Source organism: Mytilus edulis, chromosome 3 (genome assembly GCF_963676685.1).
Source record: "Mytilus edulis chromosome 3, xbMytEdul2.2, whole genome shotgun sequence".
NCBI classification, from domain to species: Eukaryota; Metazoa; Mollusca; class Bivalvia; order Mytilida; family Mytilidae; genus Mytilus; species Mytilus edulis.
In genome coordinates this window covers 1,701,898-1,767,898 of record NC_092346.1, presented here as the reverse complement: position 1 = coordinate 1,767,898, position 66,001 = coordinate 1,701,898, and the positions used below count along the sequence as shown (strand labels likewise).

The following is a 66,001-nucleotide window of genomic DNA, read 5'->3' as shown; positions in this document are numbered from 1 at the left end:
CCAATAAACATCATTTTAGTACTAGGCGGACAAGCCTTCTCAATTGATTCTTCAATGCCACAATTCTGTAAAATAAGACCCAATTTAGCATAAGCATCATCACTGCTGGAAGGAATATCACATCCAGCCAAATCATCTAAATAGTTCAAAATATCTATACCCATGTTTTGACATAAAAATGCAATAGCATTTGTTGTTCGCATACATATATATGCAGCAGATCTCAACCCCATTGTTAATACACGATCGTAATACAAGTGTCCTCTACATTTGTAACCTAAGAGATGGATGTCACCGGGGTCAACGACTAATTGTCTATAAGCCCGTTTCAGGTCCCTCTTAAACATTCTGCAACCTTGGCCTTTACTCTTAATTAACATAATAAAATCATCAACCGTGGGATACGAAACTGAAATTTCATCGCCTAAATAACGATCTTTGAAAATACCAGAATTAACCGCCTCGCCCTCTGGAAAGCTCAAATCAACAATAACTCTGCGTTCTGTTGAAACCTTTTTAGGAACGGAATTTAAAGGAGATAAAGCTGAAGGACAGCTGAACGGATTTGCCTTAAATGGTCCAACAATTGCTTTATAAAAACTTTCTTTTTTCAAATATTTGGCAATATCATCTGGAAAATCAGTAGCCCCCGAATGATTACGGGAAAAAGATGACCTGAACGGGCTCCCATCGTGACCCACCGGCCATCCATACTCTAAGAAGTCACAAACCTGAGCGTCACTGTAATTCTGTAACAAACTTCTTAAAAAAAGAATATTGATTTTAGAGTAAATTGGAATTCTACAACCCTGAAAATTGTACAATCCAGATTTTTTAACAATGTTATGAATAGATACAAAATTTTGCATATCATCTATACCCAAATAACTGTTACAACAAAGACTGCATTTAAGTGAATGTCTAGAACCCCATAATGTCTTTTGAAAATCAGGTAACTGAACATGTTGATTTAGTCATTCATTATGATGAGGACATGCAGACGAACATTCAGGATGATGACTTTTAAGTTTGTCTAATCTATAACAAGTAGCACAAAAATGATTGACCTCACGTTCAACACCTCTAATCAGAATTTTATGCGGTGATGTTTTTGAACATTTATTTTTCTGAAATAACGAACAATACCATAAAGTATGTGTCTTGGTCTCTTTTTTAGCCCCAAAAGAATGCTTCTTATCGAACTCTTGTTTGACATATTTAGACAAAAGAGGAACTTCCAAATTATCAGGAGTATCTTTCCAGGTTTTAGCACCCGTTTCAATTTGTCTCAAAAAGGCAGCATAGAAGTCGAGTAAAGATTTCCACTGATGAATGGAACTGTAATATACAATTTTCTTCAAAAGGGACAATCTAGTATTTCTCTAGATAGCTTTAATTTTACTTGATCCAATTATTTCTAATTCCCCTGCAACAAACAGCTTTAAATCTAAATCTTGAAATGAAACAGATTTATTTATATATTCGTACTGAAGTGTAGTATGGGGCCAAGTTTGTGGATTCTGCACGTCATCTCTTGCTTTAGCAACCATACCCGATTTAACCTTTCGCTTTTTAAGTGATTTCTTTTTACAGGACGAATCTGTACCTGATGTACTTGAAGTATCATCATCAGTACTAGACTCGAATGAATCATAGTCAGAACTATCAGATGACTCTGATATTACTCTTGACTTGTGTTTTGTCACCCTGGAGCTACCCGACTTTTAAAACTTTTTGGCCTTAGCCGATTTAACCTTCGGGACATGAATACTGTCGTCCGAATCGGAATCAGAATATTGTAAAGGAACTTTTGAACTCTTCTTTTTCAAAGATTTGTTTTTACGTTTGCGTAAATGCGAAGAAAAATCATGCTCACTAGTAGAACTACCATGAGGACTTTCACTAGAATCAACTAAATCTATTAAATTATTCTTTTTTAAAATATCTGATAATTGTTTCTCTACTAATTTAGTCAACACTTTCTTTTTTCTTAATTTGTCTAAATTGATCTCACCCTTCCTTTTAACACTTTTGGAGTCGCTGGTGTCTTTTCTTTTCGCTGATTTGGTCTTTTTACCGGCTATTTTAGTTTTCGGCTATCGACGGCAGAATGAAAAACTTTAAATTCTTTAAATCACAAGTATATAAAGGAACCAATCAGAATGCATTGTTATGTTATAAAATTCATAACAAGTTGTATCATTAGCTGTATGTTAAGAACCGAAATAATTCGAACAGTATAAAGTCTATTTCTTTTATCTCTAATCGCCAATTATATATTTTTAATTAATTAAAAATAGCACAATAAAAATCTTCTGTCCATGTTCATATAAGTCTAAAAAGTAATTATGTCCGAACAGAATTAGTACCGCAGAGTGATGGTAAATGTTGACGCTGTCGACGTCGACAGCAGAATTGAAGAAATATCTATAACTTGCTTCCGCGAGATAAATTACTGAAAAAGACGTTCTTAACCAAAGTATATTTCATAATTTAATTAAAGTATTTTTTTACATAAGAAAATGCCTGCGTGTACCAATTGCAAGTCAAGATGACAGTTGTTTACATTCGTTTGAGATTTTGATTTTGCCAATTCAATTGTGAAGGGACTATTCGTTTTGAATTTTCCTTGGAGTTCGTTATTTTTGTTGTTTTACTTTTTTTCATTTACAATTTAAATCGTTTTGATTATATATAATTTGAGAGTTACCTTCAAAAATAAATAGTACATAAACTTATAATTTTTTTTATAAAATTGGTCTTCAGTATCAATCAATTAACTAATTTATTCGGAATAACTGGGGTTTTTTTTTCTCTTTTGCCAGTCGATTTAATAATTCCCCCAAGAACTGAGAACCAGGATATACATTTGTATCCCCCTCCCTGGCTGTACACCAAAAGAAATTGTGAATTTATGGTTATTTGATAGTATCAAAGAAAAGGTACATGTATGTACAAATGTTTGAAATATCAAACTATAGCAAAGAGAACACAACATCGTTATGTACATGTAACAGGAAAAAACGGACATCCATAGGTCATAGTACGTGCATGAGAACTAACAAGATTGTATTTACTTTTTTTTTCAATATCCCTACATTCAATTCTTTATTACTTTAAGCATAAATCTTTAAGCACATTATGCTTATCAGTGCAATAAATACAAATACATTTTTATAACACAACATGACATAATACAGCAGCATACGTATAAATGTGAAAACATGTGTGTTGTATCAAAATTGCTATATAAACTTTTGCACGATAAATTTTATCTCCAATCGATAAACAAAAGCAAACTCCATATTATTTGTTTAAAAAGTCAGACTTTAACGTTGTGTTGTTTGGGGTTTTTTTTGTGGGGGAGGGAGGGGGAGGGGATTTCAATCTAATAAAAACAGAGAGGTATTCCTTCTGCTTAAAACCTTTAGGTGGAAAATAATACAGATGAAAAAAATAACTCCATATAGGTATATATATATATACATTTATAAGCTTTGTTAAAAGTTTGACCTTGACTTTTATGTGTCATAATTGAATTATCTTCTTAACATTTATTAGGAGATATACTTAACACACTTCCTGTTTTATGAGAATTAAACAATTGTTAACGTTTAAGTATTGCCTACAATTGCTATGAAATTGTGTAAGTAAATTGTATATAAAAATAAGAATGTAAATAACTATTTCCGCACCAGTTGAAATTTCCTTTTATTCATATTCCAATAGGTTTTGGAACATTGGAAATTTGTCATTCTTGTTCCGATTTTATTAGGATTGGCAATATCATACTGGTTCTCTGTAACTATTTGAACTCTTACATAGGGAGTGTGGCACGCATGGTCTTGGATTTTCTTCAAACTTCACACATTTACTAGTCTTGATGAAAAAAACAAAAAAATCGCAAAATTTTGGTTGCTTAGCACATTAATTTGGTTGCCATAGCAACCGATGACCGGTTTTACCTCTTCTGGATATCTATGAATTTAAGCGCAAAAAGGCTATTTTCAACATAATTTTTCATAATAAATTATTAAGAGAAAGAATGTATTTTTATGATTTTATTAAATATATGCATTTTATTAATGTAATTTAATAACTGATATTTTCATATTCATTTTCAAACATAATCACATACACCCCCCTTTTTATGTGGTTTGCATAAGGTAAAAAATACCCTTTTGAGTTCATTTTTTAATGCTCACAATTTTTTTGCGGACACCTGCGATAGAGTCAACCATGAATTCATGAAAACCATAGTTTCATCTTATAAATGATGTGAAATAGTGATGGGGAAGTATGTCTCATTTTTTGTAACCATGGATACAAAATGCCAAGTTTTCATTTTTTAAGAAAAAAACATTTTGAAATTTTTTGAAAAAAAATGTTTTAAAACCTATTTTTGCAAACCAAAATAAGTAAATATAAAACTTGTAAAAATTATTGTAATTATCAAAATTTTAAACAGATTCATGTATAGTGGTATTGTAGTTTTAACTGTGTTGCTATGGAAACAATTTTATGATGATACATAAGTTTAAAACAATTTTGAAAAAGTTTCAGTTTCTTAAATTTGCACAAAAGTAGGAAAACTAAAACGCTTATTAAGTTTCACTGTATACACACATATATTATATATAAATGATAATGCTAGTATAGTATATCCATAATGGTGTAACCACTGGGAGGAAATAAACACAATTTCTCTAATCTGGTTAAAAGTGCTGATTATGAACAAATTTCTGTCTGTTTTCATGATCATGAAAAATATACAAGAAAAAAAATGACTCATTCTAGAAAAAACAAATACAATCATTAAAAAAATTATATATATTCAATTGTGCAATATTTGCCATTGAATTCGTTGTCATGGAACATGCAGTCCATTTTCAAAATTATTGATGAGTGCTGATTTTTGCAAATTCGTTTCAATGAACCTCGATACATATACATGTATCAATAAATATATACTATTTTGTTTACATTATCCAGGTCTTCTTGTATTTGAGATTTATCAATAATACTAGAACACACCCGTGATATCGCGGGTTGTGACTGAATTAAAGCAGACACATATAATTGTATTATATGTCTCTGATTAAAGTATACAACTGTGCGTATTTTCTGATAAAGTCATGGCGATTTTAAGATGCACAGTTTTCTCTGCTTTAAAAAGCTTCACAATGCTTCAGTCTGTTTGAACTTGTTGACCTGGAACTTATCAATCATTTGTAATATTAATTATTTGGAAAACAAAAGTGCCTGGAATGGAGTATTTTTTAATCAACAGCATTGTCCTATATTAGTTATAAATAAAGTTGAATTATTTGATTCGCTGTTTTACGTCATGCCGGCTAACAAATTGAAAACTGTACCTATACGCCTTAATTTTTCTATGAGAAAACCATGCAGATGGTGCTCCATGCAAAGTTGTTTGATTTTGATGAAACTTTGCTGACATGTTCAGGTTGACCTCATATGAAAGTCATGCAAGTTTGAAGCCCTTACACTGCTGGTAACCATGGCAACGATAGGGATTTAGGGTATTTTCGAGTTTATTTATAAATGCATTTACTGAAATGCATAGATTTCATAAATTTCTCAAATAGAAATAAATACTATAATACTTCTGAGTGTTTTTAATACTTTAATAGCACAGATAGGATGTGTATGAAGTCTAAATCACATAATTTTATTAAACATAATGATATATATAGAAAATAAGGGTGTGGCAAAACAAATAAAATGATAAAAAATATGGCCTTTTCATCTAATCACACTAAAACAGACACTACAGCCCAAAAGTCGCTTTAATTTACCCTAAATTTCAGAAATGCTTTGCATTTTCTTTGGTTCAAAATATTTTGAAGGGATTTCGGTTGCAAATTAATTTTATAGATTTTATTGATCATTTAGATAGCCTCCCCCCCCTTTTTTTTTGTATTTTCGCAATAAATTGAGCAAAGTCATTCAAAAATAAATACTTGAATTATACAGATTGTAACATGCAATATAGGTAAATCAAATAGAAAATTCAAAGTGAAATGGATTTTTGTGTCACAAACAATAGTAAGCATAAGGCTTAAAAAAGGGGGGGGGAGCTGCCAAAGACAATTTTTTTTTGGTATTTTTTTTTATTCCAAATTCCTTTAGTACACTTGTCCCTATTACTTTAAAGAGTAAAATCCATTCATTTCTTTCTAGTAATCCCATTTTTGGTTATTGCAGCTTGCTAATTACTAAAGTTGTATTCTGGTTACTGAAAAATGATATGAAATTCAATTTTAAGTTCATCATATTGAAAAATCTTAAGTATTGACATTCAGAAGTTGTGTCTGACAGGTAGACAAAATTAAGACAGGTTGCAACCTTTTACTTGCATGCTGGTTACCATATAAGTCATTTTGATCATGAGTACCTGAGACAGTGTGGATAAAATCTGAATTTCTATTGTACAAAGGGAGATAATCCAATAAAAATGCTGATTTTTAAAACCTTAAAATTGCATGTACATATTAATTTAAACTAACATACACTTCATCAATTTAATAAAATATAAACATATCTCTATTTGGTTATCTGGAGAGAGAGTTAATAGTGCATTTGAACATATACTCTTGGTTTGCTTTTGTTGTAGTACTTTCTAAAATTCTCCTAAAAAAAGGTCTAAATTTATAAATTCTCTTTTAGCATTGAAACATTTTTAAATATCTCAATCTGTATAAATGATCATAAATGTTATTATTTTTTATAGCATTAGTATTATATTTAACAATCAATGAAGATGATACAATAACACTAAATGGTGCTTACATGCAAGAATAAGATTATTATAAACATACATAAAAGTTAATTCTAATTGACTTAGCAGCACAAGACAATTGTTGCATTAGGTATAGAATTTAGGGAAGTATTAAATTGTTTCCATACTATCTTATAAGAATTTACATACATGTAACTACATGAACTATGAAAGGTAATTTACTAATAATTCAATGAATAAAACTAGTTAGTCAATCTAAGAAACAATTTCTGACAAATGAAAATATTATTATGTTGATCAAATGGCCAAGTACATTTGTAATCTTCTTGATTGTCTTCAATACTGATGACCTTTTAATACAGAAGTAATTTTAGACTTCTTCTTCGCTGATGAGAAAGCCTTGCTGATGGTGAGACAGTGAGAACATTCTATTTCCTAGCAAATATCTCTCTCTTCTCATTTGTGTTGCAACTGTGTGTTGACTTGGTGGTTTTCAAGACTTCAGCGAGATTCACATTGCCGTTTTTTTTTCCTTTTTTTCAAAGCATATGAGTTCCATTTCAATTTATTTTTATTTGAGCTTGCAATTTTTAACATTAACAGGAAAAATCAAAGACAGATCAGAGCCTTATTCAAGTATCAGTAATATTATCTAAGTTTTTCTTCATCATAAACATGTTTATCAACAAAAATGTGTCTCAGCAATCAGTCTTCTTTCATGAACTCCAGTTATTTTTGGATCACCAAATGTCTGTAAAAAATAATAAGAAAACAATTGTTATACATTAAATGATTGAAATTTCCTAAAAAGAAATTACTTATTAACTTTGTCTTAGTGTAAAATGTGTTTCGATTATCACAACTCTGACATTCCAGTACATAGAATGAGAAATAAAGTTTACTAGCTAAAAATGGACCTAAATTTGATTTTTTTCTTATTCCAAGCTGCAGCAAACTTAATTTTAATGAAGTTAATTTTGCAGATTTCATCTTGTATTTATGACGTTATGACAATACAAAAATAAGGAGATGAGTATTGATTGCAAATGAGACAAATATCCACAAAAGTTCAAATGAAATGAATGTAATGCCTCTGTACAACCTTCAACAATGAGAATAAAACAGCTCAAGGGTACATTCTATTACAAATGCAGAAATTGCACCTTCATCAGGTTGGGAGGGCGGCACTATATAGACACTACATTCAAACTTGATTCACACGATACAGTTCAGAATTTGGATTGTGATGAATTTTTAGACACATCATACATGTAGGTTTCTGACACAGAATAAATGTGGTAAAAGAACTGATGATTTTGAAATTGGACTTGTGCCAATATCCAAAATCTAAAGTTTAAAAGACATGATTAGATTTATCATATCAAAGAACCCCATATATGCAATTTTTAATGAATTTAAACAAAGTTAAAGTTTGGACCCCAATTTGAAGCAACTTGAAAACTGAGCCCAAATCATAAATCTAAACATGCTAAATGCATGATAACATTTAGCATAGAAAAAAAAACTTCAATAATATTTTAATAAACTAACAAAGGTTTTTTTGCCCCCATGATCTTTTTTGCAATTTGAAAATGAATATTAAAAATCTAAACATATAAGAAGTATTTAACCCAAAAAAGTACAATACACCGTTTAATTTTGCATAATATCAAAGAACACCAATTATTCAATTGTTTTATGAAATCAACTTTAACTTTGGACCCTTTTGACCCTATAGCTGATATAGACCAATTTAAAAACAAGCCAAAACATTTGAAATTGGTAAAACAATAAGCATTGGAAACAAATATATAATTAATTTTACAGCTAATTTCCTAAGGCATGTAAATCTAAGACTTCGGTTAGCTTGCATGGTTTGTTTGTATATTGTACAACTGCAATTGACATAACATCTAATCAAATTTAAAAGTACTCCATAAAGGTTCAAATATGCCTATATTTATTGTTTGAAGATATCAACCTTAATTACAAAGCTTGAATCAATATTTATACAAACAGAGCAAGCGAACCTACCAAAGTTTTACTCTACACGCATTAGGAAAATAGCTGTAATAATGAAAAAGTTTTTTTTTTTAAATGAAAACTACAAATGTAGTCTTCAGGTTTACCGTTATAAATGCATGTATACTATATATATAAATGAGGATCTCAGTGTCAAGCTCACTCAGACAAGAAAACATATTTTTTTCTAGGTTTAATTCTTATAAAGAGAACAATTCCAACAATGAGTAATGAAAATTTTGTTGTGTAAACTGTACTGATATGGCCCTTAATTGATCATAAAAAAATTATTTGAGTGTTCTGTGTGTTATGTTTACTTTTTGTTCACCAGATTGTTAAAATTGAAGGGTTAATCTAATTTATTGATTATTTATCATGTTTTTACAATAATAAATGTAACTGGTGAATTTCCAATTTCTATATATGATTATATTTCACAAATAATGCCACAACACAGGTCTTATTTGCTGTCTTAGTTTAGTAGACATTTTTTTATCAATTATATCATATATTTACCTATGTGATCTCCTATCATATCTGCTTTCATTTTAACATTATTTTTGTGCTTTTCCATCTTCAACATTAACCTGTTGATAAGAAATAAAATATTGTATATTTGTACATTTGCATGATCAGTACAGTGAGTTACATCTACATGTACATTGTACATTAAGTTGGCTTAACATAATATGCATTGGTTCATTGAAAAAAAAAGTTTTGTAGATATGATAATTAATTTGTGTAAATGTCATAAATGCTATGATATCAATCACATCATCAAGTAATTCATTTCTTCCATATTGTTATTTTGAATTTGTTTTATCTGAGTAATCTGTAATGTTATAATTTCATGTTGCCCCTTCTGGGCCCTTTAATTTGGAATACATTTGTAAGCATATTCTATTCAGATTCTATTTTATTAACGATAGAAGTAAAGACATGTACAAGTTCTCTTTCCATGTTTATAACTGTGATACATGACCTGCACTAAGGAAATGTAAAGAAAAAGTCTCACAGTAACCAATTTTTAGAGAGAAAAAAAAACAGCTCATAATTGTAAAACATTTTTTTGAGATTGAGAACCATATATTGTATCAATCTAGCTGCATTGTACAATGTACATGTAGTACTGGTAAATAAATGAATAAAGACAGGAAATTCACAACTCTTTGGGAGCTATATTGTGACTTTAACAGTGCTTAATCAAAACCTGTCACAAAAATCTTTAGGGTAGGGATAAAAATAAAGGTAGGTAAGGGTAGTGCAGTTAACACACATACTTTTTAGTTGGCATAAATGTACAGTAGTTTTCATATGTTTATGTAATTTATACGTGTTTCTCATTTCTCCTTTTTTTATATATAAATTAGACCATTGATTTTCCTGTTCGCAGGTTTTAACACTAGTAATTTAGGGGTCCTTTATCATGTTTATAGCTTGTTGTTCCGTGTGAGCCAAGGCTCTGTGTTGAAGGCCGTACATTGACCTATAATGGTTTACTTTAATAAATTGCTATTTGGATGGATAGTTGTCTCATTCGCACTCATACCACATCTTCCTATATCTATCTACTGAATGTTTTCTATTTCAATGGGTTGCATTTAAAAAAAAAAGGGATATGAAGCAACCATTATTTTTAAATTAGGAGAAAAAAAAACAGAGTCAATGGACTCTACCCGTTATTGACAATTTGTCAAACAAACTCAGGGCGAACAGACCTGATACCGGAGGGCTTTGTAATACACCTTATCGCTATTTGTCCGCCATTGCTGGAAATCACACAGGTTCCCGTAAAATTTTGACGTCATAAAACAAAATGTCTGACGCCACAATGGAAAAGTGATTGTTGTTGACGTCAAAAGTTCAAGCGGACGGGTCAGCCGGGAATAGCGATAAGGTGTATAGAATATATATTTTATCATGATTCTTGAGAGACTGAGAGAGAAAAAAGTTTTTCTATTAAAATTTAGAAGGCAAACACATAAATCTTTTAGTTTTAGAAGAATTTTAAATCATTATAAATGTATGTCAATGAAAATTAAATCAGTGTTTGCTTCAAGAAAATTATGTAAATACCCCCCCCCCCCCCCCCCCCCCCCCCCTTTTTTTCCCCAAAGAGAAATGGTCTATGCTCTTTTTCCGATATTTATGTTTTGAATCAGATGTGATGTTTCTACAGTAGGTCTTTTTATGGTGTCAAATTGCTTTTTCTAACCACAAAAAAAAATAACAAACTTACCAGAACCAACTGAAACTGAAAGTTTTGCTTTTGAAATTTCCGTTGCTAGATTTGGAAGGGTCATGAAAGGATGGCAGCAACTCATTTTGTCTTCTTGTCTACTGCAATCCAACTCCTGTCCATGTTTGCAGCATATGCATTTTAAAATGTGAGTCTGAAACCTAGACTATCTGATCAGAATCAGACTTATCCCAGTGGAAGTGGGAATGTCTTTGCCACATGGTTTGCTATGTCTTTGTTACACTCTTTCAAAGTGTCATTTTTTAACCATAGAACTATTAGATGTACTTAATACTTTACTAGGAACCCAAAATCAGCTGAAAATTCCACAACCCCTTTCATATTTTTTTTTTGATTTTGCATGGTTTTCTCGTAGACATCCATTTTAAAAGTCCAGATTTTTAGTATTCGTATTGTCATCTTAAAAAGTCAGGCATACTGATTAAAATACTACAATAGGGAACAATGTGACAATGGTTGAATTTAGTAGTGTCAACCCTGTAGTTATGACCCGTGTATATAGCAAAATCCTAAATACACCGTATGGTGGTGCGCCTGTTAGATGCGGAACGTACAGATAAGGTAATAGGTAACAGGTGAACATACTGATTAAAATACTACAATAGGGAACAATGTGACAATGGTTGAATGTAGTAGTGTTACCCTGTGGTTTTAACCCGTTTATATATCAAAATCCTAAATACACCGTATGATGGTGCGCCTGTTAGGTGCGGAACGTACAGATAAGGTAATAGGTAACAGGTGAATATACTATTGGTATCGGTATCGGATTCGACCCGGAACTTGTTAATTATTGGCAATATTAATTATGTGGACAACAAAGGGGTCTGGAGTGGTGTAATTTTTAATCAACACCAATGTCCTATATTAGCTATATATAAAGTTGAATTCCTTGATTTGCCGTTTTTACCTGATGAAAGCTGACAAATTGGACCTCGTTATTTTAGTATTATAGAAGATACCAGGCATTATTAGTGATAGTGTTGCAATAAAAACAACAAATTATATGCATAAACTTGGAAAACACTTTAAAATAGACTAAATCTCTCATACAAATACTCTCTTCTGTAAGTTTTTAATTTAATGCAGTGTCAAAGAACCATGTTTTTTTACAAGTTAGTTCCTTAAACTATAATTATTCAAATGCTGTAATGAAGTTGAAAAGAAAACAGTTTCAGAAAGGTCCTGTAATCACGGGTGTCATTCGGTTTATCGAGAGAAATGATCGCGAAAGAATATCTAACGGCGGTCAAGTATTGACAGACGATCGTGAAAGTTCTGGTAACGGATCGTGAAAGACATTTAATGTACATTCTAGTTCAGAATCTTTGAAAAAATCGCTTAATTTTCAAAACGCGGAAAAAATCCGAACAAAAAAATATGTCTGTCAAAATGGTTTAACTTCCTCAACATAACTGTGAAAGAAGATAAAGAAAATATGAAGTATTTTTTGAAAAAACACAAAAGGCGCAATGCGTGTCTATGAAATTAATTACAAATAACACGCTTTTTGTACCTATAATGGTCATATTTCAGAATATCATGATATATTTGAAATTTGTTCCTTGGTGTATCTGATAGTACAGTAAAATTAAAGTATGTTCTTTCCTTAAAAGCGTTAATTTGTTTATGAAAATCTTGCATTTGTTGAATTTCCATCAAACTTGATCGTGAAAGATCAGGCAACGTATTATTTTGATCGTGAAAGAAAATGCGTGACCAGACTTAATACTAGTAATCAGAAATCAGTATTTATTTTACCATTTGATAAACCTGCAACTGGTTGAATCCTGTAACTATTTTGATAAGGATGAACATTAAAGCTGTTATTTTTTTTTCTATTCAACACTTTACCTCGAAAGTTAAAAAATAAACAACAACTAAAAACGTGTCTAAATAAGTGTGAAAGATTCAACTCTGTGAATCGGTCTAGTGCAATTCAGGCAGACCGACACTATTTAGCCAATAATAAGGATATGCAACGTTTAAACCAAAATGTTATCCATCAAACAAAAAATTACAGCAAAAACGGCATCTTTCATGTGTAATTTGAGATTGAACGATAACCAACATTTTGTGCAACAGTACTTTAACTATATACTACAGACTGTAGAATACCAGATCGCAAATGCTGTAATGTCTGCTTTACTTATGATAGTATATTTGTTTAACGTCTATAATATCAAGGGTTTTACTAGAAGTGTCAAATGCGCTTAAGATTGTCATTGGTTCATAAAAAGAGGTCAAGGTCAGATGAACCATGCCATACAGATCTCTACAAATATCCCGTACACCAAATAAATGTGTTCCGATCCTTACAGTGCCTTAGAAACTGACAAATGTAAAAGTTATGCTTGGCCAATTAATTCGGAACATAAGGTCAAAATTATATGAACCCTGACCGACAGCCAGACATAGACATCTTAATATTATCATTCAATATATCAAATACAATTGACATCACCATTGTCATATATGAAACATGCAGATAGACATGTATACCAAACACGAAATACCTTGGCGCTATATAATTCAGGTATATATCCAAAAGGACAAACAACATAAAACAAACATTGCCGAATGATGCATGATAATGAGTTCGATGTTAGTTGAAACCTTCCAGAAGTCGAAAATGTACACCTTACAATCATAACAACAACACTGGATTGTTTTTTCGGCGTTTTGTCACCCATTGTCTTTTATTATTGCCGTATTGTTATTTCTTTTTCTTTTCATTTTCTGAAAATATTAATACTTTGAAATGCTTAAACCTATTGAGGATGTTGAACTATCTAGCTTTTCTCAATACCAATAACAAATATTAATTATCATATAATTGAAGAATAATTTCGTTTTTGATGCGTTTTGTTATTTGATTTTGCCATGTGATTATGGACTTTCCCAATTGATCTTCCTCTAAGTTCAGTATTTTTGTGATTTTACTTTTTGAACGTCTTCGTAGCATCAGATCTTTCACGATCCTTTTCACGATCTTCAAAAATGCGGTACGTCATCTTTCACGATCCGAAAAATCAATTTTGTGTAAATAGTTCTTTATTTACCAAGTTTCAGATTATATTTATACAAAATAACTATGAGAACCATTTGTTTAATTCAAATAGAATGCCCTTACTCGGATAAAAGTAGTTTATCTAGTCGAATTTGTGAAAAAAATCGTGTTTGTTTACATTTTTTATGTCATTGAAATGTCGAGAAGCAATCTGCCTTTTGTTGTTTTGTAAAAACTATGTACTTTTGAAATTGGATATTCTCACATACTGATCATAATGTTAAACCATTTTGACAGACAGTTTTATTTTGTCGTAAATTTGTCTGTGTAATTAATTAAATTAGAATATTTACTGATCTTTCATATATCCTCTCGATTAAATGTCTTTCACGATCCGTTACCAGAACTTTCACGATCGTCTTTCAATACTTGACCGCCGTTAGATATTCTTTCACGATCATTTCTCTCGATAAACCGAATGACACCCGTGGTAATAGGGGAACTAGGCTTGGATGAAGGCGGAAAATTTGAAATATCACTGAAAATGGGGATCAACTAGATAAGGACAGAAATTTTAACTGGTCAACTAGGGAGCCCCTAAAAAATTAACGCAATGGTTAGCAAACTAATGGCGTAACCAGTCAGGGTGGGTACAGTCGGCCGTTGACCCAATGGTTCCTGCTATCCATCCGGCATATTTCTTGTTTGCCGTTCTGCCGGGAGGAATTTTCGAGATTTTCCAAAAAGTTTCATCTCCCTACATAGACCCGCGGAAAATCTAGCAGCGGGTGGCCTCGGGTCTTATGACGAGCAGCAGGGGGGATATAGCCTTCCGACAATTTTCATATAAGGGGTGCCACTGACTGCCCCAAGAGAGTGCCCGCTACATACATGCTTCAGTGATTCCATATGTATTCGACCAAATGTTCCCAATGAAAGGAGGGGGTAGGCCCTCAGGGCACCCTGGATCCGAATAAGGTAGCACTATCTTAACATTAGTAATAGGCATTGGATTACTGAAATTTGAGAAATAACGATTATCTTTATTGATTTTTAGCAGCAAATAAAAAATATTGACAATATGTTAACTTTACACAGGATAACGTTTAAAAATTATATACATGTACAAATAATTTGATTTTCACTGAAAGCCCATTACAGAAAGATGTTTCTCAAAATATTATACTGTCTTTCTTTTAACAAACAAAAATAAGATTATACTATGAAACAGGACTCAATGTTTATAACATATTATACATGTGACTTTGTGTCTGTGACTTTCTGTCTGTGACTTTCTGTCCTACATTAAAGCTATAGTAAAGGATCCTACAAATTAATGTAAGATACAGTCACAGAAATTAATAATATTTATAAGTACGTCTGAGCCAGTGACAACTCTACAACAGATGTATCCATCGGATCACCAGCAGTGATGGTGATACATGGCTGTGTACATTATCTATATACAACTCGTCTAAACATCAACCCAACAATGTTAGATTTGTAAATTTGCTTTCGCAAATTTTTTACCAGACACAAGTTGTTTCCTTTTTCCTTTTTCCTTTTTCGATATTCAAATTTTGAAAAATATTACAAGTCCAAACTGAATTTTTTTTTTCCCTCAAAATTTTTTTTTTCCTGAAATTAATTTTTTTTTTCAAATTTTTTTTCACAAAATTTTTTTTCTTCAAAATTTTTTTTCCTCAAAAATATTTTCCTCAAATTTTTTTTTCCTCATTTTTTTCGTTTCCTTAATCGTTTTCTATTTCCTTTTTCGATTTTCATTTCCTTATTCGTTTTCTATTTCCTTTTTCGATTTTCATTTCCTTATTCTGTTTCTATTTCCTTTTTCGATTTTCATTTCCTTATTCTGTTTCTATTTCCTTTTTCAATTTCATTTCCTGATTTGTTTTCTATTTCCTTTTTCGATTTTCATTTCCTTATTCGGTTTCTATTTCCTTTTTTGATTTTCATTTCCTTATTCGGTTTCTTTTTCCTTATTCGGTTTCTATTTCCTTATTCGATTTTCATTTCCTTATTCGGTTTCAATTTCCTTTTTCGATTTTCATTTCCTTATTCGATTTCTATTTCCTTTTTCGATTTTCATTTCCTTATTCGTTTTCTATTTCCTTTTTTGATTTTCATTTCCTTTTTCGGTTTCTATTTCCTTTTTTGATTTTCATTTCCTTATTCGGTTTCTTTTTCCTTATTCCGTTTCTATTTCCTTTTTCAATTTTCATTTCCTTATTCGGTTTCTTTTTCCTTATTCGGTTTCCATTTCTTTATTTGATTTTCATTTCCTTATTCGGTTTCTTTTTCCTTATTCAATTTTCATTTCCTTATTCGGTTTCTTTTTCCTTTTTCAATTTTCATTTCCTTATTCAGTTTCTATTTCCTTATTCGATTTTCATTTCCTTATTCGGTTTCCTTTTTCCTTTTTCGATATTCAAATTTTGAAAATATTACCAGTCCAAACTGAATTTTTTTTTTCCCTCAAAAATTTTTTCACAAATTTTTTTTTCCTAAAATTTTTTTTTTCAAATGTTTTTTTCACAAAATTTTTTTTCCTCAAAATTTTTTTTTCCTCAAAAATATTTTCCTCAAATTTTTTTTTCCTCATTTTTTTTCGTTTTCTTATTCGTTTTCTATTTCCTTTTTCGATTTTCATTTTCTTATTCGGTTTCTATTTCCTTTTTCGATTTCATTTCCTTATTCGTTTTCTATTTCCCTTTTTGATTTTCATTTCCTTATTCGGTTTCTTTTTCCTTATTCAGTTTATATTTCCTTATTCGATTTTCATTTCCTTATTCGGTTTCTATTTCCTTTTTCGATTTTCATTTCCTTATTCGTTTTCTATTTCCTTTTTCGATTTTCATTTCCTTATTCGGTTTCTTTTTCGTTATTCGGTTTCTATTTCCTTATTTGATTTTCATTTCCTTATTCGGTTTCTATTTCCTTTTTCGATTTTCATTTCCTTATTCAGTTTCTATTTCCTTTTTAGATTTTCATTTTCTTATTTGTTTTTTATTTCCTTTTCGATTTTCATTTCCTTATTCGGTTTCTTTTTCCTTATTCGGTTTCTATTTCCTTTTTCAATTTTCTTTTCCTTATTCGGTTTCTTTTTCCTTATTCAGTTTCCATTTCCTTATTCGATTTTCATTTCCTTATTCGGTTTCTTTTTCCTTATTCAATTTTCATTTCCTTATTCGGTTTCTTTTTCCTTTTTCAATTTTCATTTCCTTATTCAGTTTCTATTTCCTTATTCGATTTTCATTTCCTTATTCAGTTTCTATTTCCTTTTTCGATTTTCATTTTCTTATTCGTTTTCTATTTCCTTTTTCGATTTTCATTTCCTTATTCGGTTTCTTTTTCCTAATTCGGTTTCTATTTCCTTATTCGATTTTCATTTCCCTTCGGTTTCTATTTCCTTTTTCGATTTTCATTTCCTTATTCGGTTTCTATTTCCTATTTTGATTTTCATTTCCTTATTCGGTTTCTTTTTTCCTTATTCGGTTTCTATTTCCTTTTTCGATTTTCATTTCCTTATTCGGTTTCTTTTTCCTTATTCGATTTTCATTTCCTTATTCGGTTTCTTTTTCCTTATAAGATTTTCATTTCCTTATTCGGTTTCTTTTTCCTTTTTCCTTTTTCATTTCCTTTTTCGGTTTCTATTTCCTTATTTGATTTTCATTTCCTTTTTTCATTTCTGTTTCCTTATTCGGTTTCTTTTTCCTTATTCGAAAATCATTTCCTTATCTGGTTTCAGTTTCCGTATTCGGTTTCTTTTTCAATACGGTGGTCAGACGGTCCCGGATCCCAGAAAAATATTTAAGTGGGAAATAGCTTGTGTCAATCCCTTTCAAAGGTATTGACAGAAGCTATTTCCCACTGAAATATTTCTTGGGGATCCGGGCCCGTCTGGCCACCACAGAGCTCGGTTCAAAGGTGACCCTTAACGTAATTTTTCGTATTAACCACACATTCGGTACTACTCGGCATATCCCTACATCAAAGTTCTGAACCGGACCTAGCTCATTTCAAAGGTATTGACCTAGGCTATTTCCCACTTAGATATTTTTCTGAGATCCTGGCCCGTCTGGCCACCACAGAGGTTCAAAGTTGCTCTTTAACATAAATACAATACCCAGAACCCAAGTTCCTTTTTAATCACGTGTGTATCTACATCCATTTGGTATAAGTTTTATATATTACAGAGTCTATTATTTCGTCAAATTTAGGACATTGAAAGACCGGGGGTCTCAACATCATTTAAGCGGTCCTAAGCGGTAGGTTTTCACTGTACATTTCTTTTTTGGCTTTTCATAAATATTTCTATTTATATTTCTAAATGTCACTGGAGTGATCGGTATTTGTTTTTGTTTTATATATCATATATTAAATTACATCTTTGATGAATCTTTGATGTCGTTTTATTGATAAAATTCTATACTACATAAAGACAAATATTCAACTTATATAAGGGCTTAAATTCGAGGTCAACGAGAATTAACGACAGCTTGAAGGGGTCATAAAACGATTTGCAGTAGTCTATTCCATTATTGAAATTAAGCTATTTCTCAATGTTCACGCGTATTTCGATATTAAGTCCGTCGGTACTCCTCTAATATGCGATGCGGAACACATTGACTATATACCTTTTGTTCCATTCTTAATAAGCATTCGAGTGATGTATAAGCTAAGGTTTATCTGTACTTACGGGCTGAAGGGTCACAGCAGTCCATTTCATTATTCAAAATATCCATTTCATTATTAAAAATTTGCTATTTCTTAATTTTCACGCGTATTTTTGTATTTAGGCCTCTGCAATCCAGCTAATTGTCATTACGGCACATATCGTTTATTCTCAATGTATTCCTCTATCAATAAGCTTTAATTTGGTGTATATTTTTTTTCCTGAATTAGGAGCTGACGGGTTGCAGCAGTCCGTTCCATTATTCCAAATAAGCTAGTTCTCAATGTTCACGCGTATTTCGATATTAATATATAAAAAAGAAGATGCGGTATGATTGCCAATGAGACAATTATCCACAAAAGACCAAAAAGACACAGACAGTAACAACTATAGGTCACCGTACGGCCTTCAACAATGAGCAAAGCCCACACCGCACAGTCAACTATAATAGGCCCCGATTAGACAATGTAAAACAATTCAAACGAGAAAACTAACGGCCTTATTTATGTAAAAAAAAATGAACGAAAAACAAATATGTAACACATAAACAAACGACAACCACTGAATTACAGGCTCCTGACTTGGGACAGGCACATACTTAAATGTCCGTCGGTACTCCTCTAATATGCGTTGCGAAACATATTGACTATATACCTTTTGTTCCATTCTTAGTAAGTTTTCGAATGAGTTATAAGGTTTATCTGCAATAACGGGCTGAAGGGTCACAGCAGTCCATTCCATTATTCAAAATATCCATGTCATTATTCAAAATTGGCTATTTCTTAATTTTTCACGCGTGTTTTGGTATTTAGGTCCACCGTAACCCCTCTAATGGTCATTGCTGCACAATCAACTTGTTATATCTTTAATCAGAGGATGAAAAATAGCAAAGGTCCAGGGGAAATAAAAAAAGACAACATAGAGTATTTTGATATATATGTGGTTAAGGTTGTCCATACATGGAATTAGTATGGCGTTCATTATCACTGAACTAGTATATATTTGTTTAGGGGCCAGCTGAAGGACGCCTCCGGGTGCGGGAATTTCCCGCTACATTGAAGACCTGTTGGTGACCTTCTGCTGTTGTTTTTTTTTCTATGGTCGGGTTGTTGTCTCTTTGGCACATTCTCCATTTCCATTCTCAATTTTAATTTCTGTTAAAAATAGTTAAGGAAAAGCCATTAGTTTATCCTCCTGAACTAAATAGAATTTCTAAATAAATAAAATAAAAGATTTACAGAGTGTTTTTATTTTTTTCTTATAATAATTTGATTGTTCGTTTGATAACACCAAAATGACGAATTTAGAAATACGGAACTTAGCTATAGTGTCAGTTATTTTTATTTTTTTTTATTTTTATTTCACTCTTCCCAGCTCCAACTTGAATAATGAAACCTAAACTATTTCATTTACATTGAATAGTGAATAGTGAACTATTCCATTATTCATTATTAAATTTTGAATAATGAAAAATGAATAATGGACGTACTTCAGCGCGGTAAAAATGACATGTATGATGGATTTTTTTTCTGTGCTCGGTAAAAAGACCACCTACATAATGTAACTACTAGTACTTTACAGATCTATGGACAAATCGACAGGCAGGACGGAACACACTTGGTTAATCATATATACATACCATATAAAACTTCATTTTTGAGGGATTATATATATATATATATATATACAACCTCTAGTAACTTACTCTGGCTGTATTTCACTTTAAATGTGTCTCGTTTTATATTAATGTATAAGTAAAATTGTCGGGCAATCTATGACAGATTTGTTAGTCTTTCTTTGTCAGCTGTTCATATTAAATTGTTCGTATTGCCTCAAATCTGTGTGTCTTCTATGCCACGTACAACTGTGACGATATTGACTTACAATTCTGCTCAAACCGGTGCTAGGGCTGTCTTGCAACTTTTATTGAGACGAGAATGATTTCTCTGTGTTGAAGATCTCACTGTATTTTGTCAAGATGAAGAACAGCAATAAAGTCTTAGACGCTGTTTCTTTGCTGCAAATTTATTTTGTATATGTCTTGATTTTGGTGTCGGGCAAACTTAGGTAAGAAAACGGAAACGAAAAATTCAGTATTTTTTTTTATTTGTTAAGGCGCATAACCCTAGAATGGTATAAATGACGCCATCAAAATCAAATGTGATATGTATTTTGTTGTAATACGGATTGTGTATAAGTTTCATAACATTTTGTTGAGGCAAACTCGAGATAAAAGAACGAAAACTAATTTCTTGACGTACAGACATACACACTAACAAGGCTAGCAAAACTTAATGCCCCCTCCACTATAAGTCATATTTCATTGAGTAACCCGATGTTTTCATCACTTAATAACGATAATTGCTATATCCTATTCTTTTTTTATTTATATAAAGTTCCGGAAAAAATGTCCCTAACCATATTAATCAGAGTCTTAATATCTAGAAGGAATTCCGATCTATATATAGGAAATTATTGACCTGGCTACTGAGGTTGTTATTTGTCGCTTCTGTAAAAGAAGTAAAAAAACGGGGCATGTATTAATACCGAAATCGGGAATACCGGCTGGTATTTCATAATCTACCATGTATTGTTTCGTAGGGGAAATTTGTTCTTACAAAACAGCTTCTAAATGCACAACTTATATCATTTTAATGTCTCATATAAACTTTCCAGGTCGTTTTTCATTGTATACTAGAAAGATCTCATTTTTTCTGAATTGGAGAACCATTTTTAAACGATAAAGATTAAGCCCCAGTCCCACTAGACCACGATCCCACCACGCTCACCGCGATCTAAAATAAATTCAGATCGTGGTGAGGTCGCGGTATGAGCGGCATGAAAATGAAAATTTCCGTTGCTTTCACGATGCTACTACGTCCTCATTACACTTCTACAACGATCCCGCTACGATTATACTACGTTCTCACCGCGCTTATTCTGCGACCTCACTACGCTTATCAAGATCTTTCTACGCTCATCGCGTTCTCACTACGACCATACCACGAGTTATCCGATTGCAACACGATCTTACCACGCTTCTACTGCGATTATAGCACGTTCTTACCACGATTATACTACGCTCATACCGCGATCTTACTACGTTCTCAGCAATAACGTCAACATCGTGTTCCATATCAATACAGTTCCATTCCTTCTATTTCTGATTAATACGTAGATTTCGCGGAAACAATACAGTCATGCCGCCAACATTTACTAGAACACGTGGGCGTGGTGGTAGGGGTTGATGTAGAGGCAGAGGGAGCTCCAATAGTAACAAATCCTGATCCAGCAGAGATGTCGGACCGACCAATCCAACCCAAGTTACAACCTATTGCTGGTCCATAAAACTCAAATGACGATATTTTAGTGAACGATACCAGAGATGACACAGATGTGTCAACAGATATAGGAATATGTGGTATGAGTGCGTTTGAGACAACTCTCCATCCAAGTAACAATTTATAAAAGTAAACCTTTATTGGCCAAGGTACGGCAGGGGCGGATCCAGCCATTTTAAAAAGGGGGGGTCCTAACCCAGGACAAAGGGGGGGGGGGGTTCCAATTACACTGTCCCCATTCAAATGCAATGATCGTCCAAAAAAAAGGGGGGGTTCCAACCCCCGGAACCCCCCCCCCTCTGGATCCGCGCTGGTGTCCAACACGGATTTTGGGCTCACACCGAACAGCAAGCTATAAAGGGCCCAAAACATTACTAGTATAAAACCAACGGTCTAATCTAGATAGAAACGAGAAGCATGGTTGAGCCGTTAGAGAAAATGGACAAGAAGTCCTAATCACATACAGACAAACAAAATCTACAGAGATTTAATATATTTTATGTGAAAATGACAACGAGAATGATGGTCGTAGTATGCACGTTGTCAGGTCGTAAGAAGAGCGTGTAGAGTACGACAAGGGCGTGCTAGAATAGTACTATGGTCTTGAACAGCGTGGTGTAAACGTGGTGTAGTCGCCGTGAGAACGTGATGGTCGTAGTGATGTCGTAATAACGTCGCTGTGAGATCGTAGCACATTCTCTCCGAATAGAATCACGCTCTCGCTACGATGGTACAGCGACCTTTGCGATCTTACTGTGACCTTAGCGCGCTCTCACTACGCTTCTACTACGACATGATTTCGCCACGACCGCAACACGATTGTTTTGAACATGTTCAAAGTTGTCCACGCTTATCACGATCTTGAAGACCTCACCACGACAGTGATACGACCTTACTACGATCTACACGATCGTACTACGATCATCAAAATTTGCATTTTTTTTCACAGATCGTAGTGCGATCGTGGCCTAGTGGGACTGCGGTATTAGACAGTACTTTACATACGAAGAAACAACTCAGTCTCATGCTACTTAGTGGACATTTTGATTAGTTAGTCTCATGCTACTTAGTGGACATTTCGATGAGTTTAGTAGTTTACAAAACCGTTTCGTAGTGGACAAATTGTGTCGTAATTGATATCAACTCAATATTAAATTGATAAAAACATACTGAAAATTACATGGTACTAACCCTTGTTAATTGTTTTGTACAAATATAATTGAAAAATGAGTATACAAAACGACTGCATGCCATGGTAGTTGTAGTGTCCCGGCACTACGAAACGATTTTCTCCCGCAAACCGAATAAGGAAATAGAAATTCAAATAAGGAAATAGAAACCGAATAAGGAAAAAAGTAACCGAATAAGGGAAAAGAAAATAAACTCATCAAAATGTTTTTCTCCCGCAAACCGAATGAGGAAATAGAAATTTAAATAAGGAAATAGAAACCGAATAAGGAAAAAGTAACTGAATAAGGAAATGAAAATCGAATAAGGAAAAAGAAACCGAATAAGGAAATGAAAATCAAATAAGGAAATAGAAACCGAATAAGGAAAAAGAAACTGAATAAGGAAATGAAAATTAAATAAGGAAATGAAAATCGAATAAGGAAATAGAAACCGAATAAGGAAAAAGGAAACAGAATAAGGAAATAGAAACCGAATAAGGAAAAAGAAACCGAATAAGGAAATGAAAATCGAATAAGGAAAAAAAAACTGAACAAGGAAAAAGAAACCGAATAAGGGAATGAAAATCAAAAAAGGAAATAGAAACCGAATTAGGAAAAAGAAACTGAATAAGGAAATGAAAATCAAAAAAGGAAATAGAAACCGAATTAGGAAATGAAAATCGAAAAAGGAAATAGAAAACGAATAAGGAAATGAAAACCGAAAAAGGAAATAGAAATCAAATAAGGAAATGAAAATCGAAAAAGGAAATAGAAATCAAATAAGGAAATGAAAATCGAAAAAGGAAATAGAAACCGAATAAGGAAATGAAAATCGAATAAGGAAATAGAAACCGAATAAGGAAAAAGAAACCGAATAAGGAAATGAAAATCAAAAAAGGAAATAGAAACCGAATAAGGAAATGAAAATCGAAAAAGGAAATAGAAAACAAATAAGAAAATGAAAATCGAAAAAGGAAATAGAAACCGAATAAGGAAATGAAAATCGAAAAAGGAAATAGAAACCGAATAAGGAAATGAAAATCGAATAAGGAAATAGAAACCGAATAACGAAAAAGAAACCAAATAAGGAAATGAAAATCGAAAAGGGAAATAGAAAACAAATAAGGAAATGGAAATCGAAAAAAATATAGAAACCGAATAAGGAAATGAAAATCGAAAATGGAAATAGAAACCGAATAAGGAAATGAAAATTGAATAAGGAAATAGAAACCGAATAAGGAAAAAGAAACCGAATAAGGAAATGAAAATCGAAAAAGGAAATAGAAACAAAATAAGGAAATGAAAATCGAAAAAGGAAATAGAAAACGAATAAGGAAACGAAAAAAATGAGGAAAAAAAAATTGAGGAAAATATTTTTGAGGAAAAAATTTTGAGGAAAAAAAAATTTAAGGAAAAAAATTTTTTGAGGAAACAAAATTTGAAAAAAAAAATTTTTAAGGAAAAAAAAATTTTAGGAAAAAAAAATTTGTGAAAAAAATTTTGAGGGAAAAAAAAAATTCAGTTTGGACTTGAAATATTTTTCAAAATTTGAATATCGAAAAAGGAAAAAGGAAAAAGGAAACAACTTGTGTCTGGTAAATTTTTTATTGTTCCCTCGCCGGGATTCGAACCCATGCTACTGAGATATCGGGACACCAATCACCTGCACTGTAGCCGCCCCGCTAGACCACACGACCACCTGGGCTTCATAAAAATAAAGCTTTCGGTGGCCGGGTGTTACCTTTCATATATATATATTTCTCTAATTTTTGTGCTATTTTCACATTTCCTGACCGGTGTGAGAAAAATATTTCTCCTCACTAGTGAAAAATCTGTTCTCGGCAAATGATTAGTCGAAATTTGATTATGACGTCTAAATGTTTTGTTTTCTTATGAATTTTCCTATTGTGACGTCATGAAAAAAGGCGACAATGCCTGATGACGTCGCATATAAAGAACACAAGTTTCTGAAAATCTTTGAAAAAGAAGGATAAAAAACATTAGAGAAACAGATTCCTACACTATAACTCGTGTATTACGATATTTCTCCAATCTCGACAGTTAAATTTTAGTTATTTAAAGAGCTCGGCAAGCCTCGCGCATTAAATAATAAAACTTAACTGTCTCGAGTGGAGAAATATCGTAATACACTTGTTGCAGTGTTGGAATCTATATTTCTCTAATTCTTCGTCAATTTATCCCTTTCTGCACCAATTGTATAAAAAATTGAATCAACGTGTGGTTTGTTTGATCTCAGTTCTTCACTGGTTAAAATCCGGTTATGACGTCGAATTTTCTTGCTTTCCTCTGAATTTCCTATTGTGACAGCATGAAAAAAGGCGACTATGCCTGATGACGTCACATAGAAAGAACACATCTTTTTTCAGATCATTCGAAAAGAAGGAATACGTTTGCCTGCATATTGTTTGAAAATCATTAGAGAAACTGATTCTACCACTGCATCTCGTGTAATACGATATTTATCCACTCTAGACAGTTAGATTTTAAATATTTAAAACGCTCGGCGAGCCTCGTGTTTTAAATTTGAAAATTTAACTGTCTCGAGTGGATAAATATCGTATCACACTCGATGCAGTGGTAGAATCTATATGTATATCAGCATTGTCATTTATCTTCAACCATAATATGAGGCAGGCATAACCTGTGAATGGGGACGAAGTCTGTATGTATTATTTTCTTACCTCAAACATGTTAATAAAGGAAACGGAAATACCGTAACGTTCCCGATTTCGGTTCTGTGGTTAGAGATTTAGCTGTGACGTTGTTTAAGTTATGACGTCATATTCAATGTAAACAAAAGAAACGCTTCCCATCAGGTAACGTTTTTTTCAAATCAAACAATTATTAAAAATGTAATTGTATTGAGTTCCAATCTTATATTTTACTAGACTGATACATATAATTTTCTTTTCAAAGTCTCATGCAAACAAGACAGATTTCTGCGCAAATGCGGGGAAAACCGGAACAGGAACTAGATCTGAAAAAAAAAGTTCGGGAAATTTTCCCGATTTTTTTTTTTTTATTTTTTTTTATTGATTTTTCTACCGTAATTGGGGACTTCGTCCCCATAATATGAGGCAGGCATTACCTGTGAATGGGGACGAAGTTTGTTTAAATTATTTTTTTTGTATTTTAAATATTTGTTGAAGTTTATTGTGTTTATTGTGTTAATATATGTTGGTCACAAACTGTAAAGTTTATATGACAATAAAATATTTGATTTGATTTATTTGATTTGTAAAAAAAAAGATACGGAAATACCGTAACGTTTCCGATTTTGGTTCTGTTGTTAGGAAATTTTACTTGTGACGTTATTTAAGTTATGACGTCATGTTTAATGTAAACAAAGAAACGCAATGCATCAGGTATGCCTAACGTTTATTCATACCAAAGACAAAGAATGATTAAAAATGAAATATTGGTATTGTGTTCCTTGAGTTTCTATATTCAAGGTTTCCATTCAATGACCATCTCAGATGTTGAATCCATTGGTATAGAGGCAGCAATTGGTAACATAAAAATGGTTCTTTTGTGGGATATATAAACCTCCTAGTATGTCAGATGACCATTTCAGTACAGACTGTACCAAAACTATAGACAAAATTATATCAAAATATGACAACTATATTTTTATTGGAGATTTTAATTATAACATGCTTAACTGTGATAAGAGTGCAATGATAAGAGAAATCTGTGAAATTTTTAATTTAAAGAACATCATTAAGAAAGCTACATGTTTTACAAAAATTGCTAAAGCAACCCTTTTAGATTTGATTTGAATGAATCATGACTGTGATTTTAAAAAGATATGTAATTTTGGCACTGGAATTAGTGATGTGCACAACTTTATATCTGTGCAGTTAAATTGTGATTTACCTAAAATTTTACCAAAAAAGAAGATATGCAGAAGCTTTAAGAATTTTGATGCTTCAAATTTTTTAAATGATTTAGAAAATCAGCATTTTGATATATCTGAATTTGATAATGTAAATACAGCATATGATAATTTTAGCAAAAGTTTCATTGAGGTAGCTGATAAACACGCACCTTTTAAGGAAAGGAAAATTTTTCCAAATCAGGTACCATATATGAATGCAGAGCTTAAAAGTGCCATTTATAAGAAAAAAATGTTGTATAATAAATTTCAAAAATTCAGTGGTAGTAAGAACTGGGAGACATATAGGCGGCAACGCAACTATGTTACAAAACTAAAAAATAAATCCATTAACCAATATTTTGTAGAGAGGTGTGCTGGAGGCCCGAAGTCGAAAGATTTCTGGCCAACAGTGAAACCTTTTCTTACAAATAAGGGAAATGTACACCAAAAGGAAACTGTCCTCTCTGAAAATAATGTTTTAATTACAAAACAGGAGGAGGTGTGTGAGATATTTAATGACTATTTTGTAAATGTTGCAAAGAATATAGGAAGCAGTCAAATAAAGGTTGATGATGATCACCCGAGTATTTTGGCCATTAAAGATAATATTCCAGATCTTGATCAAAACAATTTTACCTTTTCCCCTATTGATCAAGACTTTGTTGAGAAACATATACGTAAAATTAATGTTAAAAAAGCCGCCACTGGTATAGATGGTATCTCACCTAAATTACTGCATTTTGCTAAACCTGCTATTGTAAAACCCCTTACAGATATTGTTAATTTGTCATTATCATCATCGACCTTCCCTGACCGTCTTAAGGAAGCTCAAGTTGCACCTATTCACAAAAAGAATAGTGTTTTAGAAAAGGGAAATTATAGACCGGTAAGTGTATTACCGGCTATTTCTAAAATTTTTGAAAATGCCATAGAAGTACAATTAGTGCAGTACTTTGATAAAAATCTTCAGTCCTTTTTTGGCAGCTTTTGGATCTGGTTTTGGATGTCAGTCAACTTTATTAAGAGTAATTGAAGATTGGAAATTAGCCTTAGATCAAAATAAATACCTTGCAGCTATCCTTATGGACTTGTCAAAAGCATTTGACTGTCTCCCCCATGACTTACTGCTACTGAAACTAAAAGCTTATGGTCTATCCAAATCCTCACTTGATATGTTATATAGTTATTTAACAAAAAGAAAACAGTGTGTGAAGGTAAACCAAAATTTAAGTGGTATGCTTGACATATTTAAAGGGGTACCACAAGGTTCTATCCTTGGACCCATCCTATTTAATATTTTTATTAATGATTTGTTCTTTTTTGTAAAAATTTGTTCTTTATATAATTATGCTGATGACAATACTTTGTCAAAGTCTGGAAATTCCTTACAAGATGTAATTTCTGCTCTTGAGGAAGACAGCAATTTTTTAATACAGTGGTTTTCTTCCAATAAAATGCAGGCCAACCCAGAGAAATTTCAAGCTATCTCTCTTGGCAAAAAAACACATGATAAAAAGATTGTGTTTGATTTGAATGGTATTTCTATATCATGTGAGGATGAGGTTAAACTACTTGGAGTTACGATTGATTTTAAATTAAACTTTAATTTACACATTTCAAATATTTGTAAAAAGGCTGCAAGGCAATTAAATGTTTTGAAAAGAATTGGGAAACATCTAAACAAACTGAGTAAGCTTACAATTTACTACTCTTTTATTATGTCAAACTTTAGTTATTGCCCTTTGACTTGGCATTTCTGTGGGGAACAAAATACCAGGAAAATAGAAAAAATACAAGAAAGAGCGCTTCGATTTATTTATGAAGACCATCAGAGCTCATACGAAACACTCCTGCAGATTTCGAACCTTCCATCATTAAAAACTCGTAGAATGCGCTCAATTGCCTTGGAGACCTTTAAAATAATTAATAAAAAATGTCCTTTATTTATTCAAGATTTAGTTGTAATAAAAAATAGTTCATATAATTTCAGGTATGTAAACACTGCTGAGGTACCTAGACCTAGAACCTCCAGTTATGGTAAAAGATCCTTTAGATTTGAGGCAGCACAAGTATGGAACTCACTTCCTAATGAGGCTAGACTCATGACTTCTTTTGACCAGTTTAGGAATTATATAAATTCCTGGTGTGGGGGTCAAAAATGTTACTGCAGTTCATGTCGTTTCCAACCAGTGCTGTCTCAAAGCTGAAATTTCTTTCTTTCTTTTTATAATGGCCTTTTGCTCTGCTTTTTATGCATTTTTTTTTAATATATCTGCCATTAAATGCTAGTGCTTATATTTATTTATTTATTGTTTTTATGCTTTTAGTCTGTTATATTTTATGATCCCAAGTGATTTGCTGATTCCCCCGTTTCAATGCACATAGAGGCGCTTGCCACATGAACTTTGACTCTGGAGACTCACAAATCAAATAGAGTTGCTTTCATTATATTGCATGTTTTTTTAGTTTTATTTGGTAGTATTTGCATGATGCTGCATGTTTTTTTTTATGTGATAGTCGGTTAAAGAGCTCACCAGAGCTCATGTTTTCTCTGTTATTATGTATATATATGCCGACTCTAAATAAAATTTACTTACTTACTTACTTACTATATTTTACTAGACTAGTCTCACGACAACAAGACCGGAAGAAGGAAGTAGAGTTACGTGTTCTTCGCAGATCCGGAAATTAAAAAACACGACAAAAAAAAATTGAACGATTTTGAGTTCATTACTGGTACAATGAAAAATTCGGTAAATTTTCCCGATTTTTTTTTATTTTTACTGAATTTTCTACTGTAATAGGGACTTCGTCCCCATATTATATTTTACTAGACTGATACATATAATTTTCTTTTCAAAGTCTCATGCAAACAAGACAGATTTCTGCGCAAATGCGGGGAAAACCAGGAACAGGAACTAGATCTGAAAAAAAAGTTAACGATTTTGAGTTCATTTAATAGTAGAATGAAAAATTCGGGAAATTTTCCCGATTTTTTTTTATTGATTTTTCTACCGTAATTGGGGACTTCGTCCCCATAATATGAGGCAGGCATTACCTGTAAATGGGGACGAAGTCTGTATGAATTATTTTTTTGTAACTTAAATATTTGTTTAAAAAAAAAAAGAAACGGAAATACCGTAACGTTTCCGATTTTGGTTCTGTTGTTAGGGATTTAGTTGTGACGTTATTTAAATTATGACGTCATATGCAATGTAAACAAAGAAACGCTATCACCAGGGTTGCGTTCAATATCGTAGCAGCTACGTAGTGGCTACGTAGCTGTTATCGATATCTACGTAGCAGCTAGTCTATAGCTACACGTTCAATAGTCAAAATCTAAATAGCACTACGTAGCAGCTACAATATTGAACGCGGCCCAGTGGTAACGTTTTTTCATATCAAGGAATTATTAAAAATGAAATTGGTATTGCGCGTTCCTTCCTATTTTGTACTAGACTGATAAATATATATTTTACTCAAAGTTTCATACAAACGAGACCGGAAAAAAGGAAGTACATTGTACATTTCTGCGCAGGTCCGGGATTTCAAAACACGACAAAAAAAATTTGAACGATTTTGAGTTCATTAGTACAATGAAAAATTCGGGAAATGTTCCCGAATTTTTTTTATTGAATTTTCTACTGTTATTGGGGACTCCGTCCCCATATAAACATGAAATTATTCGTTTTGATAAATGCCAGAGATTTTTACAATGTCATTCATTCATTTCGTGAATTACTTTCCCATTGTTTACATATATTTCAGAGATTCTAAATAGAAAAAGAAAATTGAAGAAAAATAATTTGAAGAAAATTAACGCAAATTACGCATGCTTTCGATAGTCGGAGTGGTTTAGTTAAGTAAGTGACTTGGTGTATTTATGTGGTCTAACATTTGTCGTGATTAATAAGCTCTAATACTGCAGTCCCACTAGTACGGTCGTGGTGAGGTCTTGGTGATCGTGATGAGCGTGGCCAACTTTAAACATGTTCAAAACAATCGTGGTGCGGTCGTGGCAAAATCAGGTCGTAGTAGAAGCGTAGTGAGAGCGCAGTAAGATCACAAAGGTCGCTTTACCATCGAAGCGAGAGCGTAGCGAAAGCGTGATTCTTTTCGGAGAGACGCTACGATCTCACAGCGACGTTATTACGACCTCACTACGACCATCACGTTCTTACCACGACACAACTACTCTTCCACTATGATTATACCACTTTAACACCACGCTGTTCAAGACCATAGTACGATTCTAGCACGACCTTGCCGCCCTCATCGCGCTCTTCCTACGACCTGACTAAGTTCATACTACGACTTTCATTCTTATTGTCATTTTCACATAAAATATATTAAATCTCTCTAGGTTTTGTTTGTCTGTATGTAATAAAGACTTCTTGTCCATTTTCTCTAACTGCTCAACCATGTCACATTATGCATGTATGAGCCTATCCCAAGTCAGGAGCCTGTAAATCAGTGATTGCCGTTTGTTAATGTGTTACATACTAGTATATGTTTTTCATTCATTTTTTGAACATAAATAAAGCCGTTAGTTTTCTCGTTTGAATTGTTTTACATTGCCATTTCGAGGCTTATGCGGAATGGTCACCTAGGCTATATTTGTTAATTTCGGTGTCATTCTGGTCTCTTGTGGAGAGTTGTCTCATTGGCAATCTCACCACATCTTCTAATTTTATATTCACACATCTGTGTCATCTCTACTATCGTTCAATTATTAGATATCGTTATTTGAGCTTGATGGACCAGGAATAGATTGTAGTTCAGGTTGTATTGGTCGTTCCGACATCTTTGCTGGATCAGGGTTCGTAACTATCAATGCTCTCTCTGTCTCTGAATCAACCCCTACCACCACGCCCATGTGTTCTATTAGGTTTTGGTGGCTTGACTGTATTGTTTCCGAGAAATCTACATATTAATCAGAAATAGAAGCAATGGGACTGTATTGATATGGAACACGATTTTAATAGTATAGCTGAGAACGTGGTAAGATCGGTATGAACGTAGTATAATCGTGGTAAGAACGTGCTATAATCGCAGTAGAAGCGTGGTACGATCGTGTTGCAATCGGATAACTCGTGGTATGGTCGTAGTGAGAACGTGATGAGCATAGAAAGATCTCGATAAGCATAGTGAGGTCACAGAATAAGCGCGGTGAGAACGTGATATAATCGTAGCGGGATCGTTGAAGAAGCGTAATGAGGACGTAGTATCAGCGTGCAAGCAACGAAAATTTACATGCCGCTCATGCCGCGACCTCACACGATTTGAATTTATTTTAGATCGCGGTAACCGTGGTGCGAACTTGGTCAGTGGGACTGGGGCTTTAGTTAATACATATTAGGCCGTGTTCACATTGACCTAAACTCGGTGTTGTGTTAGTGTAACTCACACTTAAACTAAACACAATTGCGTTCCCATTGATAAAATTCAATGTTTACATGTAGTTTAAATCATGTTTTGTCTACACACAGTCGATAGTCAATGTAGGCCTTGTGTAGGTTAAGTGTACACAAAACTAGGCATTCAGAACTTTAATTTTCCCATGTATATTTAAAAAAGAAACAATTTTTATATACAATGGATACTTATAACATTTATTAATAAAGTTCTTTACAGAAATATTTGTCTAAACTTGATATATTTATTTGTTATAAAAACACTTTACGTAGCCTTATTAACCCCTAATCAAGACTCATCCATCGATTGGACGTACACACTGACGGAAATATTTGCCACTGGTCTTTATACTCAAACAACGATTCACTCATAAATGCATAACTGAAAATAGGGTGAGGTTAATTGTTTGTTTGTGTAGTATCTCAGATCCGTTAAAATACAATTAGAAATAAAATTAAAAAAACATTACCCCTTCCCTTTGCCAAATACTCCTTGGAGAAAAAATATCATTTGAAACAAACAGAATATATAGAAATGTAGTAATCTTTAACATCGCACTTCTATTTCTTCGTCTGTAAGCACGCTGATGGCGAGCCTACGTTTTTAATGCATAATCGAGACATCTTTAGACTACTGCAAATCATTCAAAATGACTTTCTTAAAGAAGCAACCACTTTATTTTTTTTTAAAAGGGGCGTTCTGAGTCAGATTTTTTTCAAGTGTGAACAAATCGTATGTACAGGTAGCTAAACAAGGTGTATAAATGTGAACAAATTTAATGTGAAACTAGTGTACATTACATTAAACCAAAAGTAAACATGTTTACTGTACACGGCGTTTGGTGTGAACACGGCCAATGTAGGCCTTGTGTAGGTTAAGTGTACACAAAACTAGGCATTTAGGACATTAGTTTTACCGTGTATATATTTAAGGAGGAAACTATTTTTTAATTAAATTGATATTTTGATAATTATTAATAAAGTTCTTTACAGAAATTGTTGTCTAACATTTACATGTTTATTTTGTTTTAAAAAAAATTAACGTACTTTATTTACCCCTGATCAAGACTCAAAGCAGCATCATTGCCGAACCCATAAGGCAGCAGCCAATTGAGTTTCGGGGTGCCTATTATAGTAGAATATAAAACATAAGGGCGGGTGTGGTGGGCGAGGGCGGTTATGAATTTTCTAAAAAAAAAATAGTTTCCAGTTTTTGGAGAGAAAAAATGTTTTTGACCCTGAAAAGAATGTGTTTGTTTCACCCTCAGCTTCCACTATATATAACGCTGAAATTGATTTCGACTTGTCACCAAACTTTGTCCTGACAAAAATCCATAGCTCACGCCCCTCCCCCCCCACCAAAAAAAATAAATAGTTGCTGTCTAATTCATTTTAAAAAGGTCTTCCCGAATCGACTTGACGTACACAGAAATATTCGCCACTGGTCTTTACTCAAACAACGATTCTCGCATAAATACATTACTAAAAAAAAGTGTGAGGTAAATGATATGTTTGTCTAGTATCTCAGATCCGTTAAATTACACTTAAAATAAAAAAATAAAAACTTTACCCTATCCCTTTACCTTGGAGAAGAAATACCATGTGAAACAAACAGAAAAGATAAAAATTAGTGATCCCTAATATCGGGATCCTTTTTTTTCGTCTGTAAGCACGCTGCTGCAGATAACGTTTTCTAATGCGTAATCGGGACATCTTAAGTATATTTAAACTACTGCAAATCATCAAAATGGTTTTCATATAGGAGCAACCACTTAACTTCAAAAAGGGGGAGGTCATTTTTTTTTTTTATCTGAGTCAGATTTTTTTTCGCGGGAACGTTTTATTTCGGTTTTTTTTTTCGATGCTGGTGATCAAATACTTTTTTTTCAATATTTAATACTATAATGTATGGGGAAACCCTTGATTCAGAATATTTTTTTTATCATCTCTATGACCAGAGTTTTTTTTATCCAATTGAGGATCGGAATATTGCCATCCCCCCTTTTTGATTTTTGAAGTTAAATGGTAGTTCCCTTACTGCTAGAAAAGTTGTCCGAAAACTTTGCATTCGATTCTACGTAATGAACATTTAAATGACATATAGTTTACAAGTGTGAACAAATCTTATGTACAGGTAATTAAACAAAGTGGATATGTTCTGCAACTCATTCATCATTTATTCTTCATTTGATCATCATTTTATATTGTTAACGTTTCATTGCGTACATCGCTTTATGTGCGCCAGTTATAGGAGTTTTATACAGGACAGTGTAGGAATCCGCGTTACTTTCCCCTCTCTTCTATTGACGTAAACTGCTCAGCGAGTCGTGTGCACAACTGCAAAGAACATTCAGCGGACACGTTGTCCAAAAGAACAATTCGTGGCTAACCACAGCGTGAGTGACCTTTAAAACATTACAAATTATGTCTTTACATTAGCGATGAACTGTTTTAATATATTTCTCTATGTTATACAGAAACTATGAACATTTTACCGTTCAAACTGTTCATATCTGCGATTACACGATTTAATTCAAGACAGAACCCGACGTGTGCAAGAATATTCATATTTTTATTATTATAAAGAACTTTAACAGCTTTATATATCTACGAACTGTTTATCCGTATTTTTAATGGACTTTAATTATCATTGAACACATTGTAAAATTGTATTTGTATTTGTATTTTCAGTTTTTCACCATTTGGATTGGTAGTGAAATAAAAGTCAGCTCCTGATTGTTTTATCTTTACTTAAACCCAGTCGTCTTGGTTACACTCACTGGTCAGGCCAGTACAGTGAAAAAGCTATAACTTGCTTATTGTTTTTCTTGGATAACGTACGCCACTCCACGACAGTCAACAGACCAACAACGTAGTTTCAACGACAACGTAGCAACGTACATACGTACATACCTTTACACTGACAGAGGACTACATATCTTGTGTGTTCTCGGCAGCAAACCAACAACGTTGAACAAACATTGCCGATTTACATCATGGATCCCAGTCACGCGGAACAGCAAGAAGAGGTTCAGCCCCCAGAGGGAAATGTCCCAGATCTAGAATTATTACAAAATCCGTCTAAAACAACAAATGTAGATGAAAATGCCGAGTCTAGGCGAGTGCGTGAACTTACCGAAAAGGGACAGGGAGCCTTTATAGAAAAACGTGACAAGTTCTATCACGACTTAGAGGCCCTATGGTCAAACCTAGACTCTCAGTTATTAGAAACGGCCAAGCCTCCCAACGACCTCCAGCAATTGTTAACAGCACAAGATAAAATTGTACAAGCCTGTACTAAGTATCGCAGGCTCACAGACGAGTACTTGACATTTCTGAAAAATACAAAAACATTAGACAGCCTTCAAGACATTGATACGTGCAAATTCCCAACGGCTATCCGAATGTCTAAAGTCGAACTGGCAATTGAGACTTTACACGACCATCGCCTTACCTTGACAAAGGCTAAATCTACAAAAACGAGGACATCTAAGGGCAAGACCACCTCGCACAGTGGGAGCTCACACGCCTCCGACATGTCGAGCCTAGCACAGAGAAAGCGTGCCAAGGCAGAGTCCGCTAGATCGAAGATAGCTTTTGCCGAGCAAGAAGCTGCCCTCCCAAAGCAGGAGGCCGTTTTACAGCAACAGACCCTATATAGACAAACAGAAATCAAGGCCGAAATGGAACAAGAAGCTATCCGTACAAAACAAGAGGCCGCACATAGAAAAGCTGAAGCGGAACAAGAAGCCACACGTAGAAGAGCCGAAGCAGAACAAGAGGAAGAGCACATCAAAGCTAAAAAAGAACATGATGCCGTTCGCAGAAAAACTCAAATGGAACAGGAAGCCGCACGTGCGGTTCGAGAAAAAGCCGAACTTAAGGCCGCTAGGAACATTCTCGAAGCAAAAAGAGAAGCTGCAGCCGCAGAAGCCGATGCTCGTGTCCTGGAATACGACGGCAGCCAAGCCTTTAGCGAACTACCTGACGAAAAGGAAGACCCGCTCCAACGTGTGCAAGATTTCGTCAATAAACTTCCTGTATCAACTGTTGTAAAGGAAGTAACAGGACCTCAAAAGAAAAAACAAATTCCTGTTAAGACCGAGCTGAGTCACGAAGCACCAGCGTTCGTGCCGTCCTTGGCACTGAACTTGCTGTCACAGACATCTGCTGTCTTACCTTCCGATACTAAGTCACCGGAAGTTACCTTAATCCCAGATCTGGGATTAGTAACCGGCATACAAAAACTAGGCCTTTCAGATGAGAGCCCTACTGAACACCAAAAACAGGATGTTAAAGAAGCGATCCCTGTCTTACGCACAGAACAAGACGTTATAGAAGAGATCCCTGTTTCACACCAAAAACAAGGCGTAATAGAAGAGATCCCTGTCGCATACCAGCAACAAATCAATCCCACGCCGGAGATAACTAGATTTCTTCTACGCAAAGACCTATTATTCTCCAGGCTAACAAATTGTAATGACCTGGCAGAATCCTTCCATACATGGAAATCTAGCTTCAAAAACGTCATAGACGAATTGCAAGTTTCTGACTCGGAACAAATTACTTACTTATTAAGTGGCTAGGGCCAGAGTCTGGTAAACATGTCATAAGTATTAGGGCATCAAATGCCAACAACCCTACTAGAGGCCTACAGAGGTTATGGCAAAGATTACATGAGCGATATGGTGCTCCAGAAATGTTGGAAGCCTCTCTCAGGAGTAAACTTGACAAATTCCCAACCTTGACAAATAAGGACAACGCAAGTCTCTACGATCTGTCTGACATTCTATCAGAAATAAAATACCACAAGGAAAATCCCAAGCTGGGATGTCTGCTAGCTTATTTTGATTCACCGACCGGAATAAACCCTGTCATTGAAAAACTACCCTATGGACTTCAGGAAAAGTGGATTACAAGGGCGTCTAGATACAAATCTAACCACGGCGTTGCCTTTCCTCCTTTTACGGAGTTATCTACATTCATCAGTGAAATCAGTAGAATTAAAAACGATCCTGTATTTATTTTTTGGTCAAGAGTCACACCAAGTACTAAAGGTGCTGCGCCAAGGTTCACACCTCAGCCTGGAACAAAAATCAACGTTCACAAGACACTGACAGCGGTCGAACAAAGATCTGGAGAGACTGCACAGCAACAAAATCTGTGCATAATACACAATACCGAACATTCGCTAAATGAATGTCGTGGGTTCAGAGCTAAAACTATAGAGGAACGCAAGGAACTGTTGAGGCAAAACAATCTTTGTTACAAATGCTGTGATTCGACTATGCACAGAAGTCGTGATTGCAACGCGAGTATCAGTTGCAATGAATGCGGAAGTAAACAACACACCACCGCATTACACACTAATCGAGTGTACCAAACCAAAGGTGCACCGCCTTCACCGCCTAGATCAGTCGACGGCGGGGAGCAACTTGAGTTAGCTGAAACTAAGCTAACCTCTGTTAGTTCAACTTGCACAGATATCTCCAATGACGGCAACAGCAGTAAATCTTGTGCCAAGATACTTCCTGTGAATGTCTTTCACAAAGATAATCAGGACAAAGTAATTCGCATGTATGCAATTATTGACGACCAAAGCAACCGGTCTCTCGTGGCTCCTGAATTCTTCAGCCTATTCAACGTACAGGCAGAAACAAAAGACTATTTGTTATCCACATGCTCTGGCAGCAAGGTTACTTCCGGTAAACGAGGAAACGGCTTTGTCGTGAAGTCTGCACAAGACAATACTAGATTCAATCTGCCTGAACTGATTGAATGCGATAACATTCCCAATAATCGGAACGAAATTGCTACACCTGAGGATATATTGCAATATCAACACTTGCAAGGACTACAAAAACATATTCTTCCGATTAATGAAAAATGCAAAATCCTATTGCTCTTGGAAGAGACCTTATAGAGGCACATCATGTCCTTGATCAACGTCTAGGACCACCAAAGTCTCCATTTGCGCAAAAGTTAAACCTGGGTTGGATTATCGTTGGAGAAATACGCTCCGATAAACAACATGTTCACTTTGAACTCACTACAAAGGAAACAAATCCAACTTGCAGTGTTGTGAAACCACATACAAAGAAATTGCCTGAGTAATAAAACCAACACCCAGTCAAATGAAATTCAAACTGATTCGTCTAAACTTTATCCCCGTTTACATGGGCAACCGAAAACGAAATCAGCGACTTCAATCGTCAGATTTGCAGAAGCCGAAAAGTTCACTTCGGAAGCAACGCCACCAAAAGTGAATGCCGACAAAGAAAAGTACATCCGTAAACATTCAATTCCCAAGGAAAGATTCAATTCGCCTTTGTATACGCAAGGACAAGAGGAAAGCAGCATAGACAATTCAAACTTAAGAAAACACAGAGAAAAGGAACATGGTACCGGATGGTTTACTGTATGCCGTAAACATAACGGAAAGCGTCCGTCTCGCAAGACGTCCTCGTTAGATCGCATATCCGTGTCGAAAGGAGATTCTTCCATCAGAACTACAGCCATGGAGTTGGATCTTAGATCGCCGCGATCTCGTCAGAAACACCGCCATATCTAGGATAGAAGCTGTGAAATACCCAGCCTCACGTTGGACTACTTCTAAGTGAATATTTGTACTGTTGTTATATATTTAACATTTTATTTGTTTTCGATAATGGAATAGTGATGTCAGATAGACCTCAGACGGGGAGTGTTCTGCAACTCATTCATCATTTATTCTTCATTTGATCATCATTTTATATTGTTAAGGTTTCATTGCGTACATCGCTTTATGTGCGCCAGTTTTAGGAGTTTTATACAGGACAGTAGGAATCCGCGTTACTTTCCCCTCTCTTCTATTGACGCAAACTGCTCAGCGAGTCGTGTGCACAACTGCAAAGAACATTCAGCGGATGCGTTGTCCAGAAGAACAATTCGTGGCTAACCACAGCGTGAGTGACCTTTAAAACATTACAAATTATGCAGCGGGGGTGTATCCCTTCTCGAATGTAACTTTCTTCTTCGGAAATTCGCGGTGGTTGTATGAGAGAGAAAGGTTCCAATACAACTTGTTTTTCATGCTCGTTATGTTTTGCGGCAACATGGGCCATCTTGATAGCGGTGCTTGGTGGTATTGTACTGGCGAACAAGATCGTCCCGGACATCGATATAGGTGCGTGTGGAGATGGCTGAAAAGTATTTGAACATTTTATCTTTCATGGTGCGGCTCCAACGTTTGACAATACTCGAATTCTCTTCGTTCCCGGTGGAGTAGATATCGATACCATGCTTTTGAAGCAGCTGATTTACGTGTTTGTTGTAAAATTCAGTGCCTTTGTCTGTCGATAGCTTTTTGGGCACACCGCTTGGAATGCATCAGGCACCGTCACCCCTTCTTTTTCTTGAGTAGTATCATCCAGCCATATTTGGAAAATACATCGATAATGCTCAGGATAAATTTATTTCCCTTGTTGTCCCTGGAGAAGTCACTCATATGAAAAAGGTCGTCCGCCCAGGTCTCATCCACACCACCCACCGCTACACAGCGTTTAATAAACTAGCGTCGAACTGGTTTGTGAACCCCTCAGCTAGCTCATCGGTCTAGCGAACATTTTTTTAACACCCAGACCGAATCCAACTTTGGTACCGATGATGGGTCCGACGATGCTGCAGTCCAAGTGTTAAGCGAGGCTACATTGTAACATAGCTTCGTGAACGATGGAGTTGTGTGCGGATGAAACTTGTACTGGGCATAACAAAGATCATGGTGATATGCTGCCTCGTCAACTTGATTAATGGGTTTTGACCAAGCCTTCAGGGCGCCGTCGGGAGGTAGTCGCTTTCTAAGTTAAGTCCCTGGCCTGGTGAAGTTGTGTCCGGGTAGATGCATTTCCATGGGTAATCGGTTGATTAGATTGTTCATGAACCCTGTACCGGTTGTAGCAACAAACTGAGACATCTTGGCATCGCACACCTTGCAGTTGCCAACCTTTCACCGTTGCCCGTTGCTGGTCATTATCTCGCTGGTCTTAACTGTGTCCGTCTTTCTACGACTTTCACACAGAAAATCATCGCTATTTTATTTTAATAAATGAACATTAAGGACGTTTCATACAGTGCCAACGCCCACACGAGGAGGAATCACTACCTCCTACTTCAATGATCGATAAGACGGTCGATCATTGGGAAGTCGGACTGTGGTAAGACGACGCAGCTAAACAACCTATTCCTGCGCGATGGATGGCTCCGACTACAATCAATTGTTCGTCTTCGGATAATCCGTTCACCAACCTATCTACCAGCTGTTGGAGCAAGCGCTGGAATAAAGCTTCCCCAAAGAAGATATCCGAGACCTCCTACAGTGCAAGGGCAAGTCACACTACTCGTTGATCGATGTGGTCAACACCTTACTACCACCACGACACCGGAGTATCGACACTTTTTTCTTCGAGCAAGGAAGCGATGTACTAGACCCCCGATAACTTGACCCCAGCCGCAAGAACCTCGTGGTGAACCTCATGATGTTCGACGATGTTGAAAACAGAACACGTGTGAAGAAAACGACGATTGTTTCTACCTGTGCCAGAACTACTTAACACTGCCCAGCCAGTCGACCCGGGAGAATACCTACTTCTCCTGCCTCTTCCAGCAGAACGCTAAGAATATCGACCACATCCGACGCAATCACTGCAACGATTTCACCTGGAAACAGTTTGAAGCTCTGTGTAAGCATTGCTGGTCCAAGGCAAATGGAAAATATCGATGCAAATTAAATGAGTTCAATGCGGTATAAGATAAAGAATGGATCAGCTCGAATATTTCTATAAGTATGATGAATATCTGGACACAGAGGAACCCAACCCTGCAAGTTCGAATGGCCCTGCAAATGCAATTGTGAGTGGATTCCAGTCGATATGAGGAGCATATGTTGAAAATGCAGTTGCGTGATCCTTCACCCGATCTAAAGCGGTGGAGGTGATTTCAACACATGGACCTCCACCATTATGGTAAGGAGGAGCAATTTTCTGCCCTGCCAAGACGATTTGAGGCCACCAGTGCACATACCCATGACACGTGAATCTATCGAAGAAAAGGGATCCGTATCAGCTGTGTAATACCTTCATGTGCAACTCATAAATTAGGGCGTTCACACAAACGCTTAGGGGCGTGCAACAGCATTCGATCTATTAGATAAATGACGTAAGTTGCAAGACACCAAACGGAAGATTCAAGCCAGTTATATGCAGCATCGTCTCGACAAGACTGAACTTAGCCGGGACCTTTAAAAGGTGTTCAAGCCTGTGGTTGAGGCTCAGCGAGAGGCAGCTTCACAGATCACCGAAAATATGGCAGACCTACCTGCAACAGTGCTAGCCAGCCATCCCTTCAACACCGCCAGAGTTTGCCGACCCACTACTCATTGCACCACCTACAGACAGTGTCCTCGGAGCTCGAGCAAAGCAGCATTTGCAGCTCAGTATGACTTTTTCCGCCGACAACGCCTTTGGATTGCGATCTGCAAACGTTGGTATCTTCATCGGAAGCTCACTAGTTACTTTTGACGGCGATAATGTTTTTATGGATAGAGTGAAGTACAAAGGAACCCTTGGCTTCTGGGAAGTCATGGTGAAAAAGAAACCATAATCGTTCGAGCTCGACGACCCTTACGACTATGCAGAGATGCTTAAAAGTTCCGGTACTATGTATAAAGGCAATTCCATCCTTTCAAGAACCCCGAAGGCGAATAAAAATTACAAGTGGAAGGGAATCATGTCCCACATCTACCAAAAGTATAAGTTTGGCATTGAGCTGCAAACGCTGCTTTTTTTCAACTTCAAGCAGCTTCTCGATCGCTTGGAACTGTGTGCTGCAGCTTACCGAGCAGGAAATAATGGTGTGAGCAACGAAATTGTATCGATTTTCCATGCAAAAAAGGGTAGACATATCAGCTTCGAAGAATATATGGCGCTTCATCATATCATCCTATAAGTAAATGTTGCAAATCAAGAAAGGTTACGCCTGAAAGTACGCATACGGTGGTAGAGGACTGTTTGAAACAATCGCCAGTTTGGCTGGATACATGTTTACTTCATCTGCTACCAAAACCACAGGAAGTAAGGCCGTGAGTGCAAACACCAATGCAGCCATGAAAGGTGTTTCAAAAGGGGCACCAAAGCCGTCGACTACGTGGTTGATAAAGTTACCCGCCCCCTAAACCGCAGAATGTTCACTCAACAGTCCAGTGTTCAACGCAGAAAACCGCAGCAAACCAAGTTGAACAACCTGATCTCCGGTTCTGGCATTGGTACCATCCACGACTTCGTGCAGCGCTTTGAATAAATACATAATGTCCAACATCCTTATAACCACCGAAGGGTTGGCCTTCGACGAAAGTCTCCAAGAATATCAGGTTCACGAATACAAACCTCAAGCTGGTGCCAACCTGAATAATCCAGGTGAGATCCAAATCAACATCGAAACCCAAGACTTGTTCCTCCATCCGGCTTAAAATTATCTCTTGGTAGAGGGGTGACTGTACAATAACGACGGTAGTGCATCTGCTTATGCAGATCTAGTGTCTCTCATTCTTAATGGGATCATGTATCTCTTCAAGACCATCAGTTACAATTAATGCAAGCTCTCAAGCTAGCTGATCGAACATCCCAGTCGTTGCCGTCATCGTAATGGGAATGTTGATTTATCCCAACAATTTCTCCAAATTCCAAGGATTCAACTAGCTGTGGTACAAAGAACCAACTACCGAAGCCGAGGCCGAAAACAGAGGTTTTGCAGCAGGTCATGGGTATATTAATTATTATCACCAAGCCCGCCAACAAAGGATCGTTTTCATTCACCATACCTCCGAGACACATTTTCGGCTTTGCAGACAATTACAACAAGATTGTGTATGGATCAAGCACGAATTGTCACTCGTACGCGACTCGGACGACAATGCCATGCTGCTACTGCCGTCAACGACGTGGCAAAAATCAACATGTGGACGTGGCGAATATCAACCTGAGTGATCTCTTGGTTTGTTCCTCACGTCCTTCCTTCCTTCCGATGAAAAAAAACTGCGGTTGCACAAGACCATCCAGAGCAAGAGTAAGATCGATTGTGGTTTCCGAATACGACAGTGTGATTCTACAAGTGTTACCCCAAACTTACAGTTCCACTGGCGTTTGTCTGCCAAGAGCGGTCGGGAGAAACCGAGATACATCATCGTAGTACGATCAGACTCAAAATGCAATCATGTTCGACCACTGCCAGTTGCGAACTATCTACGTCACTCTCATCGCAGAACGCTACCCGGCGGAAGACTTCAATGCGAGTTTCACACAAACAAAGATCGCCAGAGTGTACAAGAAAGTCGCAGTTCTTAAAAAACTACTTCAACATTAACCTCTCCGATTTCGTCGAACTGTACCCACTTCTTGTCATTGATGTGAGTCACCAGTACGAGCGGTTGAAAGAGTCAAGTGTTGACATTCAGATCCTGATCGAGTTCGAGCGCAAAGTACCTGCAAACACCGAGGTATTTGCACTTGAGATTTCCGACAGAATCCTCCAGTTTGAATCCGATGGTCAGAAGATGAGTGTCGTGTACAAAAGTTAAAAAAAAATGGATAAAATTAACCTTCAAATAACCCCTCTTTTCCAGCCGCCCTGCCGAAGTATATGCAATCGTGGTGAAGGTAATTAAACAACTTAGAAGTATGACGGTATCGAAGAGTGAAAGCAAATATATGTGACAATGGTGTACCATAAATAAATCGATAACACATGGTTCAAGCAAATTGATAAAAACACCAACCCCAAGCAAGGGTTTTCTTTCATCGTTTCTAGAAACGATAGCCAAATCCTTACCCGATTCAACCCCACTGCAACTCAAGGAATCCAAGACCTACGAGATGGCATTGGTGAACCTGGAAACCAATAACTCCATCCCTAACATTCATATGCATACAGGTAACAATTCCTTCTGCTACTCTCCCGGCGATGGTACCAACTGGTTTTCCATCGCACTGAGCACATGTTACTATGACATTAAAGACATCAACAATGAAATCCAGCGGAAGCTACGGCTCAACAAACACAAAATGAAGATCATCATCGATGCCAACTGGGCGACCCTAAGAGCAACGCTGACTCTCGCCAGACTCTTTCAACGTTGTCAATAGCATCAACACCGTCTTGGGATTCAAGTGGCAGATTTACACGTTCGGTTTGATCACAACGGTTATACAAGAAGGGGAGCACATCAGAATCAACAGCATTCTTGTGAATAGTGATATTAGTGCGGCGGCTACACGTATATTTCAGACGATTTGTACACATCCTGCTACAAGCATGACATTTGGCATAGACCTTCCACAACTATTACTCTTTCATTTCAGAAAAAATGTCTCACTTCCGGTAAAAACCAAATGGCGGTTATCATACTTAAATCAGCCCTATATCGAAGGCTAATATGTGAAAAGGTGTTATTATCATGCTACTAGCATAATATTAAGTACTTAACCTTTGTTATTTACTACCTTTGGCTATATGATAGAGATTAATTGTCTTCAAAAACCCTACTTCCGGTATAGTCCAACATGGCGCACATACTACTAGAATAAGCTTATTTTTAGGGAGGGTAAATGGAATGTGTTTTAATGTATTGCTACTATCATTACATTGTGCAGCCAACCTTTCTTTTGTGCTTCTCGTGGATACAATGTATAAGAAATATCTCTTAAAAAACATTACGTCCGGTAATATCCAAAATGGCGGACATAAAAATATCTATTTTCTATTTTAATATTCACTTTTTTCAAAATAAAAAGAAAATGCTTTTGTTGTGGGTTTTTTTGCTTGTCATTAAACTTTGTTTTCTAGTTGTCCTCAAAACCACTTAATTATTCTGATCTAAATTTTTAAATAACACTTGCGGTAAAAAAAACATATGGTGTAGATTTAGGAAATGAGTCCTCAATCCACATCTTTGATTTAGAGTTTTAGATAGATTGATTAAAACAAAATAAAATTACTAAAACACTTAAAAAAAATTAAATTACTACTATTTTGGCTAAAAAAAACATATTCATTCATTGTCACCACCACATGAAAACAAAGCAGTGCAGGAGACCCGATTTTCCACATTAACAACGACTGCGACATCCTCTGTATTTGTATCTGTATATAAAATTGAGAATGGAAATGGGGAATGTGTCAAAGAGACAACAACTCGAGCTAAAAAAACAACAACAGAAGGTCACCAACAAGTCTCCAATGTAGCGAGAAATTCCCGCACCCGGAGGCGTCCTTCAGCTGGCCCCTAAACAAATATATACTAGTACTAGTTCAGTGATAATGAACGCCATACTAATTTCCAAATTGTACATAAGAAACTAAAATTAAAATAATACAAGCCTAACAAAGGCCAGAGGCTCCTGCCTTGGGACAGGCACAAAAATGCGGCGGGGTTAAACATGTTTGTGAGATCCCAACCCTCCACATATACCTCGAGCTAATGTAGAAAAGTAAACGCATAACAATACGCACATTTAAATTCAGTTCAAGAGAAATTCGAGTCTGATATCAGAAGATGTAACCAAAGAAAATGAACAAAATGACAATAATACATAAATAATAACAGACTACTAGCAGTTAACTGACATGCCAGCTCCAATCTTCAATTAAACTGACTGAAAGATTATGATTTCATAATATGAACATCAGGCAAAATCCTTCCCGTTAGGGGTTTAGTATCATACCATCATAACATATATGAGAAGAACATAACCCGTGTCATGCCAACAACTGTTTTTTGATAAATGTGTTTAGTTCCGATGCAAAGACCCTATAAGTGAATCAATATTAACGCCAAAATATGCAATCTTTAATGACCTGACAACAGTATCGTAACTATATCCCTTCTTAATAAGTCTATTCAAGGGTTTTGTTAGTTTCTGAGGTGAAAACTGACACCTTTGTGCTTTATAAAGAATATTTCGAAAAAAATGATTACATTGTCGATACCAATTCTGGATTTAATATAACGGTTTGAGAGAGCGCGCAGATATATTAACGAGCATTAAGAGCAGATCTGACGCTCTCTACGCTTGATGCGCGCACTTAGTCTACAGTGTTGTGTAACTGATTCGACGCGATCACTGTCTTTTCAAAGAGTGAGTTTGAGTATTGTGGTGTTTTGCTTAGTGGAATGTCAAAACACTTAGAGTGATTCTAACTTGTTTTCCACCATATTTGTTGCGTGGTATTCTTCGAACTTCTTGGCAGTTATGTTTCTCTTAGGACGTGCTTTTTTTTTAGAAATTCGTCTGGTTCAATAACGGGAATCAGCCCCTGAACCACTTTGTACATAAACTTCAACTTCTAGCTTGTTCGTCTTGCAATTTTAAAGAGGTCTTGTAGTTCCAGTTTTGCAATCAAATTGGAGACACAACCGTCCTCTCTTGACTTCTAATAGATGGTTATGAATCTTGCCGCTTGACGTTGTATTTTTTCTAGCTTATTTGTGTTTGTTACCGTGTATGGGTCCCATACTATGGCTCCATATTCCATCGTTGATCTGACGAGCGAAATGTTAGCTGTTTTCTTTTTTTTTTGCAATCTTGTTGGCAGTATTACAAGTTTCTTCTTTGAAAGCCTAACGTTGAATTGAATTTCCTTTCTTTGCCACGTTTAATATGTGGATGGTCCATTTGAGGTCTTCCGAATTATTTAGGCCTAGGTACGGGTCATGCTTGACTTGTTGAAGTATGTGTCCACTTAAACTGTAGATTGTATGGCTTTTGTTTCTGATGCTTAGGATGTAGAATCTTTTGCATTAAACCGCATTCCCCAGTACATCCACAATGTACACGCTTCTGCCAAAATGATGAGGCCTTAGAAAACGTTATTAATAAGTGATCCTCTTTGTCCCTTCGCCATCCATTAGCGCCTGAACTGGGTAGCATAAGAGCCAATTCCAAGCTCGTCCCCCTAAACACCTGCCTTAGTATATTGCACGTTTTACATGCTGGAAAAGTCTAGACCAAGTTGAGGGAATACCCTCAATTCGTCTTCCCTTTTGCGCAAATAGTTAGTTTCTTGAATCGTTAACCATGTTAATCTCATCTGATATGTTTGTGTGATCTTACAGTTAAACATCGGTCATTTATGCTGATCAATCATCATGCTTTATGTTAAATTCACATCTTCAAATTGCCATCAATGTCGCCCACATTTTGTTCCTTTTCAAGCAATCAGAAAACTATATCACAACCGGTAAAGATATGGATCACAATAAGTGTTTGTAATCACTCATTGCCAGGTGCATTTGAAAGGTCATTGATATATATTTATTAAAAGCTTTTTGCCCTCCAAACCACAATCCATAGTTCGTCTACCCCTGTCACGGAATAGCGAAACAGTAATGACAGCATCATCAGCAACGACTATTCGAATCATGACTCGTGCAAGTTCGTGTTTCATCACATCAGACACATGCAACATGATTCAATCGCAGCCTCTTAATGTGAACATGGTGATAAACTTGAAATACATCACGAGGTAGATAAAATATAATATCAGGATCATTTTTTATAAGAAGCAAGAGCTACATTTAGGGGAAGGGGAATACACAGACGAACCAAGAGTCCTAACAAAATCCTCAAAATTGGCAAAGTGTTCTGATAAATGACGACAATAAGAAAGAACTTTTAAGTTTTCATTCGCAACAGATTGCTCAAACGATTTTGAGGAAAAGGTAGTTGTAGCAACACTTATTCAGGATATTTTGTGTTATCTACCACATGATGATGTTTCAAGCTTAGCACCATGTTCACACGAAGAGGCTGACACTTGAATCAAGATACATGTGTCTGATGCAGTGAAACACAGACTTTAACTGAGTCATGGCTCGAACAGTCAATACTGATGTTGCTGTCATTGCTGTTTCGCTATTCAGTGAAATAGGGGTAGACGAACTTTGGCTTGAATTTGGAAGTGAGAAAAGCTTCAGATAAATATCTATCCATGACCTTTCAAATACACTAGGCATTGAGAGATTACAGTTTGCTGGAGAAGGAACTGCGTTTGGGACATGGATGATTTTTGAAGATGTGACTCTCTCATTTAAAATGATGATTTATACCCAACGTCTCCAGATATGGATTTAGCAATGGCGTTAATAGAACGATCCGTGGTTTTGATGTAAGATCGAACAAACTTATTAGATGGGGTTAACGAAGCAAGAAAACATGTGTTTTTGGAATAGGAAATACTTATGGAGGCTATTCCCACGACTTGGTCTAGTCTTTTTCACCAAGTATAAAACGTGCATTATACCATGGCGGGTGCAAATGAGTAACAAACTTTGTATTTGTTTCTATGCTAACTAGTCAAGACGCTTATGAATGGCGAAGGGAAAAATAGGATCCATGAGAACCCTTTTGGTCAACTCTTTGTGAGGTCTCTTCATCTGATCAGGAGCTTGTACATTATAGATGTAAAAAAAAAATACCACGATCTTTGTAAATTTGGAAAATAAGTTCTCCGATTGTGAATAAACATGTATTTGCGGCCATAAAATAGTCATTTTTAAGATGTTTAAGAACTTTAGTGATTTTATTCTGTTTTAATCAATCTATCCAAAACTCTTCATCGAAGATATGGATTGAGTACTCATCTTTGTAATTTACGCCATATTGGGGTTTTTTTCCCGGAAGTGTTAACTTTGTATTTAAACATATAATGCTGAATAAAATTAGTGGTTTTGAGGATGACTTAAAGCCAAAAATTTAGTGACCAGCTAAAAAACATTTTCTTTACATTTGGAAAAAAAGTTAAATATTAAAATGAAATACTATCAATATTTCTATGTCCGCCATATTGGATATATCCGGAAGTAGGGTTTTAAAGAAATATGTCTTATACATTGTATCCATGGCAAGCAGCAAAGAAAGGTTCCTGCACAATATATTGATAGTAGCAATAGTTTAAAATACATTTCAATTACCATCCCTAAAAGTAAGGGTGCAATCAACAGTTTTTTTCTATGACGTCATATTTTGAGGGACCATGTATAATTGACCCTTAGTGGTGGACTGATTAATAAAGATACCTGTATAAAACTAGATATCACTGGAATCAGAATGTTCTCTAGCTATAGTTTATAAGGGAATAAAAAAAAGTGTACTTTTAATAGTATAAAAAAGTTTTATCCAGAGAAACTGGGAAAAACATTGCCTAATTTAAGCTTAAAAAACCTGAAATCAGGTCATGTGCACACCCCTGAAGACATGATACCTGCACATTTTTCATAATCAAAGTTGTATGAATTTCATAGATTTTTATCTGGTCTTTCAAAAAATTCATGTTTCAGGCTACGTTCGCCTGCTCCGAAAAGAGCTACAGTGGCTGCAAATAAGTTTTGAATTTTCACTGCCAAAAAAACAGACTGTTTACAGTGTTGTCTCCCCTCAAAACATGAATATTTAATCTAATTTTTTAAATTATTTTAATCATTCAACCTGTTTTAATTGAAGTTAATTAACATATCTTTACAACCAAATACAAAAAACATGATACTTTTTCACCAATTATGTTGATAAAAAGGGACTTCCCTCCATGTCTATTTTTAGTTGGGGAATAATCCCTAGTTTTTTATACGAAACTGTTTATAGCACCCTAAGCTTATTTTAGTACAATGTCCACCATGTTGGATTTTACGGGTTTTGAAGACGTCTAATCTATATCATATATCCAAAGGAGTACATAACAAAGGATTGTACCACATTTCATGATAGTAGCATGTTCATAACGTCTTTTCACATACTAGCCTTCGGTATTGGGCTAATTAAAGTATGATGTCCGCCATTTTGGATTTTACCGGAAGTGAGACATTTTTTTCAAATACCTCACTATCTGAAAGAAAAGAAAAATAGTTTAGGAAGGTCTGTGCCAAATTTCATGCTTGTAGCAGGATGTGCCCAATTTTTCACAAAGCCGCCGTACTATATCAACCATGGAAGTTATGTGAATGGTATTACAGCAGTCTTCCATCTACAGCTTTTTTTCCCGCAGACGGTCGTGGTATGAAAATCATTCAAACCCCCAAGAACCTAGTATACTTGTCAGTGATCTTGCGAACCAGCAATCGCATGCAAACATACCTCAACGACTAAGACGGTAGGCAAATCGATCGAGAGGTATGAATAAATGACTTATCACGAACATGGTTTGAACTTGACAAAAGGTCAACATAATAAACTACAACGGGCTGCCAAGTCTTCATTCGTTTGTCCCACGCAAAGCTGGCTCATCTCTCTAAAGGTTCAAAAGACTACCAAGCCTCTCCCAAAAAGGTACTGGTGGAATTAATCGGAAGCTGAGTACCACCCAAATGAAGGTAAAAGCAACAAGTAGGTGGATATCTACCCATGTTGGCAGGGCTGGCAATGAGGGCACTCCCCATGATAGCAAAAGACCATTCTACCAGCCTTAGGTGTTGGAGACTTGAGCGGTTTGGGTGGTGAAGCCGTCAACAAGGCGTTAAGGTCTGGATTGTACCTGGAGCGTGGTGGCTGCGTTTTCGCAGTGAATCCCAGTGTCAACGGTCTCTACCTCAAATCCTCTAATCCCCGGATAACCTATGGATATGGACTCTACTTGAACCGTGGTCAGCAATTCCACGACGGAGCTGGTCTGATCTTATATTTGGATGCTAACAGACTCTTCAAAAACATTCCCCTACTCGGTATGCTCCTATAAAATAAATGAACGATTTAGATTCTGGGTACCGGCGACTATAGTCGAATGCGTGTAGAATCAACTCGATACAGAAATTGAAGGTATCAAACTACCTTTAACGCCTATGTACGTCTGGACAAAGCTGTATCTGTAACACTGGGCGCTTGTTCTGTGGGTAGTTTGGTGTTAACCAGCAGTACCCTGGGTACAGCTTTGACCGGCACAGGTGTTATAGCCACCCTTCCTCTGGGATTTCTATCTTGCTTGAATGCTACCACCGTAATGGATCTCACACTAATTTCTAGGCATGTAACCAAAAAGAAAAAGAAGCACCACGATACTTTGCGGTTGGCCCAGTCCAAAAAGTCCTTGGTTGAACAATGTGTCAGCTTTGCTTTAGCTGATGATGAACAGATCGATGATGCCGAGTTTGCCTCAAAAACTACTACGACCATAAAGATCAGATGCAGCAACCCATGTCCAGTTTCAGCGAGGATCTGTCAAAATGTTCCATTTAGGTTTTTCCACCATCCCAAATTCAATGGTTTAAATAAACTCATCATAGATACCAGGACTTAATTTAGTATTTACGCCAGACGCGCGTTTCGTCTACCAAAGACTCATCAGTGACGCTCGAATCCAAAAAAGTTAAAAAAAAAAAAAAAAAAAAAAAAAAAAAGGCCAAATAAGTACGAAGTTGAAGAGCATTGAGGACCAAAATTCCTAAAAGTTTTGCCAAATACCCGATTTTCAGGCCTAAACAACATATTCTCACACTTCTAATCATACCATTTTTATCAAAAATATAAAAGTCGTGGTAATCATAGTTTTTACCCTGTGCGCCTGGTTTTTTTTCATCTCATAGCTCACGATTTGCACAGCTCCATCGGTCTCTCTCTTTGTCCAGACGGTGGTCAGCTGCTTGATTAGTCTTTTACATCCCAAGTGCGGATATTTTTCTCTTTACAGCACAAGGTTAACACTTTTGAGAACCAACACTTCATGTCAACATTTTAAATGTCTTTGACAGTCCAGGGTGAGTCCTGACCTACTTCTCGCCATTTGAGGGTTTCCTCATCAGTATTTTCGAAATTTCTACCTCTTGCGCCATTAACTCTCTGATCAGACATATTTGTAATCTTACAATCCATTGTGTTTATTCTATCTGTGGATTTGTTTTGGTGTATTTTCTTTTTTCCACAACATTACATTTTCCCACGAGCCCAACCCCGACTTTTTCCCTTCAAACCCAACCAACAACGTTTTGCCCTCTTAACCTCGTCAACGAGCGTGCAAGATTTTCGGATTTTTAGGTGCGGTCCCAGCAGAAATTACCCTCAAAATTTCGATTTTTAGTCCCTTGTTACTGCGCGGAATAAAATGACTATATACCATTTGTTCCTCTTTTTATAAGCTTCCGAATGAGGTAAAAAGTAGGTCTGTAATTAAGGGCTGAAGGGTCCCAGCAGTCCATTCAATTATTCAAAATATCCATTTCATTATTCAAAATTGACTGTTTCTTATTTTTCACGCGGATTTTGACATTTACGTCCCCCGTAACCCCTCTAATGGTCATTGCGGCACATATTGTTTATACTCAGTTTATTCCTCTATCAATAAGCTTAAATTTGGAATATATAATTTGCCTTTATTAGGGACTGAAGGGTTGAAGTAGTCCATTCCATTATTCAAAATAAGCTATTTCTTAAATGTTCAAGCGTATTTCGATATTTAGGTCGTTCGTTACTTCTCTAATATGCGTTGCGGAACTTGTTGACTATATACATTTTGTTCCTTTCGTAATAAGCTTTCGAATGAGGTATAATGTTTATCTATAATTAAGGGCTAAAGGGTCGCAGCAGTCCATTCCATTATTCAAAATAGCCATTTCATTATTCAAAATTGGCTATTTCCTAATTTTCACGCGTATTTTGGCAATTAGGTCTTCTAATATTCGTTGCGGAACATATTGACAATATACTTTGTGTTCCTCTTGTAATCAGCTTTCGAATGAGGTATAAGTTTTATCTATAATTAAGCGCTAAAGAGTCGCAGCAGTCCATTCCATTATTCAAAATATCCATTTCATTATTCAAAATTGGCTATTTCTTAATTTTCGTGCGTATTTTGGCATTTAGGTACTCCGTAACCCCTCTAATGGTCATTGCGGCACATATTGTTTATACTCAGTTTATTCCTCTATTAATAAGCGTTAATTTGGAATATAAAATTTGCCTTTATTAGGGACTGAAGGGTTGAAGTAGTCCATTCCATTATTCAAAATACGTAAGCTTTTTCTTAATGTTCAAGCGTATTTCGATATTTAGGTCGTTCGTTACTTCTCTAATATGAGTTGCTGAACTTGTTGACTATAAACATTTTGTTCCTCTCGTAATAAGCTTTCGAATGAGGTACAAGGTTTACCTGTTATTAGGGGCTAAAGGGTCACCGCAGTCCATTCCATTATTCAAAATATCCATTTCATTATTTAAAATTGGCTATTTCTTTATTTTCACGCGTATTTTGGCAATTAGGTCTTCTAATATTCGTTGTGGAACATATTGACTGTATACATTTTGTTCCTCTTGTAATCAGCTTTCGACTGAGGCATAAGGTTTATCTATAAGTAGGGGCTAAAGAGTCGCAGCAGTCCATTTCATTATTCAAAATATCCATTTCATTATTCAAAATTGGCTATTTCTGAATTTTCACGCGTATTTAGGCATTTAAGTCTTCTAATATTCGTTGCGGAACATATTGACTATAAAAATTTTGTTCCTCTTGTAATCAGCGTTCGAATGAGGTATAAGATTTATCTATAATTAGGGGCTAAAGGGTCGCAGCAGTCCATTCCATTATTCAAAATATCCATTTCATTATTCAAAATTGGCTATTTCTCAATGTTCACGCGTAATATTAATTCGATATTTAAGTCCTTCGTTTCTCCTGTAATACCCGTTGCGGAACATATTGACTGTATACCTTTTGTTCCTCTCTTAATAAGCTTTCGATCGAGGTAAAATATATATCTGAAATTAGGGGCTGAAAGGTCCTGCCAGTCTATTCCATTATTCAAAATATCCATTTCATTATTCAAAATTGGCTATTTCTCAATGTTCAGGCGTATTTCGATATGTAAGTCCTTCGTTATTCCTCTAATATGCGTTGCGGAACATATTGACTATATACCTTTTGTTCTTCTCTTAATAAGCTTTCGATCGATGTATAATAAATATCTGTAATTAGAGGGTGAAGGGTCCTGCCAGTCCATGCCATTATTCAAAATATCCATTTCATTATTCATAATTGGCTAACATGTTTAACCCCGCCACATTATTTATGTATGTGTCTGTCCCAAGTCAGGAGCCTGTAACTTAGTGGTTGTAGTTTGTTCATGTCAAGTTGTTTATGTGTTACATATTTGTTTTTCGTTCATTTTTGTTTACATAAATAAGGCCGTTAGGTTTCTTGTTTGAATTGTTTTACATTGTCTTATATTGGGGCCTTTTATAGCTGACTATGTGGTTTGGGCTTTGCTTATTGTTGAAGGCCGTACGGTGACCTATAGTTGGTCTGTGTCATTTTGGTCTATTGTGGATAGTTGTTTCATTGGCAATCATACCACATCTTCTTTTTTATATTTCCTCATTTTTACCCATGTTGTGGCATTTAGATCCTCCGTAAACCCTCTTATGGTCATTGCGAATCAAAATATAGCTTTAGTGTCAACAGTCAATTTTTTTTATATTTATTTCACTATTCACCGCTTCAATTTGAATAATGAAACATAAACTATTTCATTATTCATTATTCATTTTTTAATATTGAATAGTGAATAGTGAACTATTTCATTATTCATTATTGAATAATGAATAATGAACTATGAATAATGAACGTACTTCAGCGCGGTGATAAAGTAAGAGAAGGATTTGATAAAGTTTAACTTGCGGAGGAAAGTTTGATGTAGCACTCTAATAAATTCAATAGAAATAGCATTTATTTCATATGTATTCCATTTAATTTTTTATAAATTGTAGGGATCCTTGGTTTATAGTTTATCCATTTCCATGACACTTCATCACCCATTATGTACATCTTGATATAGATTAAACCGTTGGTCTTCCCGTTTGAAAGGTTTTGCACTGGGCCCCTTTATAACTTGATGTGCGGTGTGAGCCAAGACTCCATGTTGAAGCCGTATTTTGACCTATAATGTTCTACTTTTATAAATTGTGACTCGGACGGAGAGTTGTCTCATTGTCACATATGATATCTTCTTATATCTCAATATCTATGGTTCAAACCGACACGGAACGGGATAAAAAAAAACCGCTACTTTTCTTAACCGGTAGTTTAAGTTCATGTTTGAGAGCCTTACCTATAGTACACTACAAATGTTCGTTTTCATAATACGACGAATTTAAAAAAAAAAAGAGAATGGAAATGGGGAATATGTCAAACAGACAACAACCCAACCAAAGAGCAGATAACAGCCACCCATGAGTCTTCAATGACGTTTGTCCTTTACACATTATACATGTTATATGGATTGTCTGTGAGGAATACTGGCGAAGTTTGAATCCAATACCACAGTATATGCTATGGCGTTTGTAATATATTCATATTGAAAAAATTAAAAAAACCTTCTTGATCTAGTCGAATTAAAATAATTCTTTCTCTTTCTCTTGATGTCTCAGAAAATAATGTGGGGTGTTTCAATTTGAAATTATTAAGCCAGTTGCATCAAGTATACATTAATTACATTCACCTTGATTTTAGTACATTTTTTTAGTTGACATTTCGTTTAAAGTATGACAAAGCCTTGCACATTCAGATGTAGGTCTATGCAATATTAGATCAAAAATAAAATAATGAAGTAAATCCTAAAAAAATGCACTTAATTAATCTTTAACTGCAAAATGATATAAAAAAGAGGTCTTTTAAATTTTTGTTGAAATCAAGGAAAAACGTAATTTTAAGAATACAATATGACATCAAGATGAAGAATAAATGAGGAGTTTGTATTTCAATTTGAAAATATCATAAATACTTAAGTCATCAACTAAGTTTTTTCATTTGTTGCAAGTCCATTTATCACATAAATCTACAATAAAAATTCCTCGCATCTTCGAAAATTCTACATCAGAAATGATTGCACTAATAGTGCCGGATAATTCATCGCATCTATAGTTAAAATGGATCGCTTTCAATAATAGATATGCTATATTATGTTGGTTTTATAACACTTATTTAAACTTAAATGCTATGTTTGTACATTAAAAAGACATATCACAATGAAAATATGTTGAAACTTTCCTTCAAATCAATTATTTTGGTATTTTCGAAACGTAAACAAATACAGTTTTCCCATGATCCTTTATTCTACAATAGACATACTCGCATATGATAGTGAAAATGAACTAGCTGGATTCGCACTTTATATACACTGTACAAATATATATAAATCATATAAAAACCCACCAAAGCACTGTAGTTATAAAATATAAAGAGACCCCGCGTTTTGGTACGTTAATCGTTTGTCAACATCGTAGTAAACGTTGAAACACATAAAGGTCAATCATGGCTTGGTCCATTTATCCAACGTGGATGCATACAATATCAAAGGAACATGTATGTTACAGGTTGCATCGTCACATAGGCACGACGGTGAGTCACTGGGACAATATCAATAAACATATTCCATTTACATCCAATCCGTCACTTAGGCATGTCGATGAGTCAACCGAAATATTTCTGAATACTAGTAAATGTTACCGTAATCAATAAAAGGTCTGTTTATCATAAAATGGTCTATAAAATAAAGTTATTCATTGGTTTCATGAATTCATACATAACAGCACCTCGGCAGTTTCAACTGGTTAAACAATGTTATTTAACGAGGTATAACTAACTTTATAAAACGTGTACACAGGGTAAGCGTGTCTATTTAGATGAGTTCGTTACCAGTTTGATATTGGATCGAAAATGTTCCGTTTACAAAATATATAACACACACTTCATTCAATAAGTGACATCAATGAACCAAAATATATACAACTGCCATTTGCGTTCTCTGATAAACTATTCTACTCAAAATAAATACAACTGGTACAATTTTGTACTCTTAACAAATTTGTTCTAGGTCAGAAACGAACTTGTCCTCCTGGAACAATAATGTACCCTACAAGTTTTCACACTTGTCCTTGTTCTCTATGAACTATTATGCACCATAAAAATAAATGTACAAGTCCGTATTTCTAGCAGGCACCAACCTGTTCTTTATTACACTTAAGTAATAATATCTATTATAAGAGACAATGATCTCAAATATTAACCTACCGTACCTTGGTCTTATGTCTCCGTTAGACTTATGACAATCGACCCTGAGCTAAGAATTTATCCTGCTTATATACCCCGATGGAAGTTGTACCATTCTTGAATGAGGTGTGTACTACCAAAGTGTCTCGTTACTCGTTTGGACAGTTTCCTTTGGAACACCCCTTCACATTTGACCTGACCCAAAGTTTATCCACTAAACATCTTGATTCTTTTCTATGTTTAATAAAGTATTATAAAAACGTATAAAATAAGTTTTCTGCCGAACTGTAACTAATTCGTACTGCGTTGAAGTATTCGTACTGACCACAGCTGAACACTACTCACTAATTTTTTGGACAATCATAATGGAAATTCCAGATGAATTGAATGCCTTACTAGCAGCCATGAAGTTAACTGGAAAAGAACCTGCCTGGAAATTCTCCGCAAGTTCTGACCAGGTGTCAGTACAACTGACGTGGACCAAGACAAAGGCTAAGGAACCAGAGGCATCCTCTAGTAAATCCAAGCCGGCCCTGAAGAGCAAGCCACCCTCCACCAGGAGAAGAGACGCAAAGCGCTTTGACCAGTGGAAGGCAACAAAAACAGCCATGATACCTGCTGAGCAAGTCCAACAAACTACCAACACACAAACAGAAGCAAGAGACAGCGTAGTTGGATATGTACTAACACCAACTAAGTACAAAGGGGAACCAGTTGGGGTTGTAGTCAATAGGGATATTGTCACCAGTCCCTACAACCCCAACAAGGCCTGCCACCGCCTGGTATTTTACACCTCCACCAATGACAGAGGCAAGCGCAGTAGGATCGACTATGAAGATGGGTTTGACATCGACCACCCAGACCTACTGCGCACACCACCGCACACATCGCCCGTCTACAATGAACAATCCAAAGAGGCAACACAATCAGCCATACAAGCAGCACGTCCTGATACTCCGTACCAGCAAGACCAACGCAGTCGGAGTCAAATGAAGGCAAAAAGACCTACAGACTCCAGTCTATAGAATAGGTTGCTACAGTCCGCGATATCCAGACAGGATAGTCGGACTCTAAACACCCATACATCATCACTGTAACTAATATTAAAGGGAAACTTCGCAAAAAAATCAAAAATTGATATTCTTTCCATTCTGTATAAAAATGCTCAAATTTAAAGATATTAAAGTTTTATACCGCTAGATAAGAGATCACCATCGATTTTAAATTTAGGGTATCAATTCTCGGGAGAGATCCGTTTGCGCCAAAAATGCGTCCTTTTGCGCCACAACTTTTTATCTCCAATGCTACGTTTGCGCCACCTGTTTTAAAATTACATGGTATCATTTGCGCCATAAATAAAACATATATACGATTGCGCCAATTTGAAGATAATATAACTTCCCTCCTCCGTTTTCGGACTTGGAACGAGCAGGAGCAGTTTACACGGAAAATGTTGCTGCATGGGTACTTCCCAATGTAATGTATGAAGTTGCTTGTAACTTCAATTTATTGTAAAAAAAAAAACACAAAAAAAAAACATTGAAGGGTGAAATGCATAAAACAGTTCATAATAATACAAAATAAGCTTCTATTTTCTTCTCTTTTGGCCAAACTTGTATTAAATATTCAGTAAATCAATAAGTGTTCTGCACTCTCTCTACATGGACTGTCTAATGCATTTGACGCAACGTTAGTTATTGCTACTACCACGAAAATGATACTTTTTAAGCCGAAAATAAGAATGAATATTAATCAATAATATTTATGAAAGATATATTTACAGGTAAATTGGCGCAAATGAGTTCCGAATATTGGCGCAATTGATACATTTGGAAAACATAATTTGGCGCAAATGATACCCTTGAAAAACAGTAATTGGCGCAAAAAGGACTGCTGCCCAATTCTCTGCGTTCCGCCATTTTGTCATCTTCTCCGATTAAAAATCACGATATGTCTATAAACCACAAAGGACCAAAACTACAGTACATCTACATCTACATGGGTAATCCGTAAAGAGTCGGTTGACTCATCACACGAATGTATTAAAATTAAAGTTGTGTCATCCAAAATGTGCTCTTTTAAAATCATATGTACAGGTGCCAGTGCAGATAAAAACATGTGTGTGCTGATTTACGGATATCTATGTGCTATGAGGTTGGTTTTGAATGCCTCATAGTCATCAATGTCCAATAAGCTAGGCGGTAGTTCATTCCAGTTTGTGATAGTTCTTACGAAGAAGCTATGTTTTCTTTGTTCAGAACTTGATCCTAATCTGACAAATCGTCGTTGATGGAACTGACGTGTCATTCTTGCTGGTGTCATCAAGTATTCTGGAATCGGAATAGCAATAAGTTGGTGAATTACTTTGTGAAACAGGAGTAAACGTGATGTTTTTCGTCTCTCCTGTAATTGTGGTAGTTTAAGGTCCTCTAATAAAGATGTTACTATGCCCGGGTCTCGAGAATACTCATGCCTGATGAATCTGGCTGCTCTCCTTTGGACAATTTCTAGCTGTTGTATGTGTTTTTGGAGATGCGGGTCCCAGACACTGCTAGCATATTCTAGTGTTGGTCGTACAAGTGTTATGTATGCCTGACGCTTTATATTCATTGGGAATTTACTAAGATTCCGCCGTATAAAGCCTAAAGTTTTATTTGCCTTTGTAGTGATATTTCCGATGTGGTCATTCCATGATAAAGTGCTAGATAGCTCCACTCCTAGGTACGGATTGTGGTTGACTGTTCCAAGGATGTGTCCCTCCATTTCATATGGGTAGATTATTGGTTGTCGTCCTGTTGTTATACGTAATACAAAACGTTTCGTTGGATTAAAAATCATTTGCCATTTTTTAGTCCAGTTAACTACAGTGGTCAGGTCCTGCTGGAGTTGAAGACAATGGCTCATTGATTGAACAGCTACGTAGATTAGGCTATCATCTGCAAATAATCTAATTGATGATTTAATGTCAATACCTATGTCGTTGATATACAAGAGGAACATTAACGGCCCAAGCACTGTGCCCTGTGGTACACCAGATTTTACATTTACAGATGATGATTCATCGCCGTCTACTAGTACTTTCTGCTGTCTAGTTGTTAACCAAGACTTCAGCCACCCGTGGATGTCTCCTCTGACTCCATAGTCTTCTAGTTTATGGAGGAATCTGATGTGGGGTACGGTATCAAAGGCTTTACTGAAGTCGAGTATCAATAAGTCAGTTTGTTGTTTGGAATCTAAATACCTGCTGTAGTCGTAATTGCGTGTTGATATCTTGTCAATCGTACGGTTGTTTTATCTGACTTACTAACTTGATACGGAAAATGTTCTAATTTTTTTTTTTAAATAACCATATTCTGTTATTCTTAAGCTGTTAATATTGAAATTAGTTAAAAAGTCAAAGTTCAAATTTTAAATAAGTGATCCGTGAAAATTGTTTTCGAAAATCTAATTCGTTCATAATTCCTTATTAAAAGTAATAAACTTTATTCAAATAAATTCGGATCTTCCCTCATCTGATCACCAGCATGGCTAAAGGTATTACTCCAAAAGGTATTGTGATGGGTGTGAGGTGACACGTCCAGGTATTCAAGCGATTTCCTGTCGGACTTGCAAGTTCATGCATCGTTTCACTTTTGTAGGAATTGATCAGTGTACACGGCCGATAACTTATAACTTTTCATTTTGAACTATCAGGTGTATAATATACATCTCTGTTTTACGTGTCCGAAAGTGATATAATATACTAGTCATTACTAAACTCATACGTTTGTTTATAAATAACATTTCTGGTGTAAAGAATATGGTCCAAGGACACAGTAATCGTCCTTTGGTGTACGAATATAGTCCCTAGTGTAAACAGTGTATAACTCGCATGTTTCCCAATTTATATCTTGATATTAAATGCATGAAATATTTAGTAGGGGGATGTAATTACATGTTAAAAAAATTTGGGTGCTGAATCTGTATGTTAAGAAGTGATTTGGTCAAGTTCAAAAAGGTCAAATTTTATCACGTATGAAGCTGTCTAACTGAATTTTACACCCCCTTAACACAGAATTGTCAATATTTTGAGTTAGAGCTGGTAGAAGTTTCTATAATTTTGATATTATTTGTCTCACTGGTATTTACGGGGCGCCGAATGGGACTCTTGTGGTTTTGTACTCCAAATTCAATTTTGTACGGCCAAAAGTGACTTTTGTTCAACAAAAATAAGTTCAGTTTAACAAAATTTGTATCATACTACAAATTTTAAATTTTGTCATACAAAATTATCTATCAGCGGACAAAAGTCACTTTTGTCATGACAAAATTCATTTTTGTTACACAGACTTGAATTTTGTTACCTAATTTGAAAATTGGGCGACAAAAGTCAATTTTGTATTCAAATTAGTTTAGTTTGGTTTCTGTGAACTAATTTGCATACAAAATCGACTTTTGTTACACAAAATTGACAAAAATGAATTTTGTCTCACAAAATTGACAAAATTGACTTTTGTCTCAACAAAATTGACAAAATTGAATTTTGTCTCAACAAAATTGACAAAATTGACTTTTGTCTCAACAAAATTGACAAAATTGACTTTTGTCTCAACAAAATTGACAAAATTGACTTTTGTGAGACAAAATTGACTTTTGTCTCAACAAAATTGACAAAATTGACTTTTGTCTCAACAAAATTGACAAAATTGAATTTTGTCTCAACAAAATTGATTTTTGTCTCACGAAAGTCAATTTTGTCTCACGAAAGTCAATTTTGTCTCATAAAAGTCAATTTTGTTGTTACAAAATTGAATTTTATCGTCACAAAAATGAATTTTGTCGTCACAAAATTGACTTTTGTCTCAACAAAATTGACAAAATTGACTTTTGTCTCAACAAAATTAACAAAATTGACTTTTGTCTCAACAAAATTAACAAAATTGACTTTTGTCTCAACAAAATTAACAAAATTGACTTTTGTCTCAACAAAATTGATTTTTGTCTCAACAAAATTGATTTTTGTCTCAACAAAATTAACAAAATTGACTTTTGTCTCAACAAAATTGACAAAATTGAATTTTGTCTCACAAAAGTCAATTTTGTCTCACAAAAGTCAATTTTGTCTCACAAAAGTCAATTTTGTCTCACAAAAGTCAATTTTGTCTCACAAAAGTTAATTTTGTCTCACAAAATTGAATCTTACCTCACACAATTGACTTTTGTGATTTAATTTCCATATCAGGTAACAAAAGTCAATTTTGTATGCAAATATGTTTATATTTGCATACCTTTTAGACAAAATTGACTTTTGTCATGACAAATATGAATTTTGTCTACAAAAATGAATTTTGTCTACACAAATGAATTTCATCATCACAAAATTGAAGTTCTCACAAAACAAGTCTGTAGCACATAGTTTTGTAAGACAAAAATGATTTTGTTATGACAGAATTGAATTTTGTACAAAACCACAAGAGTCCCATAAGGCGCCCCGTAGTATTACACTACACTGTAAAAATATTTTTGAGAAAGAGCAGGTGCGATTTTTTTAATTTGAATTTATTGTCTAAAAGAAATGCACTACGAAATAACTGTGTTCTCGGGCCATATTATCTATAAAAATATAAATAATACCAACAAAAAAAGATTTGATGAAATAAAAATCTATTTACATATTGTTCCCAAGGGTTAATTTGGGAAAATGTAATATATAATACATGTATACATTGAACATAAGTAAGGCCGTGTTCACACCAAATTCCATGTACAGTAAACTTGTTTACAATTAGTTTAATGAACTGGACATTGGTTTCACATTAAATTTGTTCACATCTATACACCTTGTTTAATTACCTGTACATAAGATTTGTTCACATTTGTAAACTCTATGTCATTTAAAAATGTTTATTACGTAGAATCACATGAAACGTTTTCGGACAACTTTTCTAGCAGCAAGGGAACGACCATTTGACTCTAAATAGGGGGGATGGAAATATTCCGAACCCCAATTGGATAAAGAAAACAATTCTGGTTCTACAGATGATAAAAAATATTCTGAATCAAGAGTTTCCCCACACATTATAGTGTTAAATGTTGAAGAGAAAAAAATTGATTACCAGCATCGAAAAAAAAACCGGAATAAAACGTTTGCGCGGCAAAATTCTGACTCAGATAAATAAACAAAATGCCCCCTCCTTTTTTTTAAGTTAAGTGGTTGCTTCTTTATGAAAACCATTTTGATGATTTGCAGTAGTTTAAATATACTAAAGATGTCTCGATTAAGCATTAGAAAACGTAGGCTGCAACTGCGTGCTTACAGACGAAGAAGGATATTAGGGATCACTATATTTCTATCTTTTCTGTTTGTTCAAATGGTATTTCTTCTTTTTTTTTTACTTTTTAAGTGTAATTTCACGGATCCGAGATATTAGACAAACAATACATTTACCTCACACTTTTTAAGTAATGCATTTATGAGTGAATCGTTGTTTGAGTAAAGACCAGTGGCAAATATTTCTGTGTAAGTCAAGTCGATTCGGAAAGACCTTAATTTTCAAATGAATTATGTGTTTGGCAATGATGCTGATTTGAGTCTTGATAAGGGCTTAATAAAGCTACGTTAAGTTTTATTTCTAAACAAAACAAATAAATATATCAAGTTGAGACAAATATTTCTGTAAAGAACTTCATAAATAATTGCTATAAATATCAATTTTATTTAAAAAAAATCGTTTCTTCCTTAAATATGCATGGTGAAACTAATGTTTTAAATGCCTAGTTTTGTGTACACTTAATCTACACAAGGCCTACATCGAGTATCGACTGCATGTAGACAAAACATGATTTACACTACATGTAAACATTGAGTTTTATCAATGGGAACGTAATTTTGTTTAGTTTACGTGTGAGTTACACTTACACAACACCGAGTTTGGGTCAATGTGAACACGGCCTAAGAAACATACATTTTGTGTAAATTGGGGTAAAAGTTTTGTAAATAGACAAGTTCACGTATGCCAATAGTATGTACTCATCGAATTCGATAGATTGTTGTATACCAAAAGTAGAAGAAGACAGGTCTATATATATATTGTTCATCGAAGTTATGAACATAGTAAAATCACAGATTTATATATCAATTAGATTGTTCTCGAATAAAGGAAGAAATTCGTCATCATCACAATTGTTCCGACATTCATGTAATATATATATGAAATGTTAAAATTACAACATTGAAACAACAATTACATTGCTTGGATACATTACGTTATAATAACTTCTATGACGTTCATCTGCCGCGTTTTTCGCTTTTTTAATATAAATATTTTTATTATCGTTCATACATTGTGTTGAGTCCTTCAGGTTCTAAAGTTTTTAATTTTTTTATCCAAAAGGCTTTTTTGGTTTTTCTGTAAGTTTCTGTCCCAAATACTCTTTCTATGGCGGTAACTTTTAAATTTGTCATTGAATGATTGTTCTGAATGAAATGGTTGGCTACTGGATCTTCTGTTTTCTGTGTTCGTATTTTTGAAAAGTTCAATAGCATTCGTTGATATAGTGTATCACCCGTTTGTCCTACATATATAACTTTTTCACATTTTGTACAATTAATTGCATATACCACGCCTACGGTTTTACAATTTATTTGTCCCTGAATGGTATATTCTTTGCCGGTGTTGTCACAAAATACCTTGGTTTCATTTATATGTGAGCATAATGCACAATGTTTACCACATGGTCCACATCCATTAGTTTGTTTATAAAATAGTAAATTATGCTTTTTGTGCACTAAAATGTCTTTTATGTTGTTATCACGTTTAAATGCCACGATAGGCGGATCGGGGAATATTTTCTTTAGTCTTTCTAAGAATTGAATGTACATTTGGAAGCGCTTTGGAAAAAGTAATTACTAAAGGTACCCTGTTGTTTTCTTTCTTCGGTTTGTACTGTAATAGATCTTCACGGTTTAAATTGTCGACTTTTTTCAATTGAACTTCAGTTGACGAGTTATTGTATCCACGTTTTCTTAGGTGCGTTTTTATTTCTTCTCTTCTTGTTTTGTAATTTTCTTCTGTTGAGCAAATTCTTTTGACACGAATACCGAGTCCATACGGTATAGCATTTTTTACGGAGTTTGGATGGCTTGACGACACATGTAAGTACTGGTGTTTATCTGTTGATTTCGTATAAAGATCTATTTTAAGTTGTCCGTTTTCTATGTGTACAAACACATCAAGGAATTCAATTTTTTCAGTTGAGTAACGCATTTCTGTTTTAATTCGCGGATGCAAACTGTTTGACATTTCGTGAAATTCTTTTAGTTTATCTAAACCATGTTCCCATATTCCCCAGATGTCATCAACATATCTCCAATATGAAAATGGTTGTAAATTGCTGTTTTG

At 35.1% G+C, this 66,001-nt stretch overlaps 1 protein-coding gene and 2 long non-coding RNA genes across 3 annotated transcripts in view; 1 reads left to right on the top strand and 2 right to left on the bottom strand.

Moving 5' to 3' along the window:
• Nucleotides 1-1,550, bottom strand: part of LOC139518206 (uncharacterized) — a 2,055-nt gene extending 505 nt beyond the window's left edge. The window contains exons 1-2 of the mRNA XM_071309893.1: nucleotides 1,438-1,550; nucleotides 1-762 (exon numbers count right to left, since the gene is read on the bottom strand). The exon at nucleotides 1-762 is cut by the window's left edge and continues 505 nt beyond it. Coding sequence (XP_071165994.1) covers nucleotides 1-762; nucleotides 1,438-1,550 — 875 coding nt within the window. The remainder of the gene's footprint in view (nucleotides 763-1,437) is intronic.
• A 4,564-nt stretch (nucleotides 1,551-6,114) lies between these two features.
• On the bottom strand, nucleotides 6,115-11,185 carry LOC139515604 (uncharacterized). Its single transcript, XR_011662810.1, has 3 exons — nucleotides 11,025-11,185; nucleotides 9,302-9,372; nucleotides 6,115-7,514 (listed from the first exon to the last, which is right to left on the bottom strand). It is a non-coding gene; the product is annotated as an uncharacterized lncRNA (long non-coding RNA).
• Nucleotides 11,186-34,835: 23,650 nt separating this feature from the next.
• On the top strand, nucleotides 34,836-35,306 carry LOC139514758 (uncharacterized). Its single transcript, XR_011662684.1, has 2 exons — nucleotides 34,836-34,966; nucleotides 35,262-35,306. It is a non-coding gene; the product is annotated as an uncharacterized lncRNA (long non-coding RNA).
• The last annotated feature ends 30,695 nt before the right edge of the window (nucleotides 35,307-66,001 follow it).